Source organism: Gossypium raimondii, chromosome 13, assembly GCF_025698545.1.
Source record: "Gossypium raimondii isolate GPD5lz chromosome 13, ASM2569854v1, whole genome shotgun sequence".
Lineage (NCBI taxonomy): Eukaryota > Viridiplantae > Streptophyta > Magnoliopsida > Malvales > Malvaceae > Gossypium > Gossypium raimondii.
The window spans coordinates 9,033,092-9,105,180 of record NC_068577.1 but is presented as its reverse complement, the minus strand read 5'-3'; the positions used below and the strand labels follow the sequence as shown (position 1 = coordinate 9,105,180).

The window sequence follows — 72,089 nt, the reverse complement described above, 5'->3', positions numbered from 1 at the left end:
TGGGACGGTAAATGTTGTATTTTTGCTCCTAATTTCGACAAGAGTTGTGTTGAACTGGGTTTCTGAGTGGTGGATGTGTAGTGGGAAGTGAGGGAGCGATTTTAGGAGTGAATTAGGGGATTATGGGGGAGAATATCCAAAATCTGATCATTTTTTTCTTTTTCATAAAAAAGATAAAGTTATTTTTCTCTCCATCTTTCAGACGTTTTCTCTCCCCCATCTCTACCGAATTTTTCTTCTTCTTTGCTTCTTACTCGATTATCTTTTCTTTTCTAACCTCTACTGTCGAAATTCCCTTGTTCCCCCTAAGCCATTATTTCCTCTTGATTTCATAGCGTTAAACAGCACTTGTGCAAATTCAGTAAGTTGTTGGGTATCATTTTAAGGGATTATTTTGTGTTCAATAGTCTAATTCCGGGGTGTTGGCAGTAGCATTTCGTGAGGATTAAGGCTCTCATTGTGATTTTTGTAAACGTACCGATTTGAAGTTTTTGCGGTAAGTGTTCATGGTTTTATGAGTAAGTATTTTGGTTTCAGGATTTTGATTAATCGTGAGATAAGACTGATTATGGTGTTATTTTTTCAATTATAGGATTTGGAGTTCTCGGGGACTGTTTTAGCATCAAACAAAACTAACTGTGTACCCGAAACACAAAAATAAGGGATTCGGCGAAAAGCCGAAATTGCTTGCTATTTGGACAATAGAAGTAGGCTAACTTTGAAAAATCACCATAAATTTTGAAAATCGAATTAGAGAATGAAAAAGTATTGATTAAAGATATTTGAGTCTAATTTCTCATAGAAGAAACGAAGTAAGTAAAAGAATTTCATATTATGAGATATTTGAATTTTAGTGAGACAGAGTCAGAATAATTTCGGAATCCCCTATCCTGACTTTGGAAAATTATTAAAAATTGTATAAAATAATTTAGGTTAGAAATTATATGTTTAAAATTCTGAATGAGTCTACTTTTAAGAGAAAGAAATAGAAATATCATCTGAATTCTGTACGAGAAGATAATTAATTTTTAGTGCAGAAAGGTCGAAACTATCAAATAGCAGAACATGGGAAATTTTAAAGAATAAACTGTACTTATTGGCTAAACCAATAATTCTAAAAATTTTATGGTAAGAAGATAGGTAAGTCTCGTTTCAGAGAAAATTTGCGGATCTTAATTCGAAATTCTGTAGCTTAAGATACAAATAATTTAGTAACAGTGACTCAAGTAGACATGTTTGAAGGATCATATGAGTAAATAGTGGAAACACATATGAATAATTAACTAGCACGGTTACATTAAAATGGATCACGAGGCCAAGGCCAATTTGGGTCATGTGGGCCACACGGGCGTGTGGGCCCACACGGGCGAACATCGTGGGCTTGTAGGTCTATTTTCATTGTTTCACTGATAAGGTTGCACGGGTCGCCCAAGTCTACTGTGAACCTACTGTAGGGTCGGTAAGTTTACCTAGACCCCTAATTGACTGAAATGACTGTATGACTGATATGATTAAGCCTGATAATGTCCCACTGATTTGATACTATATGCCCTGCTTACATGCATGATATTATGTTATAGCATTTCATATCTATATATTGTATTGCATTGGGTTAGGGGATTATAATGTTCGGAGGAAGTGTATTGAAAGGCCTCGAGTTTAATTTAATAGTAGCTCAGTTGCAAACTACTATCTAGTGCCGCATTTGGTACTACTTAGAATATAGGGATTGGTGGGTTGATTATATCCCCACATGGAGTATAGGGTTGGACAGAGATGGTGTGTAGAGGCTGGATGGGCAGGATTTTTGTGACTGCATATCTGTTACTGCTACTGATATTGTGATCGGCTAAAGCCATACTGCATGACTGTTTTTGTACTGAGATGGGCTAAGGCCTAAACTGGACTGATACTGATACTGAAAAGGGCTTAAGCCCAAACTATGATTATCTCTTTTCTGTCTGTTCATTTGTATGGGGATTACACACTAATTTTATATAAACTCACCCTTCTGTTTAATCTGTACAGGTAATCCCCAGATTTAGGCTGATCGGTGCGGTGGAGGACTCAATGGTGGCCACACGACTTCTTTTACACTGTTTATTACCTATTTATGATTTTACTTTTATTTGGGAGTATTTTGCTGTAATTATGGCATTTACGAATTTTGGTTTAAAATTTGGATTTTATACGGTTTTATGATTTAAAGCTGCTAGTGTTAGGTAAAACTTGAGTTTTAAAATGAAATTAATGTTTTATCAAAAATACCACGAATAAGAAAATTGTTTAAAAGCTTCCGGAATAAAAATAAAAATAAAAATAAAACATTTTATATTTGAATAATGATTTGTAAATGAATAATTTTTTGAAAACGAACGACACGATTTGAAGTTAAGATAAGATAATAATAAAAAATGGTTAAACAGAAAAGAGGATTTAGTGATGACATATTTTTTGAAAGGCACTACCATGTGACATCGTTAGATTCGATCATAACGTCTAGGCCAGGTTTGGGGTGTTACATTTAGTGGTATCAGAGCCTAGTTACAAAACTCGTCTGTAGATGTGGGTTTTTAATACGTTATTTTTTAGAACTGATTTCTAAATGTTTGTACTGAAAGTATGGTAGTCCGAGTCTCCGGCGCCGATCCAATAAGTTTTATGAAACTGTGAATTGTTTAAAATTAAACTAAAATTGTCTTTTGATAGTATATCCTAAAATTGCTATAGGTAGTATATACTGAGACTACTATAGATAGACTACACTGAAAACACTTAAAATAGTGTATACTAAGTCTGTAGCAAAACTGGTAGACGTTGATTGACACTGCGATGTATGAAACAAACTTTACACTTCTGATAATGTTTTCATAAAATATTTGTTAATAAACACTGGAACTGTAAACTGATGCATAAAACTGTTAAATACCGATAAAATGCAATTAGACAATGAGCACCAGAGGTATTCACTGACGGGTACAAGAGGCCGTGGTAGAGGCTGTAGAGGTGCTCGAGCTGGGTCTTTGTCATATGGTAATCTGCCAAATTTGGATAAGAGTGAGACGCTAGTGTTACCTCCTACTGAGACTGGGTCTCAAGATCGCATGGCTGGGGATAATGCATTTTCCTAGGCAATGCTAAGGATTTTGGAGAGGGCTGCTGGGCCCAATACTGGATTTGGGGGTTGAGGGTCGGTTACAAAACGACTCCGGTCCAATAGTGCTAACCTCTTCAGGGGTGTCACTGGGGTTGCCCCTAGTGTGACCGAGTACTGGATTGAGGCCAAGATTGCACCCTTAAGCAGAAATTAATGGGTGTAGTCTCACTGCTGCGGGACGAGGCTCATCAGTGGTGGCTGACCGTTAAAGAAGGCACTCAGTCCGAACGTCTGACCTGGGAGTTCTTTAAGACCGCCTTCCAGGGAAAATATGTCGGAGCTAGTTATGTGGATGCACGTAGGAGGAAGTTTCTGAATCTTACACAGGGGGATCGATCAGTGGTCGAGTACGAGGCCAAGTTGCTGAGACTGAGCCGCTATGCGCGAGGTATGGTGGCATTTGAGTATCAGCGATGTGTCTACTTTGAGGATGGGTTCAGAGATAATTTAAGAGTTCTGATAGCCCCGCAGAGGGAGTGAGATCTTTCTGCCCTGATCGAGAAGGCAAAAATCGCTGAGGAGGATATGGAGGTAGTCATGATCGGAGAACGTCGGAACTACTTATCTAATGTGATCTCTGTACTGGTGGAAGAAAAGTTGGTTCAAAAGGGATGTGAGGCATTCTTGGCTTATGTAAGTGTTTCAGATTCTAGGGACTATACAATTAAGGATATCAGAACAGTAAAGGATGTTCCAGACGTCCTTCCTGATGAGATATCGGGTTTACCTCTGAATCATGAAGTGGAGTTTGGGATAAAGCTCCTTCTTAGTACAGCTCCGGTGTCCATCACCTCCTATAGAATTGCACCGAAGGAGCTGGTGGAGCTTAAGGCTCAGATTCAAGAGCTTTTAGATCGTGGGTTCATCTGCCCTAGTTTGTCTCCGTGGGGAGCACCGGTTCTGTTTGTAAAGAAAAAGGATGGATCCATGCGTATGTGCATCGACTACATACAGTGCATAAATTGACCATTAAGAATAAGTACCCCACCGAAGATAGATGATCTGTTTGACTAGTTCTGAGGAGCTTTAGTTTTCTCTATGATTGACCTTCAATCTGGATATCATCAATTAAGGGTTAAGAAGGCTGATGTTCATAAGACGGTGTTTAGGACTCGTTATGGTCACTACGACTTCCTAGTGGTGCCATTCGGACTGACTAATGCATCGACAACTTTCATAGATTTAATGAATCGAGCATTCTAGCCTTATCTAGATCAGATTGTGGAGGTATTCATCGATGACATACTGGTTTACTCGAGGACTGAGGATGAGCATGATGAGCACCTTCGAGTTATTTTTTAGACTTAAAGGGAAAAACAACTCCATGCTAAGTTTAGTAAGTGCGAGTTCTGGCTGCGTGACGAGACATTTCTTAGTCATGTAGTTTTGACTGAGGGGATTCAAGTTGATCCTCGAAAGGTTGAGGCTGTGTTGGAGTGAAAGCAGCCTAGGAATGTGTCTGAGATCTATAGTTTTTTAGGACTGGCGAGATATTATCGACGATTTGTAGAGGGTTTTTTCATTGATTGCAGCACCCTTAACTAAGCTACTACGTAAGGGTGTGTCGTTTAACTGGATTGATGCACAGTAAGAGAGCTTTGAGAAGCTCAAGACTGTACTGACTGATGCCCCTGTTCTGATACAACCGGAGCCTAGAAAGGAGTTTACTGTTTATAGTGATGCATCACATGTCGGTTTGGAATGTGTGTTGATACAGGATGGTAAGGTGGTAGCCTATGTATCTTGTTAGCTTAAGACCCATGACGCAAATTATCTGACGCATGACTTGGAGTTGGCCGCTGTGGTATTCACATTGAAAATCTGGAGGCATTATTTGTATGGTGAGAAGTGTACCATCTACACTGATCATAAGAGCCTCAAGTATCCCCTCACTCAAAAGGAGCTTAATCTTAGGCAGCGCAGAAGGATTGAGTTGCTTAAAGACTATGACTGCACTATTCAGTACAACCTTGGTAAGGCCAATCTGGTGGTTGATGCATTGAGCCGTAAGGCTATGACTGATTTGAGGGTGATATTTGCTCGCCTAAGTTTATTTGATGTGTAACATCCTGATTTTGGGCCTAGTCAGAACAGTGGTTTCGAGACCACAAATCTGATGAGGAAAAAATTATTTTTACTATAATTTTATGTCCTGCAATTTCACGGAATGATTTTGTGAAAATTTCGTTCAAAAATTTCAACGTTTGGGCACTCAATTTACTCAAAAGGACTAAATTGTAAAAAATGCAAAAGTTGAGTTCTACATGTTAGAGGTGTCCAATTGTTATGAAATTTTAAATTGGAGGTATTTATATGGTAACTAGACCATTGATTAAGTTATGGACAAAAATGGACATGAGATAAGTGAAATAGGAAATTTTTAAGTTAGGGGCATTTTGGTAATTTGGTAATTAAAATGAATTAAAAGGGAAAAAGATAGGAAATTGTGCTCATCTTCTTCATTTGGCCGAAATTAGCAAGGGGGGAGCCATAGTTAGGGTTTTCAAGATTCTAAGGTCTATAGTAAGTGATTCCAAGCCCCATTTTTAATGTTATTTACGTTTTTGAAGTCCCGGTAACTTGATTTAGCTTATTCTAGCAATAATTTAACCTAGGGTTCATATTTGGAAAAATAACCATAGGTGAAATGTGTTTATTTTGATGTTTTATGGTATACTATGAAGTCTTACATTATGTTAAACAACTTTTGCTTAGCAATTTTAAGTGAAAACGAGTAAAACGACATAATTAGTAAAAATACCTAATGTTCATAAGTCTTAGAATGGGAATTTGATGTTACCATAGAAGGGAAAAATGTTCAGCATGTTATAAAACATAAGAATATGGGATGAAGTTTAATTTCTGAGCTTTGGGGTAAAAGTGTAAATATGTAAAAGTTAGAGGTAAAATCGTAATTTTGGAAAGGTTGAAGACTAAGTTGATAGATTTGGCCATATTTTATATTGAGGTAAGTTTACGGTAAATAAATGCAATGTTTTGATAATTATTATTAATGTTGTTATTTTTCAGCAATTATGCATTTATTTTATGAAATTATTTAATGTTGACTGAAGTATGAGACGATAGAAAATTAGTATTAAAAAATACCGTTGAAACATTATGAATGTATTGGATACAAATGTCATGACATTTGGGTAAAGAGATCCCATGTAAGACCATGTCTGGGACATGGCGTTGGCCCCAAGATGAGAGGTCCCCCGTAAGACCATGTCTGGGACATGGCATGGGCACCAACATGAGAACTCCCATGTAAGACCATATCTGGGATATGACATTGGCAGTACACGAAACATCCCTTGTAAGACCATTTCTGGGACATGGCTTTGGCATGTTATTATCAGAAAAGAGACCCAAGTATCCTTATTATTCCAATCTGGCTCAACGGGATAGTAAACAAATTATGTTCCATGAAAGTTCAGGTGAGTTATAAGTGTTAAGAACATATTATGTTATCAATTGAGAACCAACATTTCAGCAAGAGAAGAGTAAATTATAATAATGAGTTATCTAAGTAAACAATTGAGAACCAACACTTCTTTTATTTTCCTTCTTTTATAGTATTGCAAAGCTAATTCGGGGATCTTAAAGATGTCGGAGAACGCTCACACTATTAACACATTTTGAATGTATGTCCTTATGATATTGCTAAAGGATGATGTGTAAATATGTGATAATGTTTAGCTATTAAAATGGCTAAGTAAAAATATGTTTGGTATTATGAATGCCTAGGTGATAGTTTATACCTACAAATTATGAAAGAGTAAAAAATTTCAACGAAACAGTTTTGGAATAGCAACAGTGACGTGACTTTGAAAAATCACCAATGATAGCATAAATGAATTAGAGAGTGAATGACATATAAAATTAAATCTTATTGAGTATATTTTCATAGAAAAATAACGGTGTGGGTAAAGGAATTTTATATTCTGAGATATTTGAGTTTTGGTTAGACAGGGTCAGAATGGTTTTTGGAGTCCCCTGTTCTAATTTTAGAAAATCATTAAAAATTGTAAAAAAAATAATTATGAGTTATAATTTATAAGTCTAGATTCCTTAGTGAGTGTATTTTCTACAGAAACAAGTGAGAACACCATATGAAAATCATACGATGAGAAAATTGATTTTTAGTGAATAAAGGTCAAAACTGTCAGGTAGTAAAATAGAGGAGACTTTAATTAATAAATTGTACTAATTGGATAAACGAAAAATTCTGAAAATTTTATGGTAAGATAATATATGATTCTAGTTTCAGGGAAAATTTACGGATCTAATTTTGATTTTCGTAACTCGAGTTATAGTTAAATTAGTGACTGCTGCACAAGTGCACAACATTATGGTGAACAGTGAAATAAATTTTAAAAGTAAATTTTTATGCCCCGAACTAATAAGTTAAGTCAAGTAACACCCCATGTTCAACTCCGGCAACGGTCTCAGGTAAGGGGTTTTACATTTTTTGGTATCAGAGCAGGTTTAGTCGGGTCTTGGAACATTCAGTGTGAATAAGAGTCTAGCTATACATGCCATACTTATATGTTGATAGTGTAACGACTCCTGACGATTTTAAAATGTTTTCTTTTACAGTTATGGATCCCGAACGAGCTGGTGCAGATGATGTAGAGAGTAATGCACCTACTCTCGCAGAAGGGACGGTGCCACCCGATAGTAGGGAAAGGCCCGTATCAGTTTTTCAGGGAGGAGGGGCACGAGAAGCCTTCTTCCAAGCTATGAATGACTGGTTTACCGAGTTCATTCATACGAATCTAGCTGTTAGACCTCCACCCTCTCATGATTCTCAGGTTCCCCATGTAGCTTCCTTAGCTGTAGGTATAGTTATAAGAGAAAGACCACCAGTTGATAGGATCAGAAAACAAAGGGCTGAAGAGTTTCGGGCTACTAAAGATGATGATGCAAAGAAAGCTGAATTTTGGCTTGAAAATACTATCAGAGTTTTTGATGAATTATCCTGTACACCTGAAGAATGCATGAAGTGTGTTGTCTCACTTCTCAGAGATTTGGCCTATCATTGGTGGAAGACTCTTGTGTCAGTGGTACCGAGTGAGAGAATTATTTGGGATTTCTTTCAGGAGGAGTTCCACAAAAAGTATATCAGTCAAAGGTTTATAGATCAAAAAAGAAAAGAGCTTCTTGAGTTAAAACAAGGTAAGATAACTGTGACCAAGTACGAACGTGAATTTGTCAGACTTAGTAAATATGCTCGGGAGTTTTTGTCCACCGAAGCTAATATGTGCAAAAGATTTAAAGATGGGCTCAATAATGATATCCGACTGTCAGTGAGTGTTTTAGAAATCAGAGAGTTTGTTGTTCTGGTTGAAAGAGCCTGTAAGGTAGAAGATTTGTTAAAAGAAAAAGAGATGGGCAAAGTTGAAATTGAACTGCAAGACACGAAAAAAGGAAAATGAGTAGATCATTTCAGTCTACTTCCAAGAGGCCTAGAGAGTTCTCTAGTGGATCAAATTTTTCAACCAGGTATTCTAGCCGAAACAGACGTAGAAGATTTGAGGGTCCAAGAGCTCAGACTACTACAGTCGCAAGTACGGGTAGTACTTGACCACCTAGGCCAGAATGTACCCAATGCGGTAGACGTCATCCTGGAGAGTGTAGAGCAAATGAAACTGCTTGCTTTAGAAGTGGTGCACCCGATCACTATATTCGGGATTGTCCCGAAATAGTTAAAAGAGAAGTAATATCGAGTGTGAGATCGAAAAATGCTCCTACTAGAGGCAGACCACAGAGGAATCTGGGAGTTGGAGCAAGTAACAGGGGTACGCCTAGAGACTCAGCTGCTAGGCCAGATGTTAGAGGACCCGCAAGGACATACGCTATTCGTGCTCGTGAAGAGGCATCCTCCCCTGATGTGATTATGGGTACATTTTCTCTCTATGATACTAATGTTATTGCTTTGATTGATCCGGGTTCGACCCATTCCTCTGTTTGTATGAGATTGATGCCTAGTATGAACATGCCTATAAAATCTACTGAATTTGTAATTAAAGTATCAAATTCGTTAGGCCAATATGTGTTAGTAGACAAAGTATGTAAAAGTTGCCCTTTGATGATTAAAGGTCACTGTTTTCCGGCCGATCTCATGCTATTTCCATTTGATGAGCTTGATGTGATTCTTGGTATGGATTGGTTGACTGCCCATGATGTGATAGTGAATTACGGAAAGAAATACATTGAGTTGAAATATGAAAATGGTGATATTATCCAGGTTGATTCAGATGAGTCAGATGGTTCTCTCGCTATGATTTTTGTTATGTTTGCTCATAAATGTTTGAGAAAAGGGTGTGAAGCTTATCTTGCTTTTGTATTGAACACTAGAGATCCAGAGTTGAAAATTGAATTAGTGCCAGTGGTACGTGAGTATTTAGATGTGTTTCTGGATGAATTGACAGGTTTGCCTCCTATTAGAGAAGTTGAATTTGGTATTTAGTTGATTCCAGGTACAACTCCTATTTCTATTGCTCCTTATAGAATGGCCCCGTTGGAATTGAAATAATTGAAAGCACAGTTGCAGGAATTAACTGATAAAGGTTTTGCAAGGCCTAGTTTTTCTCCTTGGGGTGCACCAGTGCTTTTTGTGAAAAAGAAAGACGGTTCGATGAGATTATGCATAGATTATCGGCAGCTTAACAAAGTAACTATAAAGAACAAATATCCACTGCCTAGAGCTGATGATCTGTTTGACCAATTGAAGGGAGCTACTGTATTTTCGAAGATAGATTTGAGATCCGGTTATTATCAGTTGATGGTTAAAGAGTTAGATGTTTCGAAGACTGTTTTCCGGACTAGGTATGGTCACTATGAGTTTCTTGTGATGCCATTTAGCTTGACTAATCCTCCTGCTATTTTTATGGACTTAATGAACCGAATTTTTAGACCTTACTTAGATAAATTTTTAGTTGTGTTCATTGATGATATTTTGATTTATTCTCGTGATGAGATTGAACATGCTGAGCATTTGAGAACCGTTTTACAAATTTTGAGAGATAATAAGCTTTATGTCAAGTTCAGTAAAAGTGATTTTTGGCTTCGAGAAGTTGGATTCCTTCGACACATTGTCTCAAGTGATGGTATTAAAGTTGATCCAAGTAAAATTTCAGCAATTGTTCATTGGAAGCCTCCTAGAAATGTATTATAGGTTAGAAGCTTTCTTTGATTAGCTGGTTATTACAGACGATTTGTAAAGGGATTTTCCATGATAGCTACCCCGTTGATGAAGTTGTTGCAGAAAGATGTCAAGTTTGAATGAAATGAAAAATGTCAGTAAAGTTTTGACAAATTAAAGGCATTGTTGACTGAAGCTCCTGTTTTAGTACAACTAGAACCGGGTAAAGAATTTGTGATTTACAGTGATGCATCCTTGAACGGATTGGGTTGTGTACTTATGCAAGAAGATAAAGTCATCGCATATGCTTCCAGAAAGTTAAAGTCACATGAGAAAAACTATCCTACGCACGACTTAGAGCTGGCTGCCATTGTATTTGCGTTAAAGATCTGGAGACATTACTTGAACGGTGAAAAGTGTCGAATATTTACTGACCATAAAAGCTTGAAGTACTTGATGACTCAGAAAGATTTGAACTTGAGGCAAAAAAGATGGCTAGAGTTGATTAAAGATTATGAGTTAGTGATTAATTACCACCCGGGTAAGGCAAATGTTGTTGCTGATGCCTTGAGTAGAAAATCTTTATTTGCATTGAGAGCTTTGAATACCAGTTTGCCTTTATCTGATGATGGTTCCATTTTAGCTGAGTTGATGGCTAAACCGATGTTCCTTGAAGAAATCTATGAAGCTCAGAAAAATGACAGTGAGTTGCAAGCTAAAAGAGCTCAATGTGAGTCGGGTGTAGAGTCTGATTTTCAGATCGGTTCTGATGGTTGTTTGATGTTCAGAGACAGAGTATGTGTACCAAAGATGTATAACGATTTAAAAAAAATGTACTGGTGGGCATGAATGAAAAGAGATGTTTCAGAATTTGTTTCTAGATGCTTGATCTGTCAACAGGTAAAGGCCGAACATCAGGTACCTTCAGGTTTATTGCAGCTTGTGTTAGTTCCTGAGTGGAAATAGGACCGAGTAACCATGAATTTTGTAACAGGGTTGCTGTTGACACCGAAAAAGAAAGATGCAGTACGGGTTTTGATTGATAAGTTAACGAAGTCAGCTCATTTCATCCCGATTCGTATGGATTATTTACTTGACAAGTTGGCTGAATTGTATGTTTTAGAGATAGTCAGACTACATGGGGTACCGTTATCGATTATCTCAAACAGAAATTTGAGATTTACTTTGCGTTTTAGAGGAAATTGCAGGAAGCTTTGGGTACAAAGTTAAACTTCAGTACAGCTTTCCATCCTCAAACCAATGGTCAGTCAGAGAGAGTTATTCAGCTACTTGAAGATATGCTCAGATGTTGTGTTTTAGAATTTCAAGGCAGTTGGGAGAAATATTTGTCGTTGGTAGAGTTTCCCTATAATAATAGTTATCAGTCGAGTTTGAAGATGGCTCCTTATGAAGCTTTGTATGGACATAAGTGTCGTACGCCTTTGTATTGGACAGAGCTTAAGGAAAATCAGATTTACGGGGTTGATTTAGTCAAAGAAACGGAAGAGAAAGTAAAAGTTATCAGAGATTGTTTAAAAGCAGCTTCAGACAGACATAAGTCTTATGCATATTTAAAAAGAAAAGAGATCGAGTATCAAGTTGGTGAAAAAGTGTTTTTGAAAGTATCCCCGTGGAAGAAAATTTTCAAATTTGGCAAGAAAGGCAAACTAAGTCCACGTTTCATTGGACCGTTTGAGGTGACTGAAAGAATTGGGCCCTTAGAAAATCGGTTAGCTTTGCCAACTGAGTTAGAGAAGATTCATAATGTATTCCATGTGTCTATGTTACATCGTTACCGTTCCGATCCGTCACATGTGATCTCACCAACAATGTTGAGATTCAGCCAGACATGACTTATGTTGAAGAACCGGTAAAAATTCTAGATAGAGAGATTAAGCAACTAAGGAACAAGAGTATTGCACTTTGTGAAAGTGTTATGGAATAGGCATGGGGTTGATGAGGCTACATAGGAGCCCGAAGAGGTTATGTGAAAACAGTACTCAAATCTCTTCACAGGTAAGATTTTCGCGGACGAAAATCCCTAAGAGGGGGGAGAAATGTAACATCTCGATTTTGGGCCTAATCGGAACAGTGGTTTCGAGACCACAAATCCGATGAGCAAAAATATATTTTTACTATAATTTTATGGCCTACAATTTCAAGGAATGATTTCGTGAAAATTTCGTTCAAAAATTTCGACGTTTGGGCACTCAATTTAGTCAAAAGGACTAAATTGTAAAAAGTGTAAAAGTTGAGTTCTACATGTTAGAGGTGTCCAATTGTGATGAAATTTTAAATTGGAGGTCTTTATATGGTAATTAGACCATTGGTTAAGTTATGGACAAAAATGGACATTAGATAAGTGAAATAGGAAAATTTTAAGTTAAGGGCATTTTGGTAATTTGGTAATTAAAATGAATTAAAGGGAAAAAGATGGCAAATTTTGCTCATCTTCTTCATTTGGCCGAAATTAGCAAGGGGGAAGCCATAGTTAGGGTTTTCAAGCTTCCAAGCTCCATAGGAAGTGATTCCAAGCCCCGTTTTAAATGTTCTTTACGTTTTTGAAGCCTCGGTAACTTGATTTAGCTTATTCTAGCAATAATTTAACCTAGGGTTCATATTTGGAAAAATACTCATAGTTGAAATGTGTTTATTTTGATGTTTTATGGTAGAGTATGAAGTCTTAAATTATTTAAAACAACTTTTGCTAAGCGATTTTAAGTGAAAACGAGTAAAACGACATAATCGGTAAAAATACCTAATGTTCATAAGTGTTAGAATGGGAATTTGATGTTACCATAGAAGGGAAAAATGTTCAGTATGTTATAAAACATAGGAATATGGGATGAAGTTTAATTTTTGAGCTTTGGGGTAAAAGTGTAAATATGAAAAGTTAGAGGCAAAATTGTAATTTTGGAAAAGTTAGAGTCTAGGGCTATTTTGATAAATGTGAGTAATAAATAAACTAAATTTGCTTTTATAGATCAAGAAGAACGAAATCCAGGGTTAGACCGAGGAAAGAAAAAGGTTGAAGACTAAGTTAATAGATTTGGCCATATTTTGTACTGAGGTAAGTTTACGGTAAATAAATGTAATATTTTGATAATTATTATTAATGCTGTTATTTTTCAGTAATTATGTATTTATTTTATGAAATTATTTAATGTTGAATCAAGTATGAGACGATAGAGAATTAGTATTAAAAAGTCCCGTTGAAACATTAGGAATGTATTGGATACAAATGTCATGACATTTGGGTAAAAAGATCCCATGTAAGACCATGTCTGGGACATGGCATTGACATCATTGAGATTATGAGAGGTCCCATGTAAGACCATGTCTGGGACATGGCATTGGCACCGAGATGAGAGGTCCCCCGTAAGACCATGTCTGGGACATGGCATGGGCACCGATATGAGAACTCCCATGTATGACCATATCTGGGATATGGCATTGGCAGTACAAGAAATATCCCATGTAAGACCAAGTCTGGGACATGGCTTTGGCATGTTATTATTAGAAAAGAGACCCAAGTATCCTTATTATTCCAATGTGGCTCAACGGGCTAGTAAACAAATTATGTTCCATGAAAGTTCAGGTAAAAGCATAAATAGCAAATTCAGGTGAGTTATTAGAGTTAAGAACATATTATGTTATCAATTGAGAACCAACATTTCAGTAAGAGAAAAGTAAATTGTAATCATGAGTTATCTAAGTAAACAAGTAACTGAACGAGTAAGAGATTATGTAAAGAGGAAATTAGAGATCATGACACTTGAGTTTATTTATTTGTGTTAAATGTTGTTATTTATTTGCTTGTAAACCTACTAAGCTTTATGCTTACTTCTTTTATTTTCCTTCTTTTATATTATTTCAAAGCTAATTCAGGGATCTTAAAGACATCGGAGAGCACTCACACTATCAACAACAACTCGGTATTTTATGATGATCAATGTTTGAGCTATGACATGTATAGGGACTTAGTCATTTTGAATGTATGTCCTTATGATATTGCTAAAGGATGATGTGCAAATATGTGATAATTTTTAGCTATTAAAATGGCTAAGTAAGAATATGTTTGGTATTTTGAATGCCTAGGTGATAGTTTATACCTACAAATTATGAAAGAGTAAAAAAGTTTCAATGAAACAGTTTTGGAATAGCAACAATTATGTCACTTTGAAAAATCACCAATGATAGTATCAAATGAATTAGAGAGTGAATGATATATATTATTAAATCTTATCGAGTCTATTTTCATAGAAAAATAACGGTGTGCGTAAAGGAATTGTATATTCTGAGATATTTGAGTTTTGGTTAGACAGGGTCAGAATGGTTTTTGGAGTCCCTTATTCTAATTTTAGAAAATCATTAAAAACTGTAAAAAAATAATTATTAGTTATAATTTATATGTCTAGATTCCTTAGTGAGTCCATTTTCTGTAGAAACAAGTGAGAACACCATTTGAAAATCATACGATGAGAAAATTGATTTTTAGTGAATAAAGGTCAGAACCATTAGGTAGTGAAATAGGGGAGACTTTAATGAATAAAATTTACTAATTGGCTAAACCAAAAATTCTGAAAATTTTTTGGTAATATAATATATGAGTCTAGTTTCAGGGAAAATTTACGGATCTAAATTTTGAGTTTCATAACTCGAGTTATAGTTAAATTAGTGACTGCTGCTTAGGTGCATAGCATTATGGTGAACAGTGAAATAAATTTTAAAAGCAAATTTTTATGCCCCGAACTAATAAGTTAAGTCAAGTAACACCCCAAGCTTAACTCCGGCAACGGTCTCGAGTAAGGGGTGTTACATGATGATCGTAGTCTGTTGGCCGAATTACAAGTTAAACTGACGTGGATAGAGTAGATTAAGGGTAAGCAGAAAGAGGATGAGTCGTTGGGACTTCGTTTCCGACAGGTTGAGAGTGGAAATACCGAGGATTTTAGACTGAATAGTGAAGGGGTACTCTATTTTCGTGACAGAATCTATGTACCGAAAGATACTAAATTGAGGCAGTCTATATTGCGAGAGGCGCATAGTAGCTCTTATGCTATGCATCCTGGCGAAAATAAGATGTATCGAGACCTTCGTGAGTTATATTGGTAGCCAAGGTTCAAACGTGAGGTTACTAATTTTGTGGGTAGACGTCTGACTTGCTAGCAGGATAAGGCTAAGCATCAGTTACCTTCGGGTTTGTTGCAGCCGGTTAAGATTTCTCTTTAGAAATGGGAGTGCGTAACTATGGATTTAGTTAATAGGTTGCCTCTAACACCCACTAAGAAGGATTCAATATAGGTCATCCTGGATCGATTGACCAAGTCCGCCCACTCTATACCGGTTCGTACTGATTATTCTCTGTACAAGCTGGTGAAGTTTTATATTTCTGAAATAATGAGATTGCATGGAGTGCTGGTTTCGATCACCTCTGATAGGGATCCTTGTTTTGCATCCCGATTTTGGAGGAAGTTACATGAAGCTCTGGGTACAAGATTAGACTTCAGTACTGCTCTCCATCCTCAGACTGACGGTCAGTCAGAGAGGGTGATTTAGATACTAGAGGTTATGTTGAGAAGTTGTGTGATTGATTTCCGAGGCAGTTGGGAGGATTACTTGCCACTAGCAGAGTTCGCTTATAATAACAACTATCAATCTAGCATTCAAATGGCACCTTACAATGCTTTATATGTTCGTAGGTGTCGCACACCTTCATGTTGGACTGAGTTGGGCGAGCGACGTGTTCTGGGCCCTGAACTAGTTTCTGATACCAAGGATAAAGTTAGACTGATTCGGGACCGATTGAAAGCGGCATCTGATAGGCAGAAGTCCTATGCTGATCTGAAACGTCGAGAGATTGAGTATTCTGTGGGGGATTTCGTTTTTCTCAAGGTCTCGCCATGGAAGAAGGTATTGAGGTTTGATCGTAAGGGTAAGTTGGGCGTGAGGTTTATTGGGCCTTACCGCATAGTAAAATGTGTGGGACCGGTTGCCTACCAATTGGAGTTACCTTCGAAATTGAATCGAATTCATGACGTGTTCCATGTCTCTATGTTGAGGTGCTACCTCTCTGATCCCACACATATTGTCCTTGTTGAAGAGATCGAGGTTAGGACAGATTTGACCTTTGAGGTAGAGCCGGTTCAGATTCTAGATCGCGACGTTAAGGTTCTAAGAAGGAAATCCATTCCACTGGAAAAGGTTCTATGGCGTAATCATAACACTGAGGAGGCCACATGAGATCTTGAGGATGCGATGTGTTAGTAGTGTCCTCATCTATTCTGATCAGGTAAATTTCGAGGACGAAATTTTCTTTAAGGCGTAGAATTGTAACGCCCCAAAATTTTAATTTTGGGTATTGTGAATGTGTGACACAAACATCTGTCAGCTTTAGTGGTTATGTGTTCTTAGAGTGTTTGGGAGGTCCCAAGTTCAAGCCAGGACTTGGGCAAATTTTGGTATTTTTTTGAATAAGCCTTATCTTTGGCCAGTAGGTTTTTAAGTAAAAGTTGGCAAATAATTAAAAGAATGGGTCTTCTGGTCTGGTGGATAAGTGGAGTATTGGTGTGAGGGAGGTTATGGGTTTGAATCTTTGGGATGGCAAAGATTGTATTTTTGCTCCTAATTTCGGCAAAAGTTATGCTGAACTGGGTTTCTGAGTGGTGGATGTGTAGTGGGAAGTGAGGGAGCGATTTTGGTAGTGAATTAGGGTACTATGGGGGAAAATATCCAAAATCTGATCACTTTTTCCTTTTTCAAAAAAAAAGTCGTTTTTCTCTTCATCGTTCCGACATTTTCTCTCCCCCATCTCTACCGAGTTTTTTTTCTTCTTTGCTTCTTACTCGATTATCTTTCCTTTTCTTTCCTCTACTGCCGAAATTCCCTTGTTCCCCCTAAATCATTCTTTCCTCTTGATTTCGTAGCGTTAAGCAACACTTGTGCAAATTCAGTAAGTTGTTAAGTATCATTTTAAGAGATTATTTTGTGTTCAATAGTCTAATTCTGGGGTGTTGGCAACAACATTTAATGAGGATTAAGGCTCTCCTCGTGATTTTTGTAAACGTATCGATTTGAAGTTTTTGCGGTAAGTGTTCATCTTTTTATGAGCAAGTATTTTGGTTTTGGGATTTTGATTAATCGCGAGGTAAGACTGATTATGGTGTTATTTTTTCAATTATAGGCTTTGGAGTTCTCGGGGACTGTTTAGTAACAGTGACTCAAGTAGACAACTTTGAAGGATCATATGAGTAAATAGTGGAAACACATATGAATAATTAACTAGCACGGGTTACATTAAAATGGATCACGAGGCCAAGGCCAATTTGGGTCATGTGGGCACACGGGCGTGTGGGCCTACACAAGCGAACATCATGGGCTTGTAGGCCCATTTTCATTGTTTGACTGATAAGGTTGCACGGGTCGCCCAAGTCGACTGTGAACCTACTGTAGGGTCGGTAAGTTTACCTAAACCCCTAATTGACTGAAATGACTGTATCACTGATATGATTAAGCCTGATAATGTCCCACTGATTTGATACTGTATGCCCTGTTTACATGCATGATATTATGTTATAGCATTTCATATTTGTATATTGTATTGCATCAGGTTGGGGGATTATAATGTTCAGAGGAAGTGTACTGAAAGGCCTCGAGCCTAATTTACTGGTAGCTCAGCTACAAACTACTGTCTAGTGCCGCATTCGGTACTACTTGGAGTGTAGGGATGGGTGGGTTGATTATATCCCCACATGGAGTGTAGGGTTGGACGGATATGGTGTGTAGACGCTGGATGGGTAGGATTTTTGTGACTGCAAATCTATTATTGCTACTGATACTGTGATGGGCTAAAGCCCTACTGCATGACTGTTTTTGTACTGAGATGGGCTAAGGCCCAAACTGGACTAATACTGATACTGAAAAGGGCTTAAGCCCAAACTGTGATTAATTGTTTACTTTCTGTTCATTTGTATGGGGATTACACACTGAGTTTACGTAAACTCACCCATTCTGTTTAATCTGTACAGGTAATCCCCAGATTTAGGCGGATCAGTGCGGAGGAGGACTCAGTGGCGGCCACACGACTTCTTTTACAATGTTTATTACCTATTTATGATTTTACTTTTATTTGGGAGTATTTTGTTGTAATTATGACGTTTACGAATTTTGATTTAAAATTTGGATTTTATACGGTTTTCAAATGAAATTAATGTTTTATCAAAAATACCACGAATAAGCAAATTGTTTAAAAGCTTTCGGAATAAAAATAAAAATAAAAATAAAATGTTTTGAAATTGAATAACGATTTGTAAATGAATAATTTTTGAAAAGGAACGACACTATTTGAAGTTAACATAAGATAATAAAAAAATGGTTAAATAGAAAAGAAGATTTAGCGACGACATATTTTTCGAAAATCACTACCATGTGACATCGTCAAATTCGGCCATAACGTCTAGGCTGGGTTTGGGGTGTTTCATAAAATTTGTCCCGAATTACTTCTAAGATATTTTTAGGGCCTCGAATGCTCGATTTAAGGACAAAGTGTATGTGATTGGATGGATTATGATATGATTAGTCTATTTGAATGTTAATGATGTTTAAATGTTTACGACTGTACAGTAATGCTCCGTAACCCTAGTCCGGCGATGGAGACGGGTTAGGGATGTTACAATGACAACACCTTCATAAATAATGATATTCATTTAGTTATCTTAATTTGATTTATTCACGTGTTTAAATTTCGTTCTACTTACAATTTAATCTAATTTCCATTTTAATACCGTACATATTTCATGTGTTATTATTAATTAGTTTCAAATCATACATTTTATTATTTATGGCATGTTATTTTTAAACTCAATTTTATTTTCTAAATACATGGCTTCCACACGTATACACATGTGATAGAGTTTTTAGTTTTCACTAAAACACTTGGTAAAATTGAAAATGATGAAAACAAGGTTTTAACTCTAAATCAATTAGCTCTAATTGGAACCCATATAAATACAAAAATATTATTTTTTAATAGTTTTTCAAATATTATATTTGGTACCCTAGTTTAAATCCATATCAATGTAGATTTTAAAATTTTATTTCTCATGTTATTATTATAGAAAATAGGTACCAAACATATTTTCACGTCTACATTATTGAAAAAAACTTTTTTACATTTATCAAACATGTTTTCAATTTTCAAAAAATAGAAAATGGATATCATATTTTGAAAATAAAAATAGAAAAAAATAAAAAACATTTTAAAAGACCAAACAGAGCTTTACCATCCTAAGTGATTGAAAAGTTAAAAAAAATAAGATAAAATTAACTCTATTTTATTTTAGTTTAAATAACTCTTAAACATTAAAAAAAGTTGTCACCTTCATGCTCCTTTCTAACATCTTCTACTTCAATTAATTTTCTCCATTGCTTCAATTGATTATTAGAACGCAAAGTTTTATTTTATTTTATTTTAATTTCAATATGCATCTTTAATCATCTATATAGTATATTGTCTACATATTATATTTTTTTCTATTTTTCTCTTACCCTTTTAGTATGTTATCAAAATAATATTTTAATAAGTATGTTGTCAAAAGTTGAATATGCAATTGTTGTTGGTCCGACTCTTAATTTGTTCACTTAGCCTTCTAATAGTACTCCTCACCGCCATATTGTTAATGGTGTTCAAAGTATAAGCACCCTTAGTAAATACTAAACAACCAATAAAAATTCAACATGCAATTTTTTCTAAAAAACATGGATAATATAACATTATGTAAAAATAACTAAATAAAAAAGAAATTAAATTAAAAACACTAAACCTAAACAACATAAGTTTAACTTGAAAAAAAACCAATTTCATTGCTTGAGATTTTTCTCAAAGGAGATTTGAAGAGTAAAGTAGTAATTTTATTTGGACTTGCAATTTTAATTAAAAATTTCTCTAATTTTTTGAATCCCTAAATTTTGGGAAGTTTTTAAAATTTATACAAGCTAAAATGTTCAAAATTTTATGTCTCTTGGTTGACTTATTGAGCTTGAATGGGAAGTTAAATAACTTGATTTTGACTATCATGAGATTCTCCAAATTTTGCATGAAATATTTGGGTTCATCTTAAGCTAAGAAGATAAGTTTTGAAAGAAAATTTGGAAAAATCAAGATCAATTTTTACAATTAAGGTTTCGTATGGTGGAAACTTTAGTATTTACTTTAATGGAGAATATGACATTTTTTCTTATCTTTTGTTTTATTTAGTTTTTCACATAATGATATGTGGAATTGATTATTTGGAAAAAGAAAAGTTTCCACATATTGAATTTTAATTGGCTAGTTTAGCATTCACTAAAGATGTTAACTCTAGATATCGAATAATACACAAATTGATAGTTCAAATACCTCATTGAACGTTTTCAAAGTAGAAGTACCCTAGCGGATATTTAATGGCAGTACATGTATCGAATAATACACAATTTGATAATTCATATACCATATTAGACATTTTCAAAGTACAAGTGTCACATTAGATATTTTACAAAAGTAAATATACCAAATATTATCCCTAATTTTTATTTATTTATTTGTTTATAGAACCTATATGAGTTGGTTGTAACACCCCTCACGTAGTCCGGTTGTCGGACTCGAGTTATAGGATGCTACAATAGTTAACGGAACAAATCACATACAATTCCAACTTTAAACATTCAATTAAACAATCAAAACAGTTCGTAATCCATGCATAATATGACTTACAAGAAAACTCAAATCTCAATCGAGCTTACAAAAGCTCTTAAGTTTATCTGAGTACAAATAAAGACTACATTGAGAACTTTTCAATAAGTAGGGAAATTTTCAAAATAGGGTCACATGGCCGTGTGCTAGGCCGTGTTACAAACAGTGACCGTGTGGAATTGGAATCACATGGCTGTGTATCCAAGTCGTGTAACTCATTGAAACTATGTGGACCTAAATGCAAAATTTCATCAATAGTCACTTAGCTGTGTGGCTAGGCCGTATAACAGACTGAGATCCTGTGAAAATTAAAAGACCAAATTTACAATACTCACACGGGCGTGTGGCCAACCCATATGACAATTAAAAATTTTGTGATAAAAAAGCCTCCTAATTACCAATGAGCGCACGACCGTGTCACTTGCTTGTGTGTGACACACGATCGTGTGTTAGCCCATATGCAAAAATGTTCCTTTTAGTGCAAGCTACCAAAACCAATCTATCAAATAGGCCATGCATATACAACTAACAACTTTTAGACCTGTCTAAAATTTGCAATATCATACCAAATGTTAAACTAAGCCTTATTTGATAATATGTTTTAATATAACATATTAAAATGTTTTTGAATAAAAGTTAAGTTGAACTAATTGATAAAATCAAGTTGTAATGGTTTCAATTAAATCAAACATTTTCAATCATATTAAAACTGTTTTTAAACAAGTTAGTATTGCTCTAGGTATTTGAAGATATCGATACCCATTCTAAAATCGATACCAATTTGACATTTGTTTTTCAAAAAATGACAAAAAGTATCAATACCTTTTACCAGGTATCAATATCTCTACTCCAACAGTCACTAAAATCTAAATTAATTACAAAAAAATATCGATACCCTTTTAATAGGTATCAACACTCAATGTTGTAGGTGAATTAAATGAACTGGTATTTTCATCCCAACGGCTATATTCACTTTGCCAACAACTACAATGGTTGGAAATCAATTAGAGGATATAAATACCATCTTCCAAAGGTCCTAAAAGAACAAGAGACATGTGCAAAGCTTAAAGATCAATCAAAACAACCTAATAGCTTAATTCTTTCATACATTTTCTTGTAAACACTTATGAGTTTTCATCGTATTCATTTAGCTCAAGTGTTCTTCTTTGTAATAGTGCTTAATTGGCACACATTCTGATCTTGTAAGGATTACTTATTAGTTTGCTTATTTGTTCTCTTTGAGAGAAGGTTAATTCTAAGGGTTTGGATAGAAACCTTAAGGGAGTGCAATCTTAATATTATAGTGCATAAATTTTAAGGGAGTTGTAAGGTTAAACCTTGTACTCAAAAGTTACCAAATTAGTAAAGTTGGAGAAAATCCTTAGTTGTGGAGAGCTAAGGTAATGGAGTAGGCAATTGGGGCCGAACCACTATAAATCCTTATGTTTTTTGTTGCACAATTTTTATTGCTTCCACCACAACATCTAAAAGGCCAATTCAACTTCCCTACCTGTGATCTCGAGTTGGTCCTTCCAAGCTAACACCAAAGCATATCACAAATCAACATCTTAAGCATCTAACTAATATGCCTCAATGGCACCATCACGCAACATGAATAAACTCCAATAATAAAATCCATCTCTTGCAATTTTAGATTATAACTATATATATGCCCTATATGCAATTAAAACACCAAATTATAACCATCTATAATTTACCATATTTCCAAAACTAACAATGTCTAAGTTTGGCACTAAAACAATTCCACGTATCACTTATACCATCCAAATTACTATGCCTTCTATTTCACCAAAACATCACATATTTGAACATCTCATGTCACATTCAAACATACTTTTAACTCATATGGTTCCGTCACATTTCCATACTAAATGACCACAACAATATCGACATATAAGTTTGGTCAACCATATTTAAGAGCTGCCATTCAAAACTATAAGTTAGTATACCAACTTGCCAACAAGCACACACACATTTTATACATCACCATTCAATATTTAGTTTCCAACAAAACATGTATAAAATTCAACTCCTATTTACATGCCACATAACTGAATTGAACGATTAAAAGTCTACCGAGACTGAAGTTGGATAGTGTGAGCTTTGAGTTGATCCGATCTTCAAATTTTGCAAAGGACAACTACAAGATAGGAAAACATATCAGGGTAAGCATTGTATATGCTTAGAAAGCTCATAGGTGTTAAAAAATCAAGTTACCTCGTTTCATAATTAAATCTTTCAAAATAACAAGTTTAACTAAGTTTTCTATCACAACATATCACAACCGTAAGGTGAGTATTTCATATACAGCCATATAATCCATTAATTCATTCGTACCATTCAATTCAATATCGTTTCATCAAAACTATCAAACAAAATACAACATTTGCTCAATCAAAACATATGAACACATATAATTGTATGATAACATTAATTTCCAATCACTCTACAGAATCAGAAAATACATTTTCTTCAAAGAATCATTAATCTGATGAACTATAATAACAAATACGAATACGCAGATAACTACACCACACTAGTAGGCATCGAAGTGTTTTAGCAGCAGGCACTGAAGTGCAAATTAGTAGGCACCATAGTGCAAATCTCGTACAAGCACGCAATTAACCCTATTGGCATGCCAATTGTATCCTATCACGTGTTCATCCGGGATCGATGCACTTACCAGAACAATTCTTTACAATTTAGTCATTCTCATCCTTTTGTACCATTTTGAATACATTTCAAAGTATATTAAATAAACATGAAAAATTCAATTCTAGCACAACATCAAATTTAGGTATAAAATTTTATCCTATGAACTTACCAGGTAAAAACAACAATGGCAGAATTTTTAAGGACTAGTTTACAATTTTCTCTTTTCCTCGATTTTCTACTTATCAGTTCAATTCTTGATCTATATGGTAATTCATTTCAAATTATTGGTGCCAATTACCTTGAATAAACTTATGCAATGTATATGTCAACTTAATTTTAATTTTCACTATTTCCCTAAAGTTTCACATTTTATTCAATTTAGCCCTTAAAACCGAAACTATCATATCTTTCACATTTATGCTCCATTTTTCAATCTATTTTCATTTACATCCTGCTATAACCCTCTAGAAACTATACGTATAGAAATTCCCTATCAAATTTGACATATTTACATTTTAGTCACTATTTTCAAAATTAACAAAATTCACTTTACAAATTAGCCCTGTTTCACATTTAAGCTTTCAATCAAACCATTTAACACCAAAAGCTTCAAAAAATCATAAATGGAAACATTTAAAAACTTTAATAGTTTTACAAAATAGTCCTTAGGCTATCTGGATTAAGCTACAACGATCTCAAAAAAAATTAAATTTACTAAAAACAGGCCTCGGAAATACTTACATGCACGGTTGGAAGCTTGGATGAAATTCTCTAAGCTTACCAATGGATTTTCAGCATGAGAAAGAAAGAAAATGAAGATGATGATTAATGTATGCTTATTTTTTATGTTTTATCACATTTACCTTAATATAATAACATAAATTTTTTAATTCTTAATTCATTGAAAAAATTATTAACTGTGTCCAGTATACTATTAAATTGGATAATTTCCACTTAACCCTTAAACATTCATGTTAAACATTTTAGATAATAAAATTCAATAACGATTCACTTTTACTATTTTTACAATTTAGTCTTTATACTCTAATATTTAATCATCCAATCACTAAAATTACGGAACATAATTTAATATACCTCTATTATTGACTCGTTAATATTCGTATTTAATATTTACTGACTTGATCAACGAAAAAAGGGATTTCAAAACTACCATTTCTGGTACCACTGAAAACGAGTTGTTACATTGGTCGCTCTAAGTAGTTTAGACTTTTGATTCCAAAGAACTCTTTTAGTTAAAACTAGAATATCCCTTTGTTATGCTCTGCAAAATGGATTAAGATTTTAAACAATATTTATAATAATTATATTAATAAATAAAAATATAATGATCAAATGTTTAAGTAATTATATTTAGAATTAACAATTAAATCAAATATTTTATGGATTGAAATATTAACACAAATACTTGAAAAATAATTAGATATGACATAAAAAATAGCATGAACACGATATAGATATATCAACATGTTAAAATCCATATAAAATAAATTATTAACATGTAACGCTTTTGTATAAATTTATAAAATTTTGAACAAATGAAAAATAGCACAAAAGAGATGAAATACAAAATAGTTATAAATGTTATGTTGTACAACAAATCAATGGAACAAAATAGCTTGAACCATAACTTAGTTTAACTTAAAATTGCAAAAAGTTATTCATAGTTCATTAATTAAGCAACAATTTTGGATGCAATCAATGTTAGTTGTAGAAGTATATATCAAAATTACACATGAACTTAGATTTAATGTGCAATATGATACACGAAATTTGATTTATTTCAATTGTACACATAGAATATTGATTTTAGTTTGAATGTAAACATTTAGAAAAATAAATAAATCCATGATACAATCGTAAACCAACTAAAAATCCGACAAAGGCAAGTGCACCTATCAATTAATAGTATAGCTACGGTGCATAAAGATATCGTTCCCACGAGGAATAAAATTACTAGTAATTACTGTCATTCTATTATTTAACCAATAAATTGGAGTGATTAATTAAAACTAAAATTAACTAAATTAATTAACTAAAGAACATGAAAAAAAACAAATCAAAAAGATAATTGATTAACAACCATGAAGCGAAACAATACCTAGGAAAGAATTCACCTAGATTTCATTATGCAATTTCTTCACTTAGTATCTTGATCCATAAAAATCCCTAAATTATGCTAATATCTCTCTTCAAGACTAAGAATAACTAACTTTAGGTTGATTAATTAAAATGTTTTTCTAATTAAAACCTCTATTATCCCATTAACTCGATCTATGGACTCCCCTATTAGAATTGACTCTAATACAGTAGATTTATGTCGTCCTATTTCTAGGATTGTATGTAACTCCACTCAATTACGCTAGATCTACTCTTAAGCAGGGCCTATTCCTATTTTGATTGATGCACATCAAACATGGATTAATAATCTAGAAATATCAAACCAAGAATTAAGCACACATAATTGAGAAGAAGATCCAAGTATTTATTGCGTAAAAATAGAAATCAAATAACATAATCCATCCTAAGGTTCATCTTCCTAGGTATTTGGAAAATTAGTTCATGATAGCGAATAAAATCATCTCAAAGACAATATAACCACAATAAACAAAGAAACTCATACTAAACTTAAAAGAAATCAAAAAGATATCTTCAATCTTGATGGAAATCTGCTTCAGAATCGACTTCACTGGTGTCTTTTGAGTTGTTTTCTTAAATATTCTATGACGACTATCTCCTATCTTCTAATTTCTTTTCATATATAGGTCTTAGATTGCCCAAAAACCTTAAAAATGCACTTTTCCGTATGTTTGAAGTGCAATTTGCGATTTTGACACGATTTGGCACATGGTTGTGTGTCAAGCCTTTGTGGAAGAGTCTAGCCCGTGTGGTCCTTAAAACTTGCTCTGATTTTCCAATTTTCAATCATTTTTAGCTCCTTTTTCTCCAAAATGATATCCTAAATATAGAAACATGAATTTAAAGGGTCAGGACATAAAATTCACCATTTTAAATCAAATCATCATCCAAAAACGTATTAAGAATAAGACTAAAACATGTTACTTTTAGCACCTATTAAATATCCCGACACTTAAGCGTTTACTTGTCCTCAAGAAAAATCATCAACCCACAATCAAATACACTTCCCTTAATTTTTCATTTTCATCAATAATGTTTCAAGATAATTTGCAAACAATCATGCATTGGAAGTTCAACCAAAAGGACACTAAAGATTCAAGCAGTCCAAGCTGAAATTTTTAAAGCACAAAAATGTAGGTGTCTTCCCTTATCTAAATAATTACCTTAAATTCAAAATCAACAAGAATTGACATCCTCACTCAAGATTACTCAAAGCACTCAAAGTGTTTAAGGTTCAAATATTGGACACTCAACAGTCCAACAAGAAATGTTATTACCATATGCTTGCTTAAAAATCAATTCTTCACCACTATAAAATGGGATGACACACAAATAAAGAGGTCTTTAAACAATTTTAATGGCGTTTAGGTTAAGGGTATGGAAAATGTCAGAAAAGTTGGTTATAATCAAGATTGAGTTGACAAATTACCAAATCTGATGCAAAGTCGTGTCAATGCTATCGAACCGATCAAAGTATCGCTGCTCAAAGTGGTTGAATCACTCGGAGAGTCCTCGAGTGTAACAGTGGGAGTAACGTAGGGACCCACTCTATGATAGCATTCGATCATCCTCATATGACTCATAATAGACAATCCCTGAGAGATCATCTGCCCAACCAGTGTAAAGGAGGATGTCTGCTCCGGAGTATCAATGAGGTTAAAATAACTAGCTAGGTGAGTCACGTAAAGGACCAAATAGATAGGACCCTTCCTATTACGGTCAAACTGGTGGTAAAAAATAGGGCAATGAAGTATGCAAAATCGATGGGGCGTCGCATCATCATGCTTCAAAAAAAATAAGTATCATATGTACCTACGACCCTAGTGCTCTCCCTCTAACTGGTCAATGTGTGGGCCAAAATGGCATGGATGTAGCACAATGCCGGAGGTAGAGAAGTAGCCCTTGACTGACTTGGGTTTTATGGTGTCGTAGTCGCAAAAATATCAGTCCAACAAAGAGAGGTTGAGAGGTAGATGTGCCGGTATAATGTGGGGAACTCTCAATACTCATGAACTCTTCGGAATAGGGTCCAAAGGTGGCTCCAAATCCTGAGACGCTCAAATAGCATGTCACACCCCCGAGTCTAAATGATACAGTACACAACTCATCCCACTACGACATAACATGTTGAAGGGAGAATGTCAAACAGAACTCCTGTGTGAGTTCTAAATAAGTTGACTCAACGATAGAGAAGAACCGATCTCATGGAGTTGTGTCAATGAGGGTTTAAACCCAGTCAGCCAAGTGAATCGCCTCTAATGCCTCCCAATCTATGCAATGACCTAAACCCAATGGTCGCTCCTTTAGATGCCTATATTTGTCCTCATGTGGACCTGGGAAATATTGGAGACACGGGTGTCTTGCAACTGAAGTAGGGGCTGAGGATGAGGTCGCACCCATTGTCTTTCGCTTTTTCGAAGTGGGGACGGTGACCCTAGTGTTACTTTTGGTATTAGTCATAATGTATCTGCAAGAACATATAACAACCAAATAACGCAACATCAGTACAAATGAAAAAACACATAGAGAAATCAACATGCAAAAATAGAACACATCGGCAACCAACCCAACCAATGACGAAAGCCAAATCACATAACCAAAAGAGAAGTCTACTCCTAATATCAACTAGAACTAATACTAATTAGAATCAAACAGATACAACAATAATAATAAAATTATAACTAAACCTAATTATTTTAATTGGAACAGTAGTCACACAATATACTAAAGATAATAAAACTAAAACTAAATATAAAACTAATAATAATAAAGTAAAATAAAATAAAATGAACAAATAGTAATGAGAGGGTAACTGAATGGTAGGTGATGCGATGGCGGTGATGGAAGCACAAACGATAGTGGTTGATGAAGGTGGTTGAAACGGCCAGTAAGGATGGCGCAAAGGAGAAGGAATGGTAGGGGGTTGCAGTTGTTCGGTGGATGAACGAAAAGTAACTAAGGGGGAAGAGACAAAGTAGACTGACTGCGTTGGTGGTCTGGCAATGGTGAAAAGAGAAGGGGAAACAAACTTGGCAGCTACAATGGCTTGATTGGCTAAGGCTAGTATGACGTAAGAAAGGGAGATTGAGGGATGACCGACGAGTTAGGAGTGATGTCTGGTGTTAATCGGGGGTGAAGGGCTGGGAAGTTGAAGGGGAAGGATTTCAGGGCAAATCGACGCTGAGATGGGGAGAACAAAAAAATTTTAGGGTTTTTAATTTTAAAAGGCTCGTGTTGGGACACACAGCCATGTCTTATATCCATGTGTATAGTCCCAACCTGTGTGATGCTTCAAAAAAGCAAAAAAATTATGCCCAGTAGCAACACGGTCTGACACATGCCCGTGTGTGACACTCGGCCGTGTACAATTACCCTTCGATTCTCCCACACCCGTGTGGGAGGCCGTAGGGGCACATGGTCTCACACACACCCGTGTGACAGGCCGTGTGTCTCACATGGCCATGTCTCTAGCCCGTTTAACTCACTATGTTGAAATAAAATTGAAAAATTATGCCAACAACTACATGGCCTAACACACGCCCGTGAGGATCACCCAAGTCGTGTGACCCCTTTTTTTCAAATTTTTTTAAGTAATAAATCTAAAACTGAATGTACTTTTTTTCAATTTTTTTAAATGTTAAAAAATGATAATGAATGAAAGTCTTTTTATAAAGTAAAATAAATAAATAACACAAAAAAAAACTTAGTTTGCCTCCTGAGAAGCACTTCTTTAGAGTCTAGGCTTGACTTCCCTTTTTCAACTCACGGTTAAGGCGAATCTTGGAGCCGAAGCTCATTTCTCTCGTCATCAGTATTACCACTAAAATAAAATTTGAGATGATAAATGTTTACCTTGAATGTGTCGTAGTCAGGGTGTGTTACCTCAATGGTTTCGGAAGGAAAAACAAGTTTTACCACACAAGGGTCGGACCCTGTTGACTTAAACTCTAAAGGAAAAATTCGGATTCGATTTGTTTAACAACACTTTGTCCCCAAATTTGAATTGGTTCATTCTCCTTACATGCACATCACGGCGTTGCTTTGTTACTTCATTTGTTTTCTTGGTTTCTCATCAACCATAGTTCGTCATTCATCTAGTTTGTCGAGCTAACCATTCGTTCTTTACTTTCCCCTCGAGTTCTATTACTTTGAATAAAATATGGCTCCAACACATTTTCATGAGGGATTTCCTATAAAGAACATTGAGCCACATGATTACTAACATTAACAGAACAATTTGTATTATCTTGTTCATTGGGGATTTTCACAAAATCACGTGGCTGAAGAGTAATCTTTTCATCACCTACACGAAGCACAAGTTCACCAGTATCCACATCAATAACAGTTCTAGCAGTGGCTAAAAAGGGTCGACCTAAGATTATAGGTACCTCAATATCCTCATCCATGTCCAATATAACAAAATCAACAGGGAATATAAATTTATCGACTTTCATAAGTACATCCTCAATAATACCCCTATGATATTTAATTGATTTATCCGCTAATTGAATACTCATCTTAGTGGGTTTAGGTTACCCAATACCAAGTTGTTTGAACATTGTAATACCCAATTTTAGCCCGGGCTCACAAAAAAATAATAAACCCAAAATAATAAAACCAAGTCTAAGTCCAGTAAAAAATTATATCATTTGGCCCGATCGAAATGACCCATTACTTGAAAAGGTTGAAGGTCCATCTACAAGCTTATGGAAACATAATCTTCAAGGATATGCAATCTTAGATATGATCTTAGATATGATATATGCAATCTTAGATATGATATGCAATCTTAGATTATATGATTTTGTAATCTTAGAGATTTAATTTGTAGATACCCTTTAATCTTAGCCGTTGATGTAATTGATCTGTACCGTTGGATTTGGGGAGGCTCAACTATAAATAGAGGCCTCTCCCTTCACCAGGGGGGGAAGTTGGGAGTAATAATAATTCTTAAGAGTATTCCCTCAAATTTCTCTTTCTCTTGCATTTTTATTTTCTTTGGCGTGTTCAATAGGGTCCTTTCGACTTCATTTATTTGCAGATTTAGGCCCAAAATTTATGTCAAAGCTCGATTTAGTCTTTTTTTATTTATTATTTATTATTTATTATTATTAAATTTGATTTTCTTGTTATTAAGTTATTATTATTATTGTTATTATTATCATTATTATTATTATTATTACTATATACACATACGCATTTTTTTACAATAATATATATACATACATTTGTTTAAAAACTTTTATAAACACATGCACATATTATATATATATATTATTATTATTCTATTTGCATAACTTTTATATACATATATATACATTTACATTTTATATACATATACATTTTTATTTACTAACTTTTATATGCATATATATATTTTTACTTTGATAAATATGTATATACGTATGTTTTCTTATATTATTCTTCATAAATTATATATATATATATATATTATTCTAAATTAATTAATTTTAATATTTGTAATTATTATTATTTGTTTATATATATATATGTAATTATCTTTTTATAATCTATATATATGTATATAATTTTTTTATATATGTACATGTATATATTTTGTACCATTTTTCTCTTTATATTTTTTTGTTTATTTCCTTATTTTGTTTATCAATTTATGTTTTCATTTATATTTTAAGAGCATGTTTTTTATTTCGCTCATTTATTTCATGCTTTGCATGTTATTGATTTATTTTATTTATTTATTTATTTGTTTATATTATTTCTATGCCATTGTTGTATTTATTATCGTTGTATTTGTTATCACGATATTTATATATACATTATAACATTACATTATCTTTTACTCAAATTTAAAAATGGAAAATTTTCAAAATAAAGATAATACTCGTATTTAGGATTTTCAAGAAAATTGAGCCCTAACGTATTGGGTTCCGATTTTCTTCGTAAAATCTAACAATCGATGATTGTTCTTTAATCAAACAAAATAAAACTTGTCATCGGGAATCCAATGTGTTGTGTCCTAACATATTGGATGTGACACGTTGATTTCTCGAGATAAAGATTTTTAATATATATATATATAAAGGAAATATTGAATGTTTGGGATTTTAAGAAATCGTGCCCTAACGTATTGGGCTGCGATTTCTTCATAAATTTTAAACGATTAAATATTTTCTTAAATTTTATTATACGAGTTTTTTGGACCAACTCATCTTAAAGAGAATAAAATGTTGTTCCCTAACGCATTAGGTGTGATATTTTTCTTTTCAAAAAGAGAGTCTTAATAAATAATTTCATTTAACTATGGATAGTATTTTTTTAAACTCTCGACTTTAAGACATTAATTAATCAATTTGGTACCAATTTTTGGGCGTTACGAGGGTGCTAATCCTTCCTCGTACTTAACTGACTCCCGAATCAGTTTTTCTGAAACTCGTAGACCAAAGCTATTTTTTAGGTGATCCAAACACACCTTAATAAAAGATTGGTGGCGACTCCCAATTTTTGTTTTTTTTAAAGTCGACAACTAATTTTTGTTTTTTTTCCAAAAATAAAAAATGGTTTCGACAAGCATCTTATAACGCATGACATTTATACTAGCCCCCAAATTAGCCAAAGCTTTTTCAACATTTAAACTACCAATGAGAAAAGGAATAGTAAAACTTCTTGGATCTTTAAGTTTGATTTGTTTTGGAGAATGGCCGAGCAATCTGTATTGAGCTCCACAGTCAACAAGTCGTCTAACTGCCTTTTATTTGTTAATAGCTCATTTAAAAAATTTACGTACTTTGGCATCTACGAAAGGGCTTCAACAAACGGTAAGTTAATGTGAAATTTTTTTAAGAGTTCAGGATATTTACCATATCGTTTTTTTTCTGTGGTCTCTCTTCAATGCTGCTAGGTATGAAACTTGTGATTTGTAGTCTTTAATTACCGACTTATGTTGTTTCTTACTTTCCTCAACCTCATCACTTTTCACAACAGCTTCTAGCTTCGACTTCTTTTCATGCTCGACTAACATTTCCACGTTTCAAACAGTGATTGCATGGATTTGTTCTTTTGGGTTAGTTTCAGTGTTGCAAGGTAAACTACCTTGTGGTCTTTTCGAAACAAGTTTGGCAACCTGTCCAATTTGATTTTCAAGCCCATGAATTGATGCTTGTTGAATTTTCAATGTTGTTTCAGTGTTTTAAAATCAAGTTTCTGACACTGAAATAAATTTAGCCAACATTTCCTTAAGGTTTGGCTTCTTCTATTGCTGAAAACCTGAAGGAGGTTATGAATTTTGATTTCCTTGACCACCCTAAAAGAAATTTGGATGATTCCTCCAACCTTCATTATAGTTATTACTATAGGGGTTATTTTGAAGTCTAGAATTGTTACTCATAAAGTTTATTTTCTCATGCTCCATTCTAGAACTGAAGGGTAAACATTCAGAATTAATTATCCCCGCTCCATTCGCATCACATTGCACTGCCGAATTCACCTACTTAGAAAAATTCAAACTAACAATTTTCTGACCAACAACTTCAACCTAAGTTGGTAACATAGAAACTGTATCAATATTAAAAACACTGGCTGCTTTAATCGATTTCATTTTCATGACTTGTCATTCATAGTTATTTAGTGCCATCTCATCAATAAACTCTTCAGTTGCCTTGGGTGTTTTTATTATTCAGTGTTCCACCAGCTGTTGCATCAATTAGTTGCCTAGTCGAGAGATTAAAACCATTGTAGAAGGTTTGAACTTGCAATCTCAAACGTAACCCATGATGAGGACACCTTCTCAACTGATCCTTAAATCTCTCTTATGTATCATATAAGTCTCTAAATCAATTTGAGCAAAAGAAGAGATGTCGTTCCTCAACTTAGCCATTTTAGCTTGTGGGAAGTACTTCAATAGAAACTTCTCGGTCATCTGATCCCAAGTCGTTATAGAACCTCGTGGCAATAAATTCAACCACTATTTTTCCTTGCTCCTCAAAGAGAATGGGAACAACTGTAAGCATATGACGTCATCAATAGTGCCATTGGTCTTAAATGTGTCGCAAATCTCTAGAAAGGTAGTCAAAATGAGTATTCGAGTCTTCATCTTGCAAACCATCAAACTGAACATATTCTTATACCATCCGAATTTTGCTCAGTTTTAGCTCAAAATTGTTTGCAACAATAGTCGGTCTCACAATACTCGATCAACCCTAGTCAGAGTAGGTTTAGCATAATCATACATAGTATGAGGAGCAGGATCTGTAGGAGGTAGCTGATTATTTTGATTATCACCCATCTCCCCAAAAATATCATTTTCTTCTTAATCGTCTAATATATTTTATTGACCTTGCCTTGCTTCTCTAACCTCTCTACGATTTTTGCGAGCAGCCTTTTCAATCTCATTATCAAAAAGTAATGGATCCAACGGGTTTCCTTTAGTCATAAACCAAAAGAACCTGCTGGAAGCAAACAAACAAAAAATTAGAATGTAAAAATTAAATTAAAAATATTAAAGTAAAAATAAAAATGGTTAAATTAATAGAAATAAAGTTTTCCTAAAATTTTAGTCCCCGGTAAAGTTGCCAAAACCTTGATGCAATTGTAAACCAACTAAAAATTCGACAAAGGCAAGTACAACTATGAATTAATAGTACAACTACAGTGAGCAAAGTTATCATTCCCACGATAACTAAAATTACTAGTAATTACTGTCTTTCTATTATTTAGCTGATAAATTGGAGTGATTGATTAAAAATAAAATTAACTAAATTAATTAACTACAGAACAAGACAGAGAACAAATCAAGAAAATAATTGATTAACAACCAAGAAGTGAAACAATTACGAGGAAAGAATTCACCTATATTTAATCTATTATTATAAATCTAAATTACGCAATTTCTTTACTTAGTATCTTGATTCGTAGAAATCCCTAAATTATACTAATATCTCTTTTCAAGACTAAGAGCAATGAATCTAGATTAATTAACTGAAATTTCATTATAATTAAAACCTCTATTATCGCATTAACTTGATTTATGGATTCCTTATTAGATTTTCCTCTAATCATGTAAATTTATGTCGTCCTATTTATAGGATTGCATGCAACTCCACTCAATTATGCTAGATCTACTCTTAAATAGGGTCTATTCCACCTTTGATTTAAGTACATCAAATATAGATTAGTAATCTAGAAATATCAAACCAAGAATTAAGCACACATAATTGAGAAAAAGATCCAAATATTTAATGCATCAAAATAGAATTCAAATAACATAATCCATCCTAGGGTTCATCTCCCTAGGTATTTGGAAAATTAGTTCATGATAGCAAATAAAAACATCTCAAAGACAATATAACCACAAGAAACTAAGAAACTCATAATAAATTTAAAAGAAATCAAAAGGAGATCTTCAATATTGATGGAAATTTGCTTAAGAATCAGCTTCAATGGTGTTTTCTGAGTTATTTTCTTGAGTATTCTATGACGACTCTCTCATATCTTCTTATTTTTGTCATATATAGGTCTTAGAATGATCGAAAAACCTTAAAAATGTGCTTTTTCGCGTGTTTAGACTGCAATTTGTGATTTTGACACAGTCTAGCACATGGCCGTGTGGCCCTTAAAACTTGCTCTGATTTTCTGATTTTCGCTCGTTTTTAGCTTTTTTTCTCCAAAATGCTCTCCTAAGTATAGAAACATGAATTTAAAGGATTAGGAGCATAAATTTCACCATTTTAAATCAAATAATCATCCGGAAATGAATTAAGAATGAAGTTAAAACATGTTACTTGTAGCACCTATCAAATATCCCTACACTTAGGCATTTACTTGTCCTCAAGAAAAATCCTCAACCCACAATCAAGTTATCTTCATTTAATTTGTCATTTTCATCAATAATGTTTCAAGATAATTCACAAAGAATCATCTATTGGAAATTCAACCAAAAAGACACTAAAGAATCAAGCCAACCAAGCTGAAATTTTAAAAGCACAAAAACATAAGTGTCTTCCCTTATTTAAATAATTATCTTAAATTCAAAATCAACAAGAACTGACATCCTCACTCAAGATCACTCAAAACACTCAAATTGTTTCAAATATTGTGCACTCAACAATCAAACGAGAATGTTATTACCATATGTTTGCTTAAAAATCAAATCTCCGCCATTATAAAATGAAATGATACACCAATCAAGAGCTCTTTAAACGGTTGTAATGGGGCTTAGGTTAAGAGTATGAAAAATGTTAGAAAAGTTAGTTATAATCGAGATCGAGTTGATAAATTATCAACCTAGAAAAAATTTCAACTGCTAAACTAAAAGAAATTACATCAACAAGAATAATCACAAGAATAATCACGTTTAATAAGAGTTTATGGTAAAGGTGATGAAAAATTGTCACAATTTTAGAATGTCACAAAAACATTTCCCACCAAATTTTTTAACGGTAATTTTAGCGCCAAACATATAATGATGTAAAACTATGATTTTTATTAAAAATTTTCTTATAAAATATACCATCAATCATTAAACGTGATAATTATTTATTTTCATCACATTTAAAATATATTTTGTGACACTAATTTAAGTATCACTTAATAAATTCATCATTACTTAATAAAATACATGATGAATATATAACATCATTTATTTATATAAAATATTATGATGTTACTCATAATGTCGTATAAAGTTAAACTTTTAGGTGAATATTTTATTTCATTAATAATGGACATTTAGTGAATTAAGAATGTATCATTATATTTTCTTCATAGTAGTGACAAACCAAAAGTGTTATTTAAAATTATTTATGAACCAAGCATCAAGTAAAATTTTCTACTATGATTCTTAAAATTGTCAAAATAATAATAATAATAATAATAATAATAATAATAATAATAATAATAAAGAGCGACAAATCAACATGTTTATTATGTTAAACTTTTTTGTAAAAAATGCCACTTTTATGTATTACAAATATGACAAATCAAAATGTCATGATCAAAGCCTATTAATAATAATGATACAAAAATAAAAAATTTGAAAATAAATAATAAATTTTCACAAATAAGAATTCCAATTGGTGATGATGGGAAATCGTCTAAATTTTGTAGAAATGTCACAAAAACATTTCCTACCAAATCTTTTGGAGGTAAATTTGGCGCCAAACATATATTGACGTAAGCTGTGAGGTATGCCTCGCATTTTGGACTAAACAGTGTGTGAAGTCGCAACGAGAAAGTGTTTTTCATCCCAACAAGTAGCCGTCATCACGACGAGAAGAAATCCCTCATCCCGACCACGAGATCTTTTTTTGTCCCGACGACGTGATGGCATGTAACGACGTGCAGTTCAAGTTTTTCGGCTAAACTCTATTTCTAGTTTCCCACTCTGATTAATCAAGGGTTGTTGTAGTCATATATGCTATGACTTTCAGCCTAGGCCTATGTTTTACACAACATAAATATTTAGATTGAGAGAATTTTGTTCTTTGTTTTGAAGGATTTTTCTTGTGGGGGTTTGGGTTTTCCTTTAGTTCTCTCCATCTTTTATACTTTCCTTTATTATAGTGAAATCTCCTTTTGCTCGTGGTTTTTTATCCTCTTTTGAGAAGTTTTTCCATGTTAAATTTGTGTGTTCAATCTTTTTGATTTTATTTTATTTACTTGTTCGTGGTTAGTCTTGTTAACTTAGGTATATAATATTAGAGTCCAAAAGAGGATGTCATGGATTACATTTAATGCTTTAGAGTGAAAGTTTTAAATGTGCAATCAACTCATGATGAAAAGAAATTGGTTAAAGTATACATCCAATGTATGTTTGATGAATTCCAACTTTACTTGCAAAATTAACCACTACCTTCTTTTTCTAGCTTGGTAAAGGCTGCGAGAAGAACCTGTAATACTATCATGGGAAATAAGTGATGAACATTGGTTTCATCATAAAGAAGGTGACTTCTTTGCTTCAAATTGAGAAAAATTATTTAAGAAACCTAAACTTATTAGTGATGGAAGATACTTTCCACCATCATTCTCACTCTCTATGGAAAAAGTACTTGAACTTTTGAATAGGTGAATGAAAGTAGTGTTTGTCTAACTAGTATTGTGTTCCAACCTACTAATGGAGAAAAACTCTAGTCCTATGTGTTGTAATTTCCATAGGATTTTTGGACATCCTACACATGATTGTAATGATCTAAGAAAAAATTACAACAGAAAGATAATGGACAACTAAGTGATGTCAAAAAGGTGCATATTTCAATTTAACGTACCTTATGTATGGTTTTACATGTGTTTGAAATTTTTTTGATTGATATGTAAGTACATTCTTATAGGCTTGAATTTTCAACTTGATGTTCTTAATTTTCATGCTAGGCCAATTCAACTAATTGTTCTACATAAGTACATTTAATGGGAAGTCGACTATTATGGTCAAAGTGCCACTTTCATTACTCTTCCAAATACAAATTCATTTAGTGGAGAAGTTGATCATTTTGGTCAGGGCACCACTTCTGTTACTTTCTCGATTACAACTTCTTTTAGTAGAGAAGTTGATCATTTTGATACATGCATCACTCCCATCACTCTCTTAAAATAAAAATTCTTTCAGTGGAGAAGTTGACCACTGTGATTAAAACATCACTTCTGTTACTCTCCCAAAATACTAATTATCTTGGTAAAGAAGTTGATCATCATGGTCAAAGTGCCACTTTCGTCACTCTCTTATGTACAATTACACCTAATGGAGGAGAAGACTATAATGGTCAAAGCATCACTTTCACCATTCTCTACAAATATAAATTCTTCTTAAAAAAGCCACTCCTTGTGGTTATGCGTTAATTTTTTTACACTCCTAGATACATTTTCTTAATGGAGAAGTTGATCATTGTGGTCAAAACACCACTTTCGTCGCTCACCTAAAATAAAAATACTCTTAGTAAAAAATTCAACCATTATGAACAAAGCACTACTTTTGTCACTTTCATATATATATACATTCTACCAACAAAATAGTTAATATTATTCTTAAAAAATGCTTTCTATGGTAAATACGAAATTTTGCAAAACAAATAAAAGCTAAGTATTCCTTCCACTTTCACAATATTAAAGACATTGAATTCTAAGTTATTACATAATTGAAAAGTAATTGTAGCACAGTAAATGCTTTAGTACTTTAGAGAGCAACTAATGATCAATTTTAAAGTATACTTTCTCCTTATTATGACAACCTTAAGAGATATGATCACCATATCTCGCATGAATATGTTACTTCGTGAGATTGTTCCCGAAAATATTCATTCTACCTCGTGTGATTATTCCTCACTAGATACTAAAATTCATACGCCTATCCAATAGATACACTTGATACTGAAAAAATCATATGCGTCAAACTAGAAGTTGTCAATATAATAAATTGTAAGTATATATATTTTATAATCTATTTTATTGTTAATCAATTCCAGAGTATTTTATATATGTTAGCAGTAGTTTTATGAAGTATGCCTTGCATTTCAGAGAAAGCAATAAGTGACGTCCTAACGAGATAAAGCTCGACGTCGCAACGAGCAGCCACTGTCACATTGAGAAAAAAGTCTTTATCTCGATGACGCGACACTTCCTCATCACGACAACATAAATGCCATGTTACAAAATGGCGACATGTTCGTCAAGTTTCTCAGTTTTATTTTCTTAGTGAAACTCTATTTTAGTTCCCCACTTAAACTCTAATTAACCTAGGGATATTCTAGTTATAAAAGCTACAAATTTCAACCTATAAATAGGCCTTAGTTATCCTAGGTTTAATACATAAAAAATAACACAATTAAAGGAGAATTATGTGTTTCAGTTTGAAAGGGTTTTTCTTTCGGGGTTTCAGGTTTTCTTTATTGTGACTCTCTTTATTTTGAAATTTTCTTTTATTAAAGAATTCTTCTTTTGCTCATGGTTTTTTATCCTCTTCGGAGTAGTTTTTTTATGTAAAATTTGTGTGTTCGATATTTTCAATTTCTTTGTTACTATTCTTGTTCGTTTCTTACATGGTTTTATCCTCAACAAATTGGTATCAAAGCATGGTTCAAATATTGCATTCAACCCATCCTTGAGAAGTTCGATGGAATCACAAATTTCAGTCTATGGCAAGTTCATATGACAGCAATACTGATCAAGAACAGACTAAAAAAGATCATTACAGGAAACAAACTCGCAGATGCAACTAGTAAAAATGGGAAGAGCTTGATGAAAAAGCTCTATCTGTAATTCAACTATGCCTTACAAACAATGCGTCACAGAAGGTATTGATAGAGAAAAAAATATTTGCGTTATGGAGAAAACTGAAAGCCTTATACATGATGAAATCTCTAACCAATAGGTTAGTGTTAAAACAACCGTCTCTACACATTCAGGATGGCTGAAGGTGAGTCCACTAAGGCTGACATAAGTGAGTTTGTTACACTTCTCAACGACCTAAAGAATCTTGATGCAAATATCAGTGACAGGATCAAACTATATTGTTGTTGTGTTATTTACCTCTTTCTTACAAAATTTTTAGGAAGACCATGATTTATGGAAGAGATAATCTCTTGTTTAAGAACGTGAAGGGAAATCTACTGAGCAAAGACAAACTCGATAAGGAGTTATGCCCAAATAAAAGGTCAAATGGGCAAGCCTTAGTTCTAGTTGCAAGAGGCAGATGATAACTCTTGAAAAGAGTTATATTGCAAGCCTCTAAACTTAATTAATTGTCTGTACTTAAGTGGTTATATTTACATTTTTAAGATATTTTTGTAACATTGCATCATGAAGCTTGGACTGTACTTTCAATTTTTCTATATGTTACTTTTTTTGGTGGAAGGAAATGAATTGTTTGTGTTTGTAGTAGATGTAGGAAGGAAGAAGAGAGATGAATGAGTGAAGTTTTGTCAAGGCAAAAGGTTGGACAGATTTCCAGTATAAATGCCATGGCAATTCTAGGAAGATGCTGATGCAGCACACAATCCTCGTCACTCTTATCTAGTTGGACATGTACTAGATAAATCCACTTGAAAAAGAGGGAGAAAATGTGTATTGAGAGGAAAGAGAGGAGAATTCTACAGATAGAGGATTTACATAAGAATTGAGGAGCGATTCTTCTTCTCCAAAAAAACCTCATGTGAAAAATCTAGAGAGAACAAGAGAGGGTAGCAGCTAAAGTACAGAACAGAGACGCGAGAAAGGGGGTAAAGCATTCAACCTTGGGTCTTGCACCATATTGCAGCACTAGAGTTGGGAACTAATTTAGTGAAAGCTTTCTGAAGTTCTTCATTCATTATCTTGATTATTTTTTGGGGATTTTTAATTGTTAAATGATGTTGTTGAATGATACCTTTATTTTGGATGTTGATTTTCAACCCATAACCTAATCTCATTGAGTTAGAATTACTTGATGAATCTTTATTTCCATTAATGATCAAGCAATATCTTGACTAGATCTACTGTTTCATTCAATTTACATTATTTTGAATGCATGTCTTTGGACATAGATGGATGTATGGTATGTTCACAAACTTGATTTAATTCTAAAAAGGTTAGATTAGTTGGATTGTGATCAAATGATAAGTGAGTGCTTGAAAGAATATTTGTAGCTCTCTAGACATAGAGTTGAGCTCTATACAGAGTAATAAAAAAAAACAATATTGGGTATCATCCTTGAAGCTTGTAGACATAAAAAGCCTTAGGATTGGTAGCTTAAGGTCTGGCTCTCAAAAGAAGCAAGTTATTGTAGTTAGATTCTGAATAGTAGACTGGTTAAAACTTTGTCATGGCATTATTGTGTTATAAGGGTGTAATTTGAGTAATTCCAACCTTCACATTCAACAGTATTTTCCTCTCAACTTTGTCTCGTTACATTGCCACAACATTTTAAGTTAGTTATCTTATTTTAATATTGCATATGTGATTATACTTCGCACATTTTGTTATTCTATTTTCTTTCGCCATAACTTGATTCATATAATTCATGGTGATAACTTAACCAAATTAATCATAATCGATCCCTGTGGAGTTGATCTTACTTACTACTTTATTACTTGATTCGACGTGTATACTTGCACATTTACATATTATTTCACACGCGACAAGTTTTTTGCGCCGTTGTCGGGATCGACAATTTGGTGAACTTTGGTTTGTTATTATTGATTTAATTTTGGTAGTTTTAGCTTATTGAATTTTTTTTATTCTTTTTCAAGTTTGTTGCTAGTTTATGAGTGGAGGTATTCCCAAGAATGAAGAATATTATTTTGATCCTGAAATTGAGAGAACCTTGAGGTGGAGAAAAGCTTTGTAGATGGCAAGGATTGGAAACTATCCAGAAAAAGAAGATCCATTACATCTGAATGGTAAGGATGCTGATATTCCTCATATGATAGGTGATAGAGACAGACCTATTAGAGAACATGTAGTGCCTATTTTGGATTACCTACTGCAGATCCACAACTGCAGTTAAGACTCTTTTTGGAGGTCTATGATTCATTCAGGCAATAGGGTGTTCCTAAAGATACCTTGAGACTCAATTTATTTCCTTATTCATTGTGAAATAGTGCCAGAGCATGGTTAAATGCTTTGCCGTCAGGAATGGTAGCATCTTGGAATGAAATTTGTCAAAGGTTTTTGTTGTGATACAATCCTCCAAACATGAATGCCAAGTTAAGAAACAGAATTACATCTTTTCAGCAATCAGAGGATAAGACATTGTATGAAGGTTGAGAGAGATTCAAAGAATTACTTAGAAAATGCTCGATACATGGTTTCCAAATGGACATAGATGGAAATGTGTTACAATGCATTAAACGCACATACAAGGATGGTAGTTCATGCATCTGCCAATGACACTTTGCTAGATAAATCATACAATAAGGAAAATGAAATTTTGGAAAAGATAGCTAACAATGATTATATCTGACTACAAGAGTGGGTATCCACAGAAGAGTTGTTGGAGCAATGGAGCTTGACACGATCACCTTATCAACAGCTCAGGTATCATCCTTAGCCAATATGATTAAAACAGTGAAAAGGCCAGCTGCAGTACAGGAAATAAAAGTAGCCAACCTAACATGTGTTTATTATGGGGAAGATTATGTTTTTGATGAATGCCCATCGAACCCAGCCTCAGTATATTACATGAAAAATTTCAATTGGAACAGTAATCTATATTCCAATACATATAATCTACGGTGGAAATAACATCCCAACTTCAACTGGAGTAATCAAGGATTGGGAAATTCCAATAATGTTGCTCAACAGAATGTCATAAGTGCACCAGCTGGATATAATCAACCCATGCCACAGCAAAATGTTCAACAAAGTTTAGCATCATCTTATTCATCGATGGAAGCTCTGTTAAAGAAATATATGGCCAAGAACAATGTTGTAATATAGAGTCAAGCTGCATCATTAAGAGCTTTGGAAAACAAGTAGGCGTGATTGCCAGTGCATTAAGTTCAAGACCCCAAACAGCATTACTGAGTGATATTGAGAATTAAATATCTCAATGGGAGGAGCATTGCAAGGCCATTACACTCAGAAGTGGTACTCAGCTACCTGGAGTTATTAATGACATTGTTGTTGAAGAGGATAGCTTAGATTTTGCGCATGGAATGAATTCAGAACCATTTATGGAACAGTCTACAACTGAGAAGGTCAAACAAAATAATGTTGAAGCAGAATCAGCTCGTGTTTCCAATAAGAATGCCACGGCAAAACATCCGCAACAAGTTGAAGGAAGGCCATCGCCACATTTTCCTCAGCAATTCTAGAAGTCTAAGCAAGATTTTCAATTCAAAATTTTTTTGGATGTCCTGAAGCAACCTCATATCAACATATCGTTGGTGGAAGCATTTGAGCAAATGCCAAATTACGTTAAGTTCATGAAGGATATCTTGTCAAAGAAGCGACGGTTAGGGGAATTTGAAAGTGTTGCACTCACTGAAGGGTGCACAACAATGTTGATGAACAAATTACCTTCAAAGTTGAAGGACCCAGGGAGTTTTACTATCCCTTATTTAATTGAAAATCATTATGCTGGCAAGGCATTATGTGATTTAGCTGCAAGTATAAATTTAATGCCTATGTCTGTTTTTAGGAAGTTAGAAATTGGGAAGGCAAGACCCACCACTGTCATGCTGTAGCTAGCAGATCGCTCCTATGTGCTGGTAAGAGTTGATAAATTTATTTTTCCAACAGATTTTATTATTCTGAAGTGTGAAGCTGATAAAGAGGTACCAATTATTCTTGGTAGATCTTTTCTAGCACAGGTAGAACGCTTATTAATGTGCAAAAAGGTGAGTTAACAATGAGGGTCAATGATCAGCAAATAACCTTTAATGTTTTTTATGCCATGAAGTGTAAAGATAAAAATGAAGAATTTTACGCCATTAGATTTCTTGACTTAGCAGTAGAGGAATAATTTGCAGAGTTATGTCATAGCAATTTTGATGATGATGGAGATCCATTTGAACTAGCTGGAGAAGAACTAATTTGTGAACTTGATGAACTTATGGAGACTAAGCAAGTTGAATGTCGACAATAGAGGAGTTTCGAACCTTTAAATTTATCAAATCATTCTTTCAAACCTCCTAGACCTTCCATAGAGGATCCTCCTACTTTGGACTTAAAGCCTTTACCATTACACTTAAAGTATGCCTACATGGGAGACAACAACACTTTGTCGGAAGTCATATCTGCAGAATTGACACATGATCAAGAGAAGAAATTATTAGAAGTTGTGAAGAAATATAAGAAGGCACTAGGGTGGACAATTTTTGATATAAAAGGATTCAGTCTTGCTATTTGCATGCATAAGATTCTACTAGAGGATTGCCATAGCAAGTATATTAAGCAGCAGAGAAGATTGAACCCTATTATGAAGGAAGTCATTAAAAAAGAGATTATTAAATGGCTTGATGTTGGAATAATATACCTATTTCAGATAGTTCATGGGTGAGCCGTGTTCAATGTGTACCAAAGAAATGAGGAGTCGCCATAGTGTGCAATGACAACAATGAACTCATCCCAACTCGTACTGTCACAAGATGGATAATATGCATGGACTATCATAAGCTTAACAAAGCAACTCGGAAGGACCATTTCCCTTTGTTGTTCATTGATCAAATGTTAGATAGACTAGCAGGGAAAGCCTTTTATTGCTTCTTGGATGGTTATTTAGGGTATAAACAAATTTTCATAGCTCCTACTGATCAAGAAATGACCACTTTCACATGTTCGTATAGAACCTTTGCTTTCAGAAGAATGCATTTGGGTTGTGCAATGTCATAGTAACATTTCAACGTTGTATGATGGCAATATTTTCAGATATGGTGGAGAAAATCTTAGAAGTTTTCGTGGATGACTTCTTGGTGTTTGGCGATACTTTTGAAGGTTTGAAGAACCTGGAGCTAGTTCTTTGTCATTGTGAAGAAATGAACCTTATTCTGCATTGGAAGAAATTTCATTTCATGGTATGTGAAGGCATTATTCTGGGTCATAAAATTTCGCTGCAAGGGATTACCGTAGACAAAGCAAAGATTGTGGTTATTGAGAAATTACCACCACCTACCACAGTTAAAGGCATTCAAAGTTTCCTTGGCCATGCAAGATTTTATTAACGCTTTCAAGTTTGATGAGTCTTGTTTACAAGCATATAAAAAATTAAAAAAGAAACTAGTGCAAGCACCGATTGTCATAGCACCAAACTAGACACTACCTTTTGTACTTATGTGAGATGTCAGTGATTTTGCTATAGGAGCAGTGCTTAGGAACAGGAAGGATAAAGTATTTCATGCCATTTATTATGCAAGCAGAACCATGACAGATGCGTAGCTAAATTACACAATTACTGAGAAGGAACTATTGGATGCGGTATTTGCATTTGACAAATTCAGATCTTATTTAGTTGGTACCAAAGTTACAGTTTGGCTATTTGACCAAAATGGCCCCAAAAAGCTAATTAATTACATAACTAACCCATGTTCAAAAAAAATCATCCAAATAACTTAAAATACACAGTAAATTAGGGTAGGGGACTTAAATGGCCGGCACCACCTAGATTACTGTGCCAATCATCACTTGATAATTTTCTCAAGTGTTAAAAAAATATTTTTTGGAGCTAAGGGACCTAAATGGTCGGCACCCTCATCTTTTTTTTCGCCCATATTATACTGGTATATTTTACACGAGTATTTGAAAAAACATTTTGGGCTGGGGGACCCTGATGGCCGGCACCAATTTTACAGATTAAAAATATTTTTTTTGGTGCTGACCATTTAATGGCCGGCACTCATTTTTTTAGAAAAAAATTTTGGGGTTGGCGGTACTAGATGGTTGAATTAAGCTTTCTCAGAAATCGAATTTTTTTTTCGTCTGCTGGGACACTGATGGTTGACATCCTTGTACAATGTTCATGTTTTCTTATATTATTATTTGCGTAATATTATTTGTTAGAATTATATATTTTTTACTTAATATTTTGTACTATGCCAGACTTAATATTTTATACTATGCCAACTTGATAATTATGATAAAAAAGAAAAGAAAACACGAGCATTCTACAAGGATGCCGGCCATCAGTGTCCCAGCAGAGAAAAAAAAATTTCGGTCCCCGAGAAAGCTGAAGGTGGCCATCTAGTACCCCAAACCCCAAAAAATTTTTCTGAAAAGGTGGGTGCCGGCCATCAGTTGGCCAGGACCCAAAAAATTTATTTTTTAATCTGTAAATTTGGTGTCGGCCATCAAGGTCCTCTAGCCCAAATTTTTTTTTCAAATACTCATGTAAAATATACCAGTATGATACATGTGGAAAAAAAGTATGAGGGTGCCGGCCATTTAGGTCTCCCAGCCTCAAAAAAAAAATTTTAACACCTGAGAAAATTATCAAGTGATGATTGGCACAATAATCTAGGTGGTGCTGGCCATTTAAGTCCCCCACCCTAATTTACTATTCATTTCAAGTTATTTGGGTGATTGTTTTTGAACTTAGGTCATTTATATAATTATTTATTTTTTGGGGTTATTTTGATCAAATAGCCTTACAGTTTATACGGGTCATTCTGTGATTAAGTTTTTGGTGACCAAGAAAGATGCCAAGCAAAGGTTAATTTGATGGATCTTACTGCTACAGGAATTTGATCTTGAAATTCGAGATAAGAAGGGGACTGAGAATCAAGTGGCTAATCACTTGTCAAGGCTTGAAGCAGGTAATGAAGACGGAAATATCCAACTCATTAAGAAGGATTTCCCAAATGACCAATTGTTGGTTGCCACAGCATTACCTTGGTATGTCAATATCGTTAATTTCTTAGTAAGTGGGTTACTGCCACCCGAGCTCAACAGTTAGAGACGAAGGAAATTTCTCCATGATGGAAGCAATATTATTGGGATGAGCCATTTTTATTCAAACATTGTTTAGATTAAATAATTAGATGGTGTGTTCCAGATGACGAGATTCAAAGTATTTTACACCACTATCATTCTGCACCGTATGGAGGACACTTTAGGGGAACACAAACTGCGGCAAAAGTTCCCCAATCTGGCTTTTATTGGTCAAGCATGTTTAAAGATGCTCGTGAATTTTGCCAGGCTTGTGATTTTTGTTAAAGAACTAGGAACCTCTCAAGGAAGCATGAAATGTCGCTGCAAAATACTCTAAATGTTGAGTTATTTGATGTGTGGGGAGTCAATTTTATTTGTTCATTTCCACCTTGTTGGGGCAACATGTACATACTTGTGGCTATAGATTATGTTTCCAAGTGGGTAGAAGTTGTTGCTCTTCTTACAAGCGATGCCAAATCAGTACTAAAGTTCTTGCATAAGAATATTTTCACTAAGTTTGGTACACCTCGGGCACTTATTAGTGATGAAGGCTCCCATTTTGATTGCAAATTAGTTGCTACTACCTTGATGAGATATGGGGTAAAGCATAAGATTGTCATGACATACAACCCTCAGACAAATGGACAAGCTGAAGTCTCTAATAAAGAAATTAAGCAGATTTTGGAGAAAGTGGTGAATCCAACTCATAAAGATTGGTCATTAAAATTGGATGAAGCTTTATGGGCGTATCGTACTGCGTTCAAGACACCATTGGGAATGTCATAATTCAAACTGGTATATGGAAAAACTTGTCATTTGCCTATTGAACTTGAACACAAGGCATTTTGGGCAATTAAGAAACTGAACATGGATTGGATTAATGCTGTCAATAATCGACTATTGGAACTGAATGAGATAGAGAAGTTTAGAGCTCAGGCTTATGAGAATACCAAACTATATAAAGAAAGGACAAAGTGATGGCATGATAAGAAGATTTTACCTCGACAATTTGACCCTGGACAACAGGTGCTGTTGTTCAATTCCAAGCTAAAATTGTTTCCTGGAAAATTGAAGTCTCATTGGTCTGGCCCACTTGAGATAGTGCATGTCTACCTTTATGGAGCTGTAGAAGTCAAAGATGGCAAGACTGGCCTTAATTTCAAACTCAATGGCCGACGTTTGAAGCATTATTGGGGTGTCCCTATAACTCAGGATAAACATTCCATTACTCTTCAAAATACTTAAATTCCATCCTCTGCATGAGTTTCTTTGTTTTATTTTTTTTATTTGCTTCCTTTTTTCTTTATTTGATTCGAAAAATTAATTAATTTTTTTTTCTATTTTCCTTTGCAGGTATACTAAGGATTGGGCTTGGTCGCTTAGTGGTTTGCCTATTAGCAACACTTGCTAGTTTTACTATATTTACCCCCAATAAAATTTTATCTTCCCGCCTGAACTTTCTTTTACCGTGTCAGGCCATAATTTTAGCCTTCTTATCACCCACGTCACGGCCTGATTTTTCTCTTTCTTTTATCCTAATCTTTTTCTGTTCTTTCACAGTTATTATCAGTTTCATTCTCCTTCAACATTTTCTTTGTTTCTTTCATAACTACAAAGCTCTTACCTTTTTTTATTTTTACAGTTACTCTAACTTGTTTTGAATTGCTCACCGTGTTCCTCCTCCATAGGCTAATGCGCCCCAAGAGCCTTTTTTCAACCAAACAGCAGAAGAAAGATATACCCATAATATCTCCAAAAGATCGTTCAGTCTTGAAACCGAAGCTGATGCAACCAAACCTACCACCATTCACACTGCCACTAAGGAGAAGGACCAAACAGGACCCAAGGTAGGGGAAGAGAAAACCCAATCTATGAATATTGAGTCTGACCAAGAAGAGAAAGAAACCAACCAGATTTCTATAACAACTAAACTTGCCATTACACCTATCCCACTTCCATCGACTACGCCAGTATCAAAACAAGATAGTGAGATTAATAAGTTGATTGATGATCTCACCAAATCAGATGAGGAGGAGGATGAGGTGCCAATCAATTACTTGAAATGAAAGCAGTGTTACAAGCATGCTGCTCGCAAAACCACTCGCCCAAACTAGAGTAACAACACTTTCTTTCCAAGCTTTCATTTTCAATTTCATTTTATCATGCATTCATAACTATTGTCTTTACATTTTCTTTCTATATATGTCTTTTCATTCTTTTTTATTTTTGCATGTCCATGCATTGAGGACAATTCATCCCTTAGGCTTGGGGGTCTGTTGTGCATTAGATAGTTGTTTTAATATTTGTTCATTTTTTCATTCATTTTGCCATAACACATAAATGCCAGAAAACTGTTAGACTGCAATGAGTATATTTTTGCTGATGATGGTCGATGAAGAATTTAATTCTTTAGCATACCTAGAAATTTGTGACGGTGAATTAGATGAGTTTAGCTTAGAACAGTTGCTTGAGAATTGACCTCTAAAAATAAAATTCCTTAATTTCAATTACAATTAGTCTATAGTAGGTTTCTTTAATAATCTTAGAAATTCTTGAGGCTAAGTTCAGGATATTGGTAATTTTTAATAATAATAATAAATATATATAAATTAATTCCATAAGTTACTCCAATGCTTCAAATTGCCAAGTAGGTCAGCAACATTTTGTTTCCTCCATTATGTTGTTGATTAGAAAAGTAAGTTTAAGTACGAGTAATTCAATAATAGAAGAAGTTTAGGGACACTCCAATGTAGTGCTAGGCTGAGTAGCTAAGGAGATACTTTTCTGCTCCATCCATCTTATAAATTAACAGCCTTAACTTCATGAGTGCATTTCATTCAAATTGTGACATGATAAAATACTTGGCAATTTAGTGTATGCTCCATTGAAATTGTCAAGTAAAGAAACTATGTGACAAGATGAATTCCCTAGTAAAAATATTTGTAACTAAGTTATGAAAAGTCAATTTGACTATAAAAAGAAGAAGAATAAACTGAGTTAGATGAAAGATAAACTAAGAACATTAGGAGGTAATTGCTATAGTCAAAATTGTTTGAGCAATTAGGAAGTTTTATTTTTAGGACAATTTTTTTTGCACTTACTTTGCTAAATAAGCTTATGGAACTTAAACCGATTCTTAGAGGCTGAAGATAGTTGAGAATGTAGGTAAAAGAAATATGCTTCATACGGTCTAGCAATACAAAAGGTAATTATGTGTTATGGAAATTCCTGCATTCTTGCATACATGCATTCATACATATTTTGCTTGAGGACAAGTAATAACTCAAGTTCGGGGGTGTGATAACTCTTGAAAGGAGTTATATTGCACGTCTCTAAACTTGATTAATTGTCTGTACTTAAGTAGTTATATTTACATTTTTAGGATATTTTTATAACATTGCATCATGAAGCTTGGACTGTACTTTCAATGTTAATATATGTTACTTTTTTTGGTGAAAGGAAATGACTTGTTTATGTTTGTAACAGGTGTAACAAGGAAGAAGAGAAATGGAGTAAAGTTTTGTCATGGAATAAGGTTGGACAGATTGCTAGCATAAATGCCATGGCAATTCGAGGAAGATGCTGATGCAGCACTCAGTCTTTGTCACTCTCAGCCATCTGGACATATACCAGATAAATCCACCTAAAAAAGAGGGAGAAAAGTGTGTGCTGAGAGGGGGGACCTACCTTATAAAAGAGAAAAGAGAGGAGAATTCTACAGACAGAGGATTTGAACGAGAATTGAGGAGCGGTTCTTCTTCTTCAAAAACAACTCGTGTGAAAAATCTAGAGAAAATAAGAGAGGGTAGCAGCTAAAGCATAGAACAGAGACACAAGGAAGGGGACAAAGCATTCAACCCTAGGTCTGGCACCATATTGCTGCACTAGAGTTGGGAGCTGATTTGGCGAAGGCTTGCTAAAGTTCTTCCTTCATTATCTTGATTACTTTTTGGGAATTTTTAATTGTTAAATGATGTTGTTTAATGATACCTTTATTTTGGATGTTGATTTTCAACCCATGAGCTAATCTCATCAGGTTGGGATTACTTGATGAATCTTTATTTCCATTAATGATTAGGCAATATCTTTACTAGATCTACTGTTTCATTCGATTTGCATTATTTTGAATGCATGTCTGCAGTCTCTAGACATAGATGGATGTATGGTATGTTCACAAACTTGATTTAATTTTGGAAAGGCTAGATTAGTTGGATTGTGATCTAATGATACAAGCAAGTACTCAAAAGAATATTCGTAGCACTCTAGACATATAGTTGCGCTCCGTACAGAGTAAGAAAAAAACAATAGTGGGTATCATCCTTCAAGCTTGTAGACATACAAAACCTTAAGATTGGTAGCTTGAAGTCTGACTCTTGAAAGAAGCAGATTACTATAGTTAGATTATGAAAAGTAGACTGGTTAAAACTTTTCCATGGCATGATTGTGTTATAAGGGTGTAATCTAAGTGATTCCAACCTTCACATTCAATGGTGTTTTCCTCTCAACTTTGTCTCATTACATTGCCACACCATTTTAAGTTAGTTATCTTATTTTAATATTGCATACGTGATTATCCTTTACACAATTTTTTATTATGTTTTCTTTTGCCATGGCCTGATTCATATAATTCATAGTGATAACCAAATTAATCATAACTGATCCCTATGAAGACTTACTACTTTATTACTTGATTTGACTTGTATACTTGCACATTCGCATATTATTTCACACGCGACAACAAACAACAATCTATAAAGTCAAATCGAAGCAGGTCTAGGGCAAGATCAAATCCAAGAACCGTGGCAAAAATTGTGGATATTGTAAGAATATGGGCCACATTAAATCAGAATGTTACAAACTTCAAAATAAACACAAGAGGGATGCCGAAAACAACAAGAAAGGAAAGTAGAAAGTCAAAGTTGCTAATACTAGTGTAGCCGAGGATAGAGGTGACGATTTCTTATTGGGGTCTATGAGTGAAATATCCAAACTTACATCTGAATGGATCCTGGATTCAGGGTGCTTTTACCACATGTGTCCCGACAAGGATTGGTTCTCCATCTACAGTTCAGTTGAGGTGGAGTTGTACTGATGGTGAATAAATGTCCATGTAAGATAATCGGGATCAGAACAATACAAATCAAGATGCACAAAGGAATTATACGGACACTGTCAAATGTCAGGTATGTGCCTGATCTAAAGAAAAATCTCATCTCTTTCAGAATTTTACACTCGAATGGTTACAGGATTGTTTTCAAGTCAAAAGGCTTAAACGTCTGTCGTAGAGCTCTCGTTGTGATAAAAAGACAGAAGAAGGGCAACCTATACATTCTGCAGGGGTCGACGGTGACTGGTGTGGTTGTAATTATCAAAAAAAAGTAGATATTGTCGCCACATCGCGACAAGTACCAACTTGACGTTGCACAACGTGACGTGATTCTTTCTCCATAGATTCTGATTCAACCAAACTTTGGTACATACGACTTGATCATATGAAGGAGAAAGGTATAACAACATTGTGTAAAAAAAGTATTCTTAAAGACACTGGAGTTGGAAAGCTAGGTTTCTATGAACACTGCATTTACGGTAAGCATATACGAGTAAGTTTCGATTTAGCAGTGCGCAAAACCAAAGGGACTCTCAACTATATTCATTTTGATTTATGGGGGCTGACTCCTGACATCTCAAAAGGAGGTAATAAATATTTTCTAATTTTTATTGATGACCACTCTAAGAAAGTTTGGGTTTATACAGAAGAATGAAGTTTTCGATCTTCAAGCAGTGGAAAACACTGCTAGAAAAACAAACTGGGAAGTCCATAAAGTGGTTGAAAACGGATAATGGTCTTGAGTTTTTTTTATCAGAATTTAACAGTTACTACAAATGGGAAGGGATAAAAAGACATCGCACCATTGTTGGTACTCTACAGCAAAATGGAGTTTCTGAAAGGATGAACAAAACCTTGCTTGAAAAGGCCCGATGTATGCTTTCTAATACAGGTAAGAAAGGAGTTTTGGGTTGAAGCCATCAATTTAGCAAGCCATTTGGTGAACCGATCTCTCCATCGAGCATTGAATAGAAAATTTCTAGGGAAGATATGGTCAGGTGATCCTCCCAATTATTCTAACCTTAAAATTTTTGGTTGTACTACTTATGCAAAAGTTAGCTAGGTAAAGCTTGAACCAAGGGTCGTGAAATGCATATTTTTGGATTCTCTATCGGTACGAAAAGTTTCAAATTGTGGTGCCTAGAAACCATCAAGACATTTGTCAGTAGAGATGTTACGTTCGATGAATCTACTATGATTCATTCGGAAAAAGGGTCGCCTGCATTTAAAGACACAACAAACCAGAGTGTCTTAAGCAAGATGGAGTCGAAGAAATAGTGGGTGACATTGCGAGGAGAGGAAGCACGACGCCACAACGTCATGACAAACATGGCGATGTCCCGAAGAGGAAACACAGGATGTCGTGACATCACGAAAAAATTCTGGTTTTCATCATCAAATTATTGTTTAGGATCAATTTGAGAATTCATCCGACTCACAAGTACCCTCACCATCTCAATTAACAAATTATAAGTTGGATTATGATAGAAAAAGTTGTAAAATCTAACCACCATAGAAATACTATGAAGGAAACCTAGTGACTTATTGTAGAGAGCATTGATTCAACCGATCCTTCATGTTATTTCGTGGTAGTTCAAGTCTCTGATTCTAGAAAATGGCTTGTTTCTCTAAAAAAGAGGTGGAATTACTCCAAAAGAACGAGGTTGGTAGCTAATTAAATTACTTATCAGAAAGAAAATAGCTGGTTGTCGATGGGTGTTTCAAGTTCAAGCAACACTAGGTATAAGGAAAAGTTGGTTGTAAAGGGATAAATTCAAGTGGATGGAGTTTATTTTCATTATGTTTTCTCTCCAATCATAAAACATACGTCCATTCGGGCACTTTTGGCTCTTATTGCATCAAAAAATCTTGAGTTAGAATACGTAGATGTAAAAACTACTTTTCTTTATGATGACCTTGAGGAAGACATCTACATGCATCAATCGGAAGGCTTCAAAACTGAAGGAAAGGAAGATCATGTTTGCCTTCAACTAAAACCATTATATGGTTTGAAGCAGCCTCCTCGGCAATGGTACAAAATTTTGACTCCATCATATTAGGTATTGCTTTCACATGAAGTAAGTATGAAAGCTATATGTATTTACAACGTTTAGATAACATTTTTTTCATATACTTGCTACTTTATGTTGTTGATATGTTGATAGTAGCTAAGGATCTGTTAGAAATTAAACGCCTTAAAACCATGCTTAACTCTAAATTTGAGATAAAGGATCGATGTGCATCAAAAAAAAATTTGGGAATGGAAATTTCAAGGGGAAGACGTTTCAGAAAATTATTCTTGTCGCAATAGAAGTACACCAAGAAGATCCTTGAGCGATTTAAGATGCAAGACTCAAAACCGGTAAGTATTCCCTTAACTGTACGTTTCAAACTTTCAATTTCAAATTCCCCTCAAAGTAAAGATAAAGAAAGGTACATGTCAAAGGTACCTTACTCAAGCGCAGTCAAAACTCTAATGCATACAATGGTATGCAGTTGTCCCGATATTTCACACATTGTTAGAGTTGTTAGTAGATACATGGCCAAACTTGGCAAATTACACTGGCATGCAGTTAAGTAGATTTTCAGATATTTATAGGGTACTTCAAATATGTGCTTAAAGTTCAGAAAAAACCAAAAGGTTTTATTCGGTTATGTTTATTCAAATTATTTAGGAGACTTAGATTGAATGAGGTCTCTCGTATGATATCTATTTGCTTTCAGAGATTGTGCCATTAGTTGGAAAGTAACATTTCAAGCCACAGTGGGCTTATCGACTACTAAAGCTGTGAAGGAAGAATTTGGTTAAGAGGCCTATTTAGAGAACTGGTTTATGAGAAAAAGGCAATTGCCATATATTATGATAGTTAAAGTGTCATACATCTGACCAAATATAAGATGCACCATGAAAGGACAAAGCACATAGACTTTCATTATCACTTTGTTCAAGAGGTGATCATTCTAGGAGATGTTTAGATTCACAAAATTGGCACAGAACACAATCTGGCCTGAATGTTGACAAAAAGACTTTCGGATCCAAAGTTCGGGCACTGTTTGGACTTGGTAAGTATCCAATGAAGATCCAATTAGGCCCATGATAAGGCTTCGCAAAGAAGTCAAGTGAAATACGAGTCAAGGTGGAGATTTGTGGAGTATGCCTCATATTTTAGAAAAATAGTAAGTGACGTCCCGATGAGATAAAACTCGATGTTGCAATGAGCAGTCGATGTCACAACGAGAAGAAAGCCTTCATCCTGACAACGCAACACCTCCTCATCACGATGACATGAATGTCACATCATGACGTAGTGATGTGTTCCTCGAGTTTCTTAGTTTCTTCTCTCAATTAAACTCTATTTTGGTTCCCCACTTAAACCCTGATTAACCTAGGGATATTCTAGTCATAAAAGCTACGAATTTCAGCCTATAGATAGGCATTAGTTACCCTAGGTTTAATACATGGAAAATAACACAATTAAGAGAGAATTTTATGTTTTAGTTTGAAGGGGTTTTTTCTTTTGAGGTTTCGGGTTTTCTTTGCCGTGACTCTCTCCATATTGTACTTTTCTCTTATTAATGAAATCTCCTTTTGCCCATGGTTTTTTATCTTCTTCAGAGATTTTTTCACGTAAATTTTGTGTGTTCGATATTTTCAATTTCTTCATTACTATTCTTTTACGTTGCTTACACAGGTTTATTCCCAACAAGTTTCAATCCATGTTGAGATATGAAATTTGTAATGTGTTTTGTATTTGTTAAATATACATTAACATTATTAACTTTGGAGTAATAACTTGGTTAATAATAAGAGTTTTGATTTCAATAGATTCTTCTAGTTAGCTTCACGTCTCGATAGCATAGTATCTTACTAGCTTCAATCCCACTAGTGTTTTATCCGCTAGTTTTGCAACCCATTAGCTTCAATTCTAGCAAGCTTTTTACCTCACTAGCTTCAATCCTCATAGTTTGATTATAGTTAAATTCAATTCAACAGTCAAACTTTATAAATTTCATACCTTTTGTTAACCAGTAAGATTAACAAGTGAATGAAGTAGTGATTTAGATGGTGGTTCACCTTTGAGTAAGGTGGAGTGCCACTTGTTGTAAGTTTTTATTTTGATGGAGAGGTTTAAACAGAGAAAGATAAGAATTGGAAAGGAGTCTTATAAGAGCTTGGTTGAAGAAAGAGAGAAAAAGAGAGCCTCTCCCAATCCCTTTGTCTTTTTTAGTGCATATAAAGGGATGGAACCTAAGTAATGATACCTTATTATTAGTGTAGGGTTATGTGGATGTAACAGAAACAAACATGTGTGATGGGGACAAACATGTGTAACACCTTTAGTCATATATGTGAAAATTATTATTGTTATTTATTCATTATTTAAAAAATTTTCATTCTTCTTCTTCTTCTTCTTTATTTATTTATTTATTATTGTCCTGAATATAGCTTGCTTGCATCATTCTTGCACACATATTACTACTTATATAACTTGAGCAATTATCAATAAGTACCTTGCAAGGGGTAATAGATTAGTTATTATTATTTTGGACTAATTCTTGAGAATCACTTTTCTCAAAGATAATTCTCATGCAGGGAGTGAGATGTAGATACTTGTTTTTGGTTACTAACTATCTAATCAATAGTAGTTCCAAGAAATATTGTTCATTGCATGAGCACTTTAACTTCTTTTAGGAATGACTTCGTTGGGAATGACTTTTGGGGAATAACGTTGAAAGATTGGCAAGATTCCTAAGTTATGCCACTTTTGGGATGTCTTGAAAAGCATGACTTAGAGGCTTAGATACGAAACCTATTAAGAATTTCTTCTTGACCTTTCTTTGAGAATGGTGCTTCCTCCTTATTTCTTTAATGAACAAATGCTGCATTGACACTTAAAAACCTTTCTTGTTAAAATACTTCAAGTGGGTACAACTTTTATTAACTGTCATTATACTCTTAATCTATATAAGTTACTTTCCATTTTCTCACATTCACGTAAACATTTTCAATCCCACAACCCATAATTTTTGCACATTCATGCCCACTTTCTGTTCATAACTTCCTTTTTCAAGGCTTATAAATAAAGTTTGAGCTTCTCATTTGAGGACTTTCTTTCTTTTTGGATCTTTTGGCAAACTTAGTTCTCTAAAATTCTCTTTGCAACATTCTTTCTACAATCAGTAACTCTCATCTTTCTCAACTCCTTATTGCATCGATCACCACCACTTGCCATCGCACTTGTTTTCCAGAGTTTGCTCTACTCTTCCTCTCTGTCATCTCTACACGACACCTTATTTTGCTAGATTGCAACATATCCTCACCTTACCAAAGCAATCATTTTACTTGTCCTGCAAAAATGTGCCTATAAATGCTTTGCTCAAGAGCAAAGCTGTTCTGCCAGCCACTCCATAGTATCTAAACACAGGTTAAGGGACGCCAGTTCAATATGCGGTGTATCTTATAGCCAACGGGTTACAACAGGATGTTCTACTTGTACTCACCCGCATAGTAAGTGGTGAATATGATGACACTAGTTTCTTAAAGTTACTAATCATTTCATTTTTTATACATAATATTATATTAAATTCACCTGGAATATAGAAAACTAGATTCTTTAAAAGCTAACTATACCCATATATCACCTCTTTTTCGAGCACCAATGGAGGCCAGCAGGGTTGTCAACTGGGATTTCGCAAAGCCTGTATGGGTAATCTTTGGTTGGATCAACTATGAAACTACCGGCTGATTTCCAGGTTGGCCGCCCACTTGTTACTGTTAAAATGGCGTACTACATAAATCTAAAACACTGAAGTTCGCATTCATCAATTAAAATTAAATGACAGGAACTACAGTAGAGCAATAGACAAGATGAGTTGAAAGTACTATATCTGTATATTTCTAATATAAAAGTCAATGACGACCTGATCATTTACAATGCAGGCAGTTATCGGCAATGTACAACAGTTATTTACAAAGCTCCATGATGGAAAATAGAAAGAGAATATCCTATTGCAAAAGTGCTAACTATTCATTGCATTCATGACCTGCTGTATACGTATAACAGGTTACACTACGCATTTTTGCTGACATCGACGATAAGGTCAACTGCACAGAATTCATCCTACCAAACTTGAGCCACATTCACAGTTGTCGGCGCTGTAGAAATGCAGCAATTTTAGAGGCAATACTTTCTCCTGCAACCAAGAAACACCAAACTTAAAATGAATATAAGGTTAAAGGTCTCTAATTTTCATTGATACAAAATGGAAATGGTGAGCACAAGTCTGAAAACCTGAACCATCTCTCCAAACTGAGAAGGAAAATGAAACCCTGTTGAACAGCTCTCCAACATTTCAGGACTTTTCATCCATGCTCTACGACCATCACTAACTTTAATTTTATATCTAAACATCTGAAAGTACAGTAAAACCCATGTTAATCGACATAGACTTATGCTGCGTGATTTGAATAACATAAGCATAATCAGTTCTACTCATTTTGAAAGAAACGAACTCCATATAGTTCCCTCATACATACAGCAGCTCGATGTTTTAAGATCACAAAATGCATACCTGAGACAGAGAGATATCATGCTTCTCCAGCTTATCATCCTCAACCTCAATTCCAGTACCTTGGCACTCAGGGCAGAGTATAGAAGAACTCAGGAACCCCATAGGTTTAGTCTCCAAATCCTTCCTCGTCTCATTGCATTTGGCTCCATTTTTCCTCCTATATCTTTGTTGAATTTTGGTCAGCATGTAACACCAGAAGCAGTCAAGAAGCAGACCGAGCCATGCAGGAGCTACTGAAGCAAGTGCAGCTGGTGATTTTTGTTCATTTTGTAACCTTAGTTTGATGTAATGTATTTTAGTTCATTTTGAACCATGTTAGGTCGATGTTTGATGTAATTTGATCGTGATTGAGCTGTTTATTAGACTTAAACAAAGAACAACAAGAAATGAGAAAATAATTCTTTTCATATATCTTCTGTTTAGCCATGCAAATTGGCTAGGTATTTATACAAACACGTAGCAGTGTAGCATGAGCTGTAACTGACACCAACCTGACTAACTGCTTAACAACTGTTTAACACGTGCTTTTAGTCACATTCATTTAATACTCTAACATTCCCCTAACTTGTTTGACTTCTGAACATTAAACTCATCAAGAGACAACACTTGAAGAGCACGTCGAAAGAATGGAAACTGTTTTGGGGTAACTGGTTTTGTAAGAACATCAGTTTAGAGGTGGTTTTACTGCCAAACAAAGTAACAACAGCATTCCAGATTTTGGCACTGGTGTCCATACCTATCAGATGCGGAAGAACTGCCTGACTAATGGAAGACAATAGCCATGACGCAAGAGCACTGTCCTGCTGCTCAAAGCGATCAAATTCTGGGTTTTCATGTTGACCGCCACTGTCATCAGAAATAAACTGTGGAGGAAGGGTCTGTTGAATATCCAGAAAACGCTGAAGCTTATGCGCCTTTACCGCCAAGAGCACCTGCTGTTTCCATAACAAATACGTGTTATCATCAAGAAGAACACTAATCTTCTTTGTAGAGAAGAACCTGCTGTCAAGTAATCCATCAGTGGAGCTAGAGGCCATATCAACCAAGAAATCTGCACAGCGGTTAACAAGAAAGAAACGCCAGGAAAGAACTTACAACTGATACCATATTAGACTTAAACAAAGAACTGTTGAAGCCGTGGCCTGCATTGCAACAAAGAACCAACAAAAACAAATTGGTCAAAGACCAACAAAGAAGAATTGTACAATTTTAGTCGCTATACTGCTTTTGTAGCAAATGAATTGGTCACTTGAATCAAAGCATCTAAGAGCGCCAAGTTCAAAAACTTGATGAATGACCGGTATTGCGAATGGAGTCCAAGGAGGAGTGTTAAAATGGCCAACCATGCCGCTATTATGTTTTTGTTAAAATGCATGGTACTATAATGATTCGTAATTTAGTTTGGTTGAGAATGAACTTTGATGTTGATGTTTTGATGGGTTGGTTGAGCTGATAAGTCAGCTTATCCATGTGTACAGGCAATGTTTTTAAAGTTACTAGGCTACTTAGTGGTATTAGGTAGTAATAACTTGTTAAGGTATGTCAAAGGAACCATCGATGCTGGTGTGAAGTTTTGGAGGGCAAAGGAGCTGAAACTCTTAGGCTATTCTGATAGCGATTGGGCAGGGTCAGTTGATGACATGAGGAGCACTTCAGGTTACTTTTTCACCTTAGGATCGAGTGTTTTCAGCTGGAGTTCAAAGAAGCAACAAACTGTTGCACAATCTACAGCAGAGGCTGAGTATATCTCAGCTGCAGCAGCAGTGAATCAAGCCATTTGGCTTAGGAAGATTTTGGGTGATTTAAATGAAAGTCAAATTCAGCCTACTGAAATTAGAGTGGATAATCAATCAGCTGTGGCCATAGCCAAGAATCCAGTCTTCCATGGTAAGACTAAACACTTCAAAATCAAATTCCATTTTGTTAGAGAAGCTGAGCAATTGAGAGAGGTTAGCTTAATTCATTGCAGCTCAGAAATTCAGCTAGCTGACATTTTAACTAAATCATTGGGAGCCAACCGATTTAATGCTTTGAAGGAAAGGATTGGTGTTTGTTGCATACAGTCCAAGGAGGAGTGTTGAAGCCGTGGCCTGCATTGCAACAAGAACAACAAGAAATGAGAAAATAATGCTTTTCACATATCTTCTGTTTAGCCATGCAGATTGGCTAGGTATTTATACAAACACGTAGCAGTGTAGCATGAGCTGTAACTGACACCAAACTGACTAACTGCTTAACAACTGTTTAACACGTGCTTTTAGTCACATTCATTTAATACTCTAACACTGTTAACTCAGCTTTGTTAATGTGTACAAGCTTTGTTTTCAAGTTTTAATGTATTAGTTGTGTAGGTATTGATTAGGTGACCATACTGTTTTTGACAAGCAAAATGCTTGTTTTATGTATTGGCTTTATGCCATTATTCAAAATGAATGAAATTCAATCTGATTTCCTTCCATATACTCTTCAATTTTCTTTGCTTTTGTTTTTCAATTTTCTGTCTCAAATTCTGTTTGTTTCTTCTGCAAGTCTCGAGCCTTGCTGCTCAAGTCTTAGCTAACGTGCTAGCACATTTGTTTTTAACACCAACAATCTTCTTCTTACTATTGGATTAACTTTATGGCTTTCAATCGTCTCAAGCTCACAAAGAAGGATCCAATGTATAAGGCATGAAGTGTGATATAAATGGAATGCCTACAAAATTTTTAGAAAGACAATAGATGTAAATAAAATTTGGAACCTCAAAAATACACATGTTAATCAGTGCTTCAAGCTAAGACTATAAAATAAGCCATATTGACCAATATGATCCATATTTAAAGGTGATTCAGAACCAAGTTTACTAATGAAGCATACCCCATTAACATTTCTACTACTGCAAACAAGTTTTCCAGTTTTTAAGTTCAAGAGCGTTGTTACATCTTTCTCAGGAAGCATTTTCTGCTGACAGATATCGCACATTCTTTCAGCAGCTATACACTGTTGCCACCTTAACTCTCGCCTTACAGCCTTACTTGATATAAATCTTGTGAGCAGAAGCTGATCATCATGTCGATCTAATGCAAGTTTCGAAGAAGCACTATTTGAAGCTGAAGAGTCTTCCCCAGATGAATCGTACTGATTACTCAAAGATTCACTTATATCCTCTGGATCAGAAAACGACTTCTTCCTTTTCCAGCCAGCAGCCACAACATTAACCAATTCCATGGGGGAACCAGATGTTAAAAGTGATTTGACATCATCAAGCAAACTCTTTCTTCCTAGATCACAGTTATAAACAAAAGTAACAACAGCAAATTCATGCTTTGGAACCTTCACCTTATCATCATTTCTTGGAGCTTCTTTCCCCAACCATTCACACCATATTCTGCTCAACCTATTTGAGACTCCATTCTCACAGAATCTTGCTGCTATTTTCCCAAAACCAATCAAACTTACTTTCAAGTCAGAGACCTCATCCTTGATTAGCACCCCTGGAATCACCAGATCTGAATCCCCTGCAATACCATTTACATTCTTTTCATAGGAACTAACTTCACTGCCAACATATTTCACAATAGCAAGGTAGTTGTCATTGCTTTCAAATTCCAACAACCTATTTTCATTAAATTTTACAACAGCCAATTGTTTCTCTTTTTCGTTACACTTACCAAAGAACAAAACACCATCATTGAAAGGCCATGGATTAGCAGCAGCTAATCTCTTTGTGTGAAGGTTCCCCTTCAGATGATCAAGTAACATCGAATCACTATAACATGGTCCAAGGCACAGAGTGCAAAAGAAAATGAACCACTTCCGTTCCTCACGAAGCTCTATATATGTATGCCCTTGTGACCTTACATTATTAAGAGTGGTTCTTGCTAACTGTTCCTTTAAACTACAAGCAATTTTCCGTGGAAATCCTAACTCCCTCCTTTCTTCCATTTGAATTACAATATGATAAAACTCAAACCACAGTAAATCGACAATTCCACCAAAACTAAATTCAAATTCAAGGCTTTCTTTTTAATTCCTTTTTATGCGCATGTAAAAGCTCTAATAGAATCCAATTGCATAACAACCTAACTTGAAGGTTAAGAATCATTCAAAGCCATAAATTTCAAATTTGTAAGCTTCTTCAACTTCTTCTACACTTGAAAAGGCTAAAGCATTCAGCAATTCCACATGAAACCTTAACAAAAGAAGGGGTAATTCCACAGAACCTTAAAAATTCAATCCGCTGATTCCTTGAGCAAACAAACTTGTAAATTCTCAGAGAATTTCATGGCAGACCCTAATATCTCTAAATTAGTCCTTCAAACTTCTATGTTCAAAGAAAAGAAATAGTTAAAATGTCAAAGTAATAAATTTCCCAAAAACAAAAAGTAACACTAAAAAGAAAATTTAACAGACTCCAACTAAAGATATTCGTGGAGAACTCGGTATCAAATTCTTAGCAAACCGTCGTGTTCGAACAGCGGCAAAGTAAACATGGAAAGCCACAGAGTGAATAGAATGTGAGCTGCTAGAGCGAGAATCCTCCATGTCCATATCCATTTTTTTCAGAGCAGCAAAGCTAAGTAAAAAACAATTAAAGAAGAGAAAGATTGAATTAAAAAAATAAAGATTACGAAAGAAACGGAGAGAAAATCAGAGGGAGATAACAGAGTTTTGAGAGGATTATTGTTTGAGAAAATAGAAATTCAATTGTGCTTGCGATGAAGCAAGATCGAGTGAACGGAAAGCAAGATCCGTGTTGGGGTTTTGGCAGAGAACTAAGGAGAATTGAAGCAAATAATGGATACAAAAAAGAATGGAACAATAAATTAGACTGAAAATTTCATCTTTTCTAATAAGTTAAAATCAGCATTGCACTGGTTACATAGGAACAAAATGTTGCTATTGCACTGGTTCAGCTTCAATGCTGGTCCGCTGTTGCATTGCAAGCCAAAGTTCAACACTCCTCCTTGAACTGTATACAACAAACACTAATATTTCTTCTTAACTTCTCAAAACTTGTAGCACTGAGAGACTTAGTTAGAATATCAGCAAACTAATTTTCTGAGCTGCAATGAATCAGATTAACCTCCCTTGATTGTTTAGCCTCTCTAATAAAATGAAATTTAATCTTAAAATGCTTGGTCTTTCCATGAAATACTGGATTTTTAGCTATGGCAACAACTGGATGATTGTCAACTCTAATTTCTGTAGCATCAACTTGATCTTCATTCAAGTCACATAAGAACTTCCTGAGCCAAATGGCTTGATTAACAGCTGCAGCAACTACAATATACTCTACTTCTTCTGGTGATTGAGCAACAGTTTGTTGCCTCTTTGAACTCCAACAAAAGACCCCTAAGCCAAGAGTGAAGAAGTAGTCAGATGTGCTATTCATGTCCTCAATGGATCCTGCCCAATCACTATCAGAATACCCTATCAACTTGAGCTCTTTTGTCTTCTCAAACTTCACTCCATAATTCAAAGTCCCCTTCACATATCTAAGAACTCTTTTAACTGCTTTAAAGTGAACAACATCGCAACAATGCATGAATCTAGATAGAAGGCTAACATCAAACATGATATCAGGCCTTGTAGCTGTCAAATAGAGAAGACATCCTACCAAGCTTCAATATTCTTTCTCATCAACTCTTTCATGGTTGCCACTATTGGTTAAATTTTCACCTTGTGCCACTGGTGTGCTAACAGTTTTTCAATTTGACATGCAAAATTTGTTTAGGATCTTCAAAGCAAAGGCCTGCTGACTTATAAAGATAGCTTGATTAGTCTGAATTACTTCCATGCCAAGAAAATATGTCATTTCTCCCAAGTGAGTCATTTCAAAGACATCATGCATTTGCATTTTAAACTCATCAATTAGCTCCCCCTTGCTTCTAGTTACCAACAAATCATCCACATAAAGTGACACAATCAGTAGGGTTTCATTCTCTAATTTCTTCACATGGAGAGTAAGCTCACTGATACTCTTCTCGAACCCGAGCCTAGACAGGTATGCATCAATCTTGTCATACCAGGCCCTTGGTGCTTGCTTCAGACCATACAAGGCCTTTTTTAGCTTGTAGACCTTGTCCTCTTCATCAGGAACCTTGAACCCATCTAGTTGTTCAATGAAGATTTCTTCTTTGAGGAAGCCATTCAGAAAAGTAGACTTGACATCCAATTGGTGCACTCTCCATTGCTTCTGAGCAGCCAAGGCAAACAGAAGCTTTATTGTATCTAACATTGTAATAGGAGCAAAGGTTTCAATGAAGTCGATCCCATACTATTGGTTGTATCCTTTCACCACAAGTATTTCCTTGTGTTTGTTTAAAGTCCCATCAGCATTGTATTTGACCCTAAACACCCACTTCACACCAATAACCCTCTTTTGGTCTGGTCTGTCAACCAATTCCCAAGTGTCATTCTTGTGTATCATCTCCATTTCAGCTTCCATGGCCCTTTTCCAATACTTTTCTCTGGCAGCCTCATCAAAATTAGTAGGCTCAAGTATTGCAACATCACATCTTTGATAGATATCACTGATGGTTCTTGTGCCTCTAACAGGTACATCATCAAAATCATCACCAATTGGCTCTTCTTTTTTAGTTAGTTGAATATTGTTGTCTTGTTGACTTTTCTTATCTAGGCTTGCATCTGTACCATCCAGTTCCATACATTTCCCTCATCAAATTTCATATCCCTGCTCATCATGATCTTCTTTGTTGAAGGATCAAAGATCCTATAACCTTTCTTTGTGTTGTTGTAACCAACAAAGATCCCTAGCACAGATCTTCTTTCATGTTTGGTTCTCTTCTCAGCTGGGATGAGAGTATAGCAGACACAACCAAACACCTTTAGGTGTGAAACTATTGGCTTAAGTTCAAACCAAGCTTCAAAATGAGTCTTTTCTTTGACAGTATTGGTTGGCAATATGTTAAGCAGATATACTGAGGTGTTCATAGCCTCCGCCCAAAATTTGCTTGGCAATTTGCTTTCAAACAGTAGGCATTTAGCCATATCTAGTACTGTTTGATTCTTTCTTTCACAAACTCTATTCTGCTGAGGAGTATAAATGGTTGTTAGCTGATGATGAATTCCAGCCTGCTCACACAGCTTCTGAAACCTTTCTGACAGGTACTTAGTCCTATTGTCTAATCTCAAACTCTTGAGCTTACAAAATGATTAATTTTCAGCTAAGACTTTGAACTTGCTAAAAACTTCAAATACTTCAGACTTTTGTTTCAGAAAATAGACCTAGGAGAACCTAGTAAAATCATGTAACAGCCCAATTTTGACCCAAATCGGAACAGTGGTTTCGGGACAACACATCCGAGTCTGAAAAATATTTTAATATTTTTTTCTATGTTTATTATGTGTGAATTTATATGTGTGAAAGTTTCGTGAATTAATTTTATTGTTTGACTGCTTAATTTGAGAATAGAGCTTAATCGTGTAAAATAAAAAATTAGTGGTTAATTATGAAAGAGCCTAATTGTTGTTGTCTTTGTATGTTGGAGGTTCTATGATGCAATTAGTCCACTATATAAGTTAGTGGATGGTAATGGTCAAGAATGACCTTATATTATATGTTATATAATTATATTACTAAAGGTTAAATTAGTAAAATAATAATAAGTTAGTATAATGATAACTAAATAAAACAAAAGCATGTAAATGGCCATTATCATCTTTGTTCTTACCGAAAATACAAAGAAAAAGAAAAGAGAAAAAGGGTTTTAGGGTTCGGCACATGCATTGGCTAATTAGGTATGTGTTTTTGATTTATTTTACATAATTTTTATATTTTTTTGATTGTTGCTTAGCACTCTATCTAGCCCATGCCTCAATTTTGAAATTTGATGATGATTTTGAGTTATGCTATTGATGCTTTTGTAAGTTTTCTGATGATAATTGATGAAAAATAAAAGATATTTGTTAGATTGACATGTTTTGTTTTTGAATTTTTGGTGAAATTGAGTAATTAGGGTTAAATTGTGAAAATAAATTTTTGAGACTAAAATGCTAAATAAATTTAAAATATGGACTTGTATGGACACTAGGAAAATTTGGCACTTAAGGAGTGTAGTCAAATTTTGTGTATTTTGTGTTTTGAGGAAAAAGGATTAAATTGTAAAAAGTGTGAAATGTTAGGGGCAAAACTGTAATTTTCTCATTCATGTGTTTTTAGGCTAAATTAAATAGAATGGTGTTTAAATAAGCTTAATTTGAATACTTTTTAGATCAAGAATTAAAGAAATCGGATTTGGATCGGGGAAAGACAAAAGTGGTTGAGTAGCCGATTTAGCAGTCGACAACATCTGAGGTAAGTCCGTAAGCGTTTAAATGTTGATATAATTATAAAATTGTAATTTTTATTTACCGAATTGAATTTTTGGGAATAAGTTGGGCTATGGCCAAATATGGTATTATGATGTGGCTACTTTTCGAGTTTGATTCGAACGAGATCTGACGTCCGTAAGCCCCGTATGAACCTTAGGAATAGTTAGGATACATATGTCATGACATAGGATTTCTGAGATGTGTTATCGTGTAAGACCACATCTGGGACGTTGGCATCGACTTATGTTTACGTGTAACACCCTGTCTGGGACAGTGGCATCGATACGTGATTACATGTAAGACCACGTCTAGGACGTTGGCATTGTAAGAGTTTCCGACTATCCGCGTATCCTTTTTAATTCCGAATCGTTCAACGGGCAATATGAAATAAAGTCCATTCATGGAAAGGTATAAAAGTTTCTGGTATGAATTAGCCATTTAATTACAAGGGAATAAGATGAGTTAGTTAATTGAATTGGTAAAAGTTATCAATTTGATTATGTATTACAAGCTAACCATTTGCATATTGGAATGTTTTGGGCTGTTGATATATGATATAAAATATCTATGTTTTGAGTACAGGTATTCAGCTTGTGCAAGATTTATATATAAAAAAAATGGTGATCATTGTTTAGATGTTAAATGATGCTACGTAATTGATATTCGATTATATTTACTTAATGTTTTTGAGCAAATATTTATACGTAAGATTTTGCTTATGACTTACTAAGCTCAAGAAGCTTACTTTGTGTGTGTATTTTGCTTGTGTCTGTTTTATAGATTTTGGAGTCGCGTTACGAGCTCGGGGATTGTTAGCATAGTCTATCATACTATCGATATCTTTTGGGTACTTTGATAAATTTTTGAACTCAATATTATGGCATGTATAGGCTTGCTTATGTTTTTGGTTAGTTTTGGAATATGTATATAAATGGTCATGCGAAAATGGCTCATCTTATTTTGATCGAGTTTGGTGTTTATGCATATGGTTTTAATGGTCATGGAAATGGGGTTTATAATTTTGCATATTGAATTATGGTATAAGTTTGTGATATGATAATAAATGTGTTATATATATATAGTTTGGACATGTTAAATTTGATTAAGTGAATTAGTATATGTATAATAGTTATGCATTGGATGATGGATTGATTTGGTTATGAGTTGAACCAATTTGTTCATATATGCTGTCCAATTTTGATGATTAAATGCTATCCAATTTGTTACATATATGCTGTCCAATTTGTTACATATATGCTGTCCAATTTTTATGCTTAAATGCTGCCCAATTTGTTGCATATATGCTGTCCAGTTTTGGTGTAAAAATGTTGCTCAAACTGTTGTATATATGCTACCCAAATTGATGTATTTATGCTATCCAAATTTTGGTGTGAAAATGCTGTCTAATTTGGTATATAAATGCTGTTCGAATTGATGTATAAAAGCTGTCCAAATAGGGTAGATTACCTATGTTGTAATATGTAGTATAGTTAGTAAATTGAAATGAAATAAATGTTTGGATATATGCTTGAGTTATGAAATTAAGATTTGATTAGGTAAATGATAAAGATATAGTTGGATTTTTTTGAAATATGGTTAGTATATGAAATTTGATTAATGATGCATGGTTGATTTTAAATTGGTATTGTAGGTAATGTGTATTCGGATATGGTAGGAACTTGTGATAGATAATACAATGTGATACATATGGATTTGGTTTAATGTATTGGCTATAAAAAGAAAGTGTTATATGTAATCTTTATGCTTTTGTTAACAATTTGAATAATATGATGTTTGTAATTATACTTATACGGCTTTGTACTTGATTCATTTTGATTGGTATGATATATGATTTTAGATGTAATAAAATTTATGAAGTTGTATGTTTTAGGCTGTAATTAATATGCTAAGTGGTGCCTTGTAAATGTATAAAATATATATAAGTATTTTATATGCTGTTTAACTTGAGTTGATTAGTCTAAAAAAAATTCTGAGTTGGATTTTGATTGGTAATGCATCGTAACTCTAATCTGGCGACGGATTCGGGTTAAGGGGTGTTACAAATCATCTATGAACAAACATAAAGTATCTAATGTCATTCAAATAATATGTCTTCATTGGTCCATAAATGTCAGTATGGACCAACTGAAGCTTGTCTCGAGCTCTCCACGCCTTTTTAACTAGAAAGGGCAGTCTCACTTGTTTCCCAAGCTGACAAATTTCACAAACTCTGTCTCTGATTTCAACTTCAGACATGTCTTCAACCAGATTAGATTTGTGCATCAAACCAAGTGATCTATAATTGACATGGCCTAACCTTTTGTGCCATAAACTAGCTTTATCAACAAGACTAGTATAAGCTTTATTTTCAAGCTAATTCACATCCAGCATAAAACATCTATTAGTCATGGCTACTGTGACTAGTTCTTGACCAACTGAGTCCTTAATAACACAAGAGTTATTCTTGAAAATAAGTGAATAACCTTTCTCAATTAGCTAACCAACACTAAGCAGATTTTGGTCTATATCAGGTACAAAAAGGACATCTGAGATTGTTTTGTTACCTGAATGTGTGCTGATCAGAACATTGCCTCTGCCTTTGGCTTCAATAAGGTTTCCATTTCCAATCTTGACTTTGGAAGCAAGGCTTCTATCAAGATCCTTGAACAGCTCTTCATTAGATGCCATATGGTGAGTGTAGCCATTGTCTACTAACCAGTCCTTTTTGACTTTTCTTGAGGTTGCATAACAGGATGCAGTGAAAACATGCTCCTCCTGAGCTTGTATATCCTCAGTAGCCTGAGCTTGATTTTGCTACTGAGTTTGTGCCCTTTCTTTATTTTTGCAAACCTTCTCTATGTGACCAAACTGTTTGCAGCTCCTACACTGAATATCAAGCATGTACCAACAGTACCTTTCCAAATGTGTAGACCTTTTGTAGTGAATGCATGGTGTAAATTTCTTCTTTCCTGCATCCCTCTTTGGTTTCTCTCTTTTTTCAAGCCATGGTTTCTTCCCTTTGTAGCTCGAACTTGAGCTTTCTTTGGCTTTTGTTTGGAAGGCTCCTTTAGGATGCTCCTCTAGCCTATTGGCTCTTTACTCGAGTGCATACAGAGAATTTATCAACTCAGATAGTGATATGGTTGATAGATCTCTCGAGTCTTCTAATGAGGAGATTTTTTACTCAAATTTTTTAAGAAGGGTTGTATGACCTTCTCAACAACTCTGCTTTCACTAAAATCGTCTCCAAGGATCCTAATGTTATTGACTGTAGCCATTATCCTATCAGAGTACTGCTTGATTGTTTCAAACTCTCTCATCTTTAAGTTCTCAAAGTCCCTCCTGAGGTTGATCAACTGTTGCTGCCTAGTCTTATCTGACCCCAGAAACTCTTCCTTCATCTTCTCCCAGGCTTGTTTTGGAGTGTCACAAGCTATTATTCGAGTGAATATCACATCAAACACACCATTTTGCAAGCATTTCATTGATTTATGCTTCTTGGTACACTCTTCACTATGCTGTTTGATTTGTGCAATCGTGGGATTGGCCCTTAATGAAGCTAGTTCTGTGTCATTCTCGACCACATTCCACAAGTCATATGCTTGCAAATAAGTTTTCATTTTCACAACCCAAATGTGGTAGTTTTCACTAACAAAGACTGGTGGTGGTGGTGGTGGTGGTGGTGGTGGTGGTGGTGGTGGTGTAAAGCTCATTTTGCAGCAACAATAAAATAGCTTCAATTTCTTTCTCTTCAAGGTTTCTCACAAAAAAGAACTGTTACCAACAATGGAGGCCCTCAAAGATGACAGGCTCTGTTTACCATTTGTTGGGGTTTTGGCAGAGAACTAAGGAGAATTGAAGCAAAGAATGGATGCAAAAAAGAATGGAAGAATAACTTGACTGAAAAATTCATCTATCTTTCATTTCCATTAAGTTAAAATATAAGTTACAAGGCAGTCACCTAATATACAACTGCTCCCACTAATAACATGACTAAAACAAAGCTTCAATTACACACAAAATGTAACTGACATATCACCTATTACATCACATTGGAAATCATACAAATCAACAACTAATCTTACTACTTTAAGGATAAATTACAAAAGAACTAAAGCTAATTACATAAGAACAAAATGTTGCTGCTGCACTGATTCAGCTTCAATGCTGGTCCGCTATTGCATTGCAGGCCAAAGTTCAACAATCCGTCAAAGGGTAGGATGAATACGTGTAAGATTTATGGATTGCGATGTAGAGCAAGCGATTCTAGTTGTAAGTTTATTGAAACGAAATGATGCCAGGAACCGCGGGAGACAGTTAGAATTTAATTTTCGAATGCTTGACATCACACCCTTTTTTAACCCCCTGACTAGAGTTCCATCAGTTATTTACGTAATGTAGGGTTTTCTATTTAGATAATATATAAAAAATTAATTACAAAAATAGTACATGTTGTAAATTATTTATTTTTGACAATGGTATGCTTTCTACATGTCGTCCGCATCACCTATAAAATTAATATATTTTAATAAAAATAATTAAATTAATAATAAATTTAAAAGTAATATTTTAATCTAAAATGGGTGGTTAAAATGTCATGTTGCACCCTTTTCATGTTGACTTTTACTCTCTTTTTTACTTTCGAGTGATTGTTGTATAATTTTGAATTTCATACATCTATTTTATAGAAATTTGAAGTTAGTCCATTTATTTTAATTTATTATAATTTGATCTTTATATGTTTTCGAAGCTAAAAGTTAGTCAAATTATTTAATATTGTTAAATTCAATCATTAAATTACTTATTTCAAGATTAACTGTTTATCAAATTCATGTGCAAAAAATTAATAAAATCAGCAATTCAACAATTTATACGTGAAAAATTAATAAAAAAAAGTATACAAAGATCGAGTTTG

General features: G+C 34.5%; 2 protein-coding genes and 1 non-coding gene across 3 annotated transcripts; 1 reads left to right on the top strand and 2 right to left on the bottom strand.

Moving 5' to 3' along the window:
- Nucleotides 1-33,615: 33,615 nt before the first annotated feature.
- LOC128036303 (small nucleolar RNA R71) lies at nt 33,616-33,721 on the top strand. Its single transcript, XR_008193101.1, has one exon. It is a non-coding gene; the product is annotated as a small nucleolar RNA R71 (small nucleolar RNA).
- A 24,450-nt stretch (nt 33,722-58,171) lies between these two features.
- LOC105783985 (uncharacterized) lies at nt 58,172-63,040 on the bottom strand. Its single transcript, XM_052626991.1, has 8 exons — nt 61,715-63,040; nt 61,449-61,552; nt 60,920-60,948; nt 59,595-59,909; nt 59,413-59,505; nt 58,859-59,106; nt 58,579-58,698; nt 58,172-58,480 (listed from the first exon to the last, which is right to left on the bottom strand). Exons 1-8 carry the CDS (start codon nt 62,780-62,782, stop codon nt 58,403-58,405), a joined length of 2,055 nt encoding a protein of 684 aa, XP_052482951.1. The 5' UTR covers nt 62,783-63,040; the 3' UTR covers nt 58,172-58,402.
- Nucleotides 63,041-69,670: 6,630 nt separating this feature from the next.
- On the bottom strand, nt 69,671-70,887 carry LOC105781366 (uncharacterized). The gene is made up of 2 exons (XM_012605905.1): nt 70,387-70,887; nt 69,671-69,988 (listed from the first exon to the last, which is right to left on the bottom strand). Exons 1-2 carry the CDS (start codon nt 70,885-70,887, stop codon nt 69,671-69,673), a joined length of 819 nt encoding a protein of 272 aa, XP_012461359.1.
- Nucleotides 70,888-72,089: the final 1,202 nt, after the last annotated feature.

What these genes read in the sequence shown, in the direction of transcription:
- LOC105781366 (XM_012605905.1), bottom strand. Translation starts at nt 70,887, where the DNA reads ATGAGCTTTACACCACCACCACCACCACCACCACCACCACCACCACCA. An exon ending in AAAGCAGAGTTGTTGAGAAG is followed by an intron (nt 69,989 to 70,386) that starts GTCATACAACCC and finishes CAAACTCAGTAG; the next exon opens with CAAAATCAAGCTCAGGCTAC.
- LOC105783985 (XM_052626991.1), bottom strand. Translation starts at nt 62,782, where the DNA reads ATGGAAGAAAGGAGGGAGTTAGGATTTCCACGGAAAATTGCTTGTAGT. An exon ending in GTAGTAGAAATGTTAATGGG is followed by an intron (nt 61,553 to 61,714) that starts GTATGCTTCATT and finishes AAAATTTTGTAG; the next exon opens with GCATTCCATTTATATCACAC. An exon ending in AGTTCTTCCGCATCTGATAG is followed by an intron (nt 59,506 to 59,594) that starts GTATGGACACCA and finishes TTACAAAACCAG; the next exon opens with TTACCCCAAAACAGTTTCCA.